Source organism: Rosa rugosa, chromosome 3, assembly GCF_958449725.1.
Source record: "Rosa rugosa chromosome 3, drRosRugo1.1, whole genome shotgun sequence".
NCBI lineage: Eukaryota > Viridiplantae > Streptophyta > Magnoliopsida > Rosales > Rosaceae > Rosa > Rosa rugosa.
Window position 1 is genome coordinate 20088679 of NC_084822.1, and position 68903 is coordinate 20157581.

Sequence of the window (68903 nt, forward strand, 5' to 3'; positions counted from 1 at the left end):
GACATTGGAAAAAAATTAAAAATGAATATAAATAGCCCAATACGAAGATTAGCATTTCATTTCCCATATTCACTTTAGTGATGTTGATGTTGTTGAGGGGTGGACTAGAAGATGGCAAACCAGGCTGGAGTTCTTCAGATTCTTCTAGGGAGGCCGGTTTGGACACTTCCGGTGGCCGGTTCAGGTTGATTCCGGCCGGTTCTGGGGGCGGGGCCGCCGGTTCTGGATTCCTGGAGTTGAGATCTTCAAAGTGGGCGGCGGTGGTTTCTGGGATTTGAAGGCTACGAATTTAGGGTTTCAGGGTTAGGGCTTCGTGCTGATAACGTGTTTTAGGGAATCAGAAACAGAGAGAAATTTGCTGTGTATTCTCATTGATAATAGGGGCCTCTTTATATAGAGGATTACAATGCATAGAGTTAGAATCAGACAAGGAAAGATAATCTCTAGATTCTTCTAATTAAACCCTTTTACCACTAGGTCAAGTAACCTAGAGTTTGGGCCAAACACAAATAGAGATATCCTTAAACAAATATAACAAAAAATAAATAAAGGTATCAGACCTTTTTGCTTTGCCTGGTGCGAGAGAGAAAAAAATTAGGTTACAGAATTTGCAAACCGCCAACCCCAATATATAGAATAAAAGCTGTCAAAATCCTAATGATATATGAATATTTATTAATTTCTGTTTTGACTTTCTTCTCTTATCCTAAATTCCTAATTAAATGAATATTAATATTTTATTTTTAACCTGACAAAGTGACAATCACGTGGGTTAGAGAGTGGGGGAGGCGGGGGTTAGAATCTATACTATTATTAAGAGAAGAGGCTTTGTTAGCCAAAATCTAAAATTTTGACAGAATTGACCCTAGAAAATTAATAAACTTTGAGAATTAATTACATCACAAGGATAATTAAGACATTTACAAAATGTATTTTTATTAAAAAAATTAAAAAAAAGTACCACAACCCACTTTTCTCTCTCCCATTTTCTTTTCTCTGCAATAACCAACTCTTTTCTTTTTTATTTTCTGAAGAAAAAAAATATAATAACTTGCACATGCAGAGCATGTGTGGAGAAATACTAGTATTATATATTAGAAGGGGGGGTCCAGCCGTTGCACATACATATAAATCAATAGTTTAATTAATAATAGACATATAATATTATATATCTGCCAAAAAGCTGAGGGGGGTCCGGACCCCGTCAGACCGAATGACGGGTCCGCCCCTGTCAGCCAAGTCATTCATTAGTGTTACTTTGGATCCGATTATCAATTGTTTGGCTCCTTGAATTGGTTGTCTTCAATTAATCTCTGGTTCGGTGCTATGAACGACCTTAAATCGGAAATTGAAGACCCAGATTCCGAGAAAAACAACTTTATTTTTGTTTTCACTTTTAAGATATGGTGTAAATTTTTTGAGAATATATATGTTTCAGAAATGATACACCAAACAAGCTCTCAATGAAAACAAAGCATTGTATCCACGAAGTGCGCTGTTAATGTAAAAAAATGCCGTAAAAGAGTATATTAAATGATGCAAATACACGCCATACAAAACTTCCCGCAAATTCTCAAATTTGATTTTTGACATTAATGCACGTCGTAGATGCATTAGGGCGGAACACCGAAAAAGTTTGATGCAGCTGTGACAGTGATGATGTGAAGTACTTATTTTAATTTCCTATAGTACATATATATATATATATATTGTATTTTTTTTCTTCTTTAAAAATTAGTTATTATACAAATTAGTATCTGGGCCTAGGAAGCCTTTGAGGACACCGTGTGATTGACAAATAAAAAAAAAAAAAAATTAGTTATTATACAAATAATAACAAATACTGTAAGCTGAATACAACATAATTTCTTTTCAACGGTTTTTACACATAAGCCTAGTTCTGGTGCATGTAAGATTCAACCAAACCCAGAAAACAGTCAAAATTCTTTGGGAATCATACAAGTTAAGGCATATATAATGGACTTCCTTTGCTGCACTTTTGTGTACCACTTGCGGCTTTAACACTGGTTTTTTTGTGAATGGTGCAAACTCTTGCTCCAGTACTGAAGAAGCCAGTCATCTCATAAACTTGCATCTGAGTGTTAATTCCAGTAATCATTCCAAGTCTTCCTTTCATCAAATAAGCTGTGCCTTTTTCAGGTCAGCAACTACTCCCCTGTCTTTATGACCCCTCTCATTGTACAGTACCTTGTCTATGATGCCATATTCAACTGCCTCGCTGGGACTAAAATATTTTGGACGTCTAATGTCCGCTTCAATTTGCTCAGTCGATTTTCCAACATGCTTAGCAAAGAGCTTGACCAACTCGTCTTTCACATTCTTCACTTCTTTTCTTCCTCCTCATCACTTTTGATTCTTCCCCCTGTTATGTGATTATCTTGCCGACATTGATGAGATTGCTAGGTCTAGAAGAATTGGGAATGCACAAACTAACTAGTTGTTTTTGTCTTTTTTTTTTTTTTTTTTTGTATTTTTGTATTTTTAGGCCTTTCTGGGCCTCCGCAATTTGTATATCGGCTCAAACAACAGATGTGAAGGCCTAAGAAGAAAATGGTCCCACAAAATGCAAATTCAAAGAAACGAAAACGACAGCCACCAGTGAGAACCAGGCAATTGGAAACGATTCAACAAAGACGAAGATGGTAACTGATCACGTGTCAACCGACGGTTTCAGTAATCCGGCCACGTACTCAGGTGAACCACTGTCGATTCCGGCCACGTACTCCGACGATCAAGCAGTCGGCTGAGCTCAGTTTCTCTCATGCTGCCCACTTGGAAGCAGTTCCTTAGTGACAGGTTCAACAACCACCGGCTTGAAATTGAAATTGTGAATTCCAGTTTTAGCTACTTGCAAACTGTGGCCTTGTTTATTTTTCATCATAATAGTCATTTTGCTCACTATAATTGGGTCCTTAATGCTTGGTTTGCTAACAGTTTAATCGTAGCTAAAGAAGCAAACTAACCCAAAAAACTAGTTTCCACAAAGAAAGAAATCCCTCATGTTCTCTAAGGGCTGAGTATTGGAATCAATGGTTATAGATTGACTAGTGCTGTTAGCAAATAGCAAGAGTCAGTATTTCGAGATGGAGAGGAATAGTAATGATCATGGGCTCAAAGATTGCCTTTTGCACTAGTCTCCATCCTTTATCTGGCAAGAAGAGCCAAATCAAAATCAGTGAGGGCCGGGTAGTATAAATACTAAGCCTTCATTAGAAATTTGCAACTCCATAATGCGTTGCACAAATCACTTTACATGTCACATTCACTATTAATTCGAAGAGTGATGGCATGATCTTTTCAATTGTTATGTGTGGGTTTCTATCTATGATTGAATAGCACTTCTTGATATTTTCTATGCTTTTTGTTCATCTACCATATAATCGATACTCTTATGGTTGGAATATTATACACATAAACTCATTTATACAAAAGCATTGCATTCTCGCCTATATAAGAGATGTTCTCACATTTACTCAAGCATAATGGCACTACATTTTCAATTTCTATGAGATGGGACAAGTAGATAGGTGAGGTAATGGTTTTGATGATTACAGTGATTAATTTCCAGAATAGTGAGGTACTTTGAATTTCGTCAAGTAAAGTAATTTATAAGAGTGCTGGAATGTGAATTCTTAAAGAGGGTAATGTGCTTCAAGTCTTGAGTAATCATAAAGGGATGGAGGATGGATTTTGGCTATTGCAAGATGGTGAGGTTCTTATATTTCGCCTGTGTAGATTATATAATATCCAGGTTGCTAATCTATTTACTTTACCAAACATGAAACATATTAGATCTAATATCTTCGATCGATTAACTTTTTCCTACGCTGCACCAGGTTCAAGGCAGTACACCCCCCCCCCCCCCACCCCACATGGTTGCCACCTTGTTCTTGGCACTTTGTATGTCCTCTGAAGCCAATAGCCACCTGCCCAGGTATAAAAATGAGGTGTATGAATTTGAAATAGTGATAACATGCAAAGAGAAGAATGGCATGAGATCCCTTACACGTCATGTGTACTTTTCTCCTCCTCACGTCCTCCTCTCTCCTATAAATTTAAATACCGACGCCCTCTACTCGCCACTTCACCACAACCCAAAGCTAGCTAGCTATCTACCACTGATCAATACTATGGCAAAGCATTTAGCTCTCGCCTTTTCTCTTTGCTTGCTTGTTCTCTTCCACGGCTGCTTAGCCAGTCGCCAACAATCCAGCCAGCAAAATGAGTGCCAGCTGAACCAGATTCAAGCCCGCGAGCCTGACAACCGTATTGAGACTGAAGCAGGTCGGATTGAGTCATGGGACTACAACCAGGATGACTTGCAGTGCGCTGGTGTCGCTGTTCAAAGAATCACCATTGAGCGTAATGGCCTTCACTTGCCTTCTTACACTAACACTCCAAGGCTTGCGTACGTTGTACAAGGTAATGTGCATAACAGTTGTTTATTTGTTATTCAGTAAATTGCACGTTGTGGTGATTAAGTATATGTGTTTAACTTGCTATTTTTGGATACTTTACTGTAGGTAGGGGTCATCTAGGGATGGTATTTCCTGGCTGTCCTGAGACATTTGAGGAGTCTGAGCAATCTGATGAAGAACAACAGGATCAGCAACAACAACGGCAAGGCCAACAAGGACAACAAGGACAATTCGGACAGCAAGGCCAACAAGGACAACAAGACTTTGAACAGCTAGACCGACACCAGAGGGTGCGACGCGTCAAAGAAGGTGATGTTATCGCAATCCCCGCCGGAGTCACAACCTGGTCTCACAACGATGGTGACAGATCTCTTGTTTTTGTTACTCTTTTAGACATCGGCAATAACCACAATCAGCTTGACCAAAACCCAAGGGTACACTGCTTTACCAACATTTTAAAACTATATACATAATGACATAATGTTAACAATTTATATTACATGCTTAACTCACTCAATGGTTGCTGCTTAATCTCAATTTATAGCGATTTTATCTTGCTGGTAACCCACAAGATGAGTTCAACCAACAAGGCCAAAGACAACAAGGACAACAAGGAAGGAGCAGGCAGCAACGGCAGGGAAACAACAACAACAACATCTTTGCCGGCTTCGAGACACAGCTCCTCGCCGACGCTCTCAACATCGACCAACAGACTGCCCAGCAGCTCCAGGGACAGAACGACAACAGGCCACAGATTGTTAGGGTTCAGGGACGTCTCGACTTTGTCGAGCCACCACGGTCACAGAGGGAGGAAAGACAACTGCAAGGACAACAAGGACAACAGGGACAGAATGGCCTTGAGGAGCTATTCTGCCACATGAAGATCAAGCAGAACATCGGCAAGCCTTCAATGGCTGACGTCTTCAGCCCGCAAGCCGGTCGCATCAGCACCCTCAACAGCTTTAGCATGCCTATTCTCAGGCACCTCCGCCTCAGTGCTGAGAGAGGCTTCTTGTACAACGTCAGTATTCTATGCATGCAGTTTGCTAGTTAATTTTAGTTACCCGTTGATTAATTAATCATGATTTTTATCTGGTATGGCACATGCAGAATGCTATCCACAGCCCACACTGGAACTTGAATGCCCATGAGATCGTCTATGTCATCAGAGGTAGCGCCAGGGTTCAGGTGGTGAACGACAACGGCGAGACCATCTTGGACGACCAGGTCCGCCAGGGACAGCTCTTCGTCGTGCCACAGAACCACGCCGTGTTGCAGAAGGCCATGAGCAACGGATACGAGTACATTGCCTTCAAGACCGATGACAATGCCATGATCAACACTCTGGCTGGCAGGACCTCCGTCTTGCGGGCACTCCCCGACGTGGTCCTCGCCAACGCCTACCAGATGGACCGTGAGCAGGCAAGGAACCTCAAATACAACAGGCAGGAGACCCTTGCCTTGAGCTCCTCAAGGTCTTCCCAGTCACAGGTACTGGTGGGAGTAAATGAGATGTAAAAAGATGTGTTGCGGCATGTAGTGTTAAAGTGGTACTTGCTAGCTAAGCGGTAGAGAATGAATAAAAGTAAGCCTTTTATGTATGGCTCTCGTGTACTACTAGAGATCTAATGCACTCAGTTAATAAGTAGTAACCGTACTTGTAATCTTTTACTCTTTTCTAATGAAATTTCTTTCTTTTTCTCCTTTGCGTTGGTTCCTCTCCAATTTTCAATATATGAGTACACATATGTATACATGTATGGTTTCGTAGCACTCGGATAACAAGAAAAATGCATAGTGACCTTTGATGATCCTCAAAGATATGATTGAGATTTCGTAGGCTCGTTTGAAGAAATTATTTGTAAACTCATTTGATATGCTCTTGCTTATTTTAGTAATTCATTCTCTAATAATTAGGAGAATGAACTCTCTATTGCTATTAGTCATTCTCTAATAATTAGGAGAATGAACTCTCTGTTGCTATTAGTTATCACAAAATTTTATTGTAATTTATTCAGTCAGTATATTGGCTAATTCGAATTAACTAATATCGTAGCTAGAAGTTGTTAATAGTAAGTATATTTAGTATTTATTTCCAAAAAGAAAAAAGAAAAAATCTCATTTTCTTTTAAGACCCAAATGTTGAAGGAAGTCGACATCATGTGTGCCTCTTCAAACTAGGGTTTAGTCCTAGAGTTGTAATAGGAGAAGGTTCTAGATTACCTAGTTATGTTCGGATTCTATAGTAGAAAAGAATATTTTAATTCAGGGTTATTTTAACAAACTGTGTTATTTGTGGTAGATAAAACAAGAGCTAGGAGGACAAGTTCGTATAATGTTTGTCTGGTGCTGCACCTTTGCCCAGGCATGTGGAGGAATTTGTCAGAAGGATATGGTATATATAACACTGCATAACATAATGAATAGATACAAATAATATTACTTGAATCAGTTAAATCATAGTGAAGATCAAGAAAATTGTACAAGGTTAAGTATTCATGATTTCATGGTATATGTGTTTGACCTATGAGATGTCAGTATGAATGCTTTTCTGGTACTCATTCAAATGACCTCAAGTTTCTAAATCAGCTACCACAACACATCAGAACCAGATATATATAAAAACGAAGAGAACTAAATTTCATCAGTTTGTTAAATCGTGTAGGCCTTACTGAAAGCTGTGGTGGGTGTTTTACGTCCCTTGGCAATGTTCATCCTATGATTGGAACTGTTGGTGCTCCCCTGACAACTGTTGAAGCGCGGCTTGGGTCAGTCCCAGAACTGGGATATGATGCACCTTCTAGTGTGCCATGTAGAGAGATTTTCCTAAGAGGAAAAAACCTTGTTTTCATTGAACGTGCAAATATTAAACTGAATGAAGAGAAAAGTGCACGGAAGTAGCAAAAAAATCCATCACCACTCATTGATTTTGGTTTCATGGTACTTTGCTTAATTTGATTACCTTTGCTTGATTAAATTTGTCTCAATTCTGATATTTGGAGGTCTACAGGCTAAGCTTTTTCTAGATGAAAATATAAAGGCCGAAAGTATGTACCCATATATTGATATATGAATCAAGTAAGAAACCCAGCAATAGACGATCTCAGTAAAATCGTACATTAGTTTGAGCTAGTCTACTAGAGTATGGAGTTCAGGGCGGAACAGGGGACTAGGTATTGCTGCAGCCCCCCTCCTTTTAGTATCAAATATATATGTATTATGATTGCAAACAAATCTTGTTAGGGTAAATTTAGCACCCCAAACTTAAATTCCTGGTTATGTGCCTGATAGAGTCGGTCTATTTTTATATCAAATTGATTTTATTGATACGTTAATGGGTCATAGACGAATCCAAAGTTGTCTCGAAAATTCAATAAAAGTAATAAATGCTAGTTTTTAAGGTAAGTACACTTGGTGACACATGTGGAATTGTTAGAAAACTTGTGCAACTAGTATTAAGTACCGAATTATCAATCCCAAACAACTACCTAATTCTCAACACCCACCCCCCCCCCAACCACTTTAAAGGGGGTATGAAGCACACGTATAATTTAAGAAAACTAATCAATTAATAAAGTGAAAACCATGCTTTTATGTTGATTGATTGGTGTCAGAGTTTTTTTTTTTTTTTTTTTTTTTGAAAAGGGTTTGGAACCCAGCCTAGCTGGGAGGCTCAGCCCCACGCCCGATTCCATTTATTGAATTAAAACTTTGCAACGGGGGGGACATAATACCTGAACCCCGAGCGACATTAGAAAGATTACAAACATCCTCATAGAGAACATCCCGAATAATAACAGGAGTCTCATCTAACCAAACATCAGAAATATAATTAAAACTAGCAAGGTGCGCTAACCTGTTGGCCACACCGTTTGCTTCACGGAAGATGTGGCTAACCTGACTTGAGTGAAAAGATGTCAAATATGACTTACAATCATCGATAATTCGCCCAATGTCAGATCTATCTTCCACCTCACGCTGTATAGCAGTGACAGCAAGGGAACAATCGCTCTCAATATCAATAACGGTCATGTCCTGATGGATTGCCAATAAAAGCCCAGCCCTACAAGCTTCAACCTCCATATGTAGAGCAGATGAAGCATGTGGGAAATATCGAGCCAGAGCTGACAAACACATACCATTTTCATCACGTATCACAACTCCCACTCCACCATCACCATGATCAGCCCGGTAACTCCCATCCACATTCACTTTCAGACGCCCACTAGGGGGGTTCTGCCATTTGGACTTTTCCCTTCTACCTTTCGCATTTCCATGCACATGAAGTTGCTGATATTCCTCAAGAAATTTACTAGCCCATTGAGCAGCATTAGAAGCACAGAAGAAATTTCCGTTCCACAAGACATTATTTCTTTCAGACCATATGACCCAGAGTGCCATGAAAAAAGCACAACGTTGGTTACCATCCAATTTATCAATGACGTTCAACACCCAATCCTCCACACATGAAGCCTCCACCTTCTTGGCCAAAAGACCCAATTTGGTACACACCCAAAAGCATGTGGTAACATCACAATCTCTGAATAAGTGTAATCCATCTTCTAATGCATGATTACAAAAAAGACAATTACTATCAAGAAGACTAACCTTATGGGAGAGAGCTCTTCTTGTAGGTAAAATGCCTCTGAGTAGTCTCCATACGAACACACGCACTTTAGGTGGGATGTTGGCCCCCCAAATTATCTTCCAGTAAGTAGCATTAATCCCATAAGACCCATTTGAACTAGAAGCCCGGTCAGATCTACCATCATCAAGGCGGGCCAAATGATATCCACTTTTCACTCCATAGTTTCCTCTCTTATCATAGTGCCATATCAAGCTGTCATTTGCTCCTCTAAGGCTTAGAGGGATACTTGCAATTATGCCAACTTCCAGTGGTGTAAATAAAGCTTCCAAAAGTGGAACATTCCACTCATAATCGTTCTCCACCATTAAGTCACATACTCTCAATTCTTCATAGCCCACAGCTGGAGAGGAAAATGGTTTGAAATGTATGGGTAGTGGAACCCACGGGTCCCGCCATGCAGAAATATGTGCTCCATTGCCAACCCTATATCTCACCCCTCTACGTAACAGATTTTTGCCATGCATGATACTACGCCATGCATACGAGGCCCCTTTTGGCACTACAGCATCCAGAAAGTCACACCGCGGGAAATACCGAGCTTTGTACAACCTAGCTACCAATGAATCCGGTGACTGAAGAATTCTCCAACCTTGCTTCGCGAGCAAAGCTTGGTTGAAATGAACCATGTTTCGAAATCCAAGACCACCTTCTGTTTTGGGAACACACAATCTCTCCCAAGCCAACCAATGGATTTTTTTGTCATCAATCTTGTCCCCCCACCAAAACCTAGCCATAAGCCGGTGCATTTCGAAACAAAGGTGTTTAGGGAGTTCAAAGCAGCTCATTACATAGGTCGGAATGGATTGCACCACTGCCTTTAACATAACTTCCTTACCAGCGGCGCTCAACGTCCTTTCTCTCCATCCCTGTGTTCTCTTCCGGACCCGTTCAGTGAGGAAGCTAAAGGCCTCGGTCTTGGAATAACTCAACTCAGTAGGTAATCCCAGGTATTTGTCGTGTTTATCAACCCGTACCACCTCCAGAGCTGCAGCAAGAACGTCTTGTTTGTCTCGTTTCACATTTTTGCTGAAAGACACACTACTCTTTTGATAATTGATGAGTTGGCCAGACGCTCTTTCATAGGACCCAAAGATCTCCTTAAGCACATAACATTCCTCTAATTCTGACTTAAAGAAGATAAACGAATCATCAGCAAAGAAGAGATGAGAGATTGTAGGTGCACCTGAGCAAATTTGAACCCCATGCAAAGAGCTAGACTCCTCAGCTCGAATAATCATTCTAGACAATGCTTCCGCACACAATAGGAATAGGTAAGGGGAAATTGGATCTCCTTGCCTGAGTCCCCTCGTAGGTACAATATGGCCTCTTGGATCACCATTTACTATGAAGGAGTAAGAGACAGTCCGAACGCATCGCATAATCCAACCAATCCAAATGGGACTGAACCCTAGCTTATTCAGAACCTGTTCCAAAAACACCCATTCAACACGGTCATAGGCCTTGCTCATATCGAGCTTGAGAGCCCCATAGCCGACCAGTCCTCTTCTACGCTTTTTTAGAAAGTGTGAGATCTCAAAAGCAGCAAGGGAATTATCCGAAATTAAACGTCCGGGCACAAACGCACTCTGATAAGGTGAAATAAGAGCTGGCAATAGCGGCTTCAACCTGTTGGAGAGGACCTTTGAACCCAACTTATACAGAACATTACACAAACTGATGGGACGAAGTTGGTTCATGTATTCAACTTCCTTCACCTTCGGTACAAGGGTGACATTTGTGTGGTTAACATGCCTCATCAGAACCTCTGAATTCAAGAAGCACCGTATGGCCTCAGTTACATCGCTCCCAACAACATGCCAAAACCGTTGATAGAAACACGGTGCAAATCCATCAGGGCCAGGTGCCTTTCCCGGGTGCATTTGCTTGAGAGCTCGATACACCTCTTCACTTGTAATAATACCTGAAAGCATCTCGTTCATCTCGTCAGTAATATAATGAGGCAAAAAAGAAGCTACCTCAGCACAGCCCTGAGGCCGAGAAGTCGTGAATAAGGAGCGAAAATAAGACAAGACAATCTCCTCAACCTCCCCATCCTTCGTGCACCAATCCCCAGAATCATTGAATAGCCCTTTCAACCGGTTTTTTTTCCGTCTGTTACTAGCCCTTTGGTGGAAAAAGCGGGTATTCAGATCACCTTCCGTTAACCAGAAAACCTTCGCTCTTTGATTCCAGAAATCTTGTTCAAGCTTTAAAAGTTCATCCAGCTTCTTTTCAAGAGCAACCCTTGTGTCATCCGGTGGGGAAGAGAAAGAAGAGTCGTAGAAAGTAGCCAACTGTTCTCTAATCTCACTAATACTCCTACCCAAAGACCCAAACTTCACGTCGCTCCAATCTTGTAACACACGACGTGTTTCATTGATTTTCCCACAAACCCTAGAAACAGCATCACTCCCACCAGACCAACTCCAGCCCCTCTCAACAACTCTAGTGCATTCCTCATCTCGGAGCCAAAGTTCTTCGAAGCGGAACCTCTTCCTTCGCTTCTTTTTCCTTTGTGATCGGCATTCCCGAACTTCCAACGAAATTGGAAGGTGATCAGATTTATTAGGGGATTGGTGAATCACCCTAGAAACTGGGAACAAATCAGACCACCCATTAGTAATAAGAAATCGATCAAGCCGGACCTTAATCCATTCGCCACAACGCTTCCCTCTCCAAGTAAAGCTCGGACCCGTAAAGGATAACTCCTTAAGAGAAAAGATCTCAACAAAGTCCCTGAAGCCGTCCATTTGTCGTTCGCATCTAACTGGACCACCTTCTTTCTCACTATTAAACATAATCTCATTGAAGTCTCCACCAATAACCCAAGGCAAATTACACTGCAACCCAAGAGTTTTAAGAAGCGTCCAAGTACGATGGCGGTCCTCCACTTTGGGGTGGCCGTAAATCCCGGTAAATCTCCATCGTTTAGGGTCAGAGGCCTTGCCAATCTGGACATCAATATGATTTCCAGAATAGCTCCGAAGAGAAACCGGGACATCATCATTCCAAATAAGACACAACCCTCCAGCTCTACTCACACCCTTTCCACTCTTTTTCTGTTGAAATTTACAAGGCACCGCAAACGCGTTACGCCAACCAAGTTGACACCGAACCTCAACCATTTCAGCTACAGAACACTTAGTCTCCGACAAGAAAATTACATTGGGATGAATTAGGGACACAAGCCCTTTAAGACCTCTAACTGTCCAAGGATTCCCAATTCCTTGGCAGTTCCAACATAGCAGATTCATTTCTCGTGATGGGTCAGTGGCGGACCCATCACGGAGGAACGTTTTAGAGTACGTCCAAGACTCAAAGGTAAATTCCGACTCGGAGAGCTAGGGAGTTTTCGCACCAAGAACCCCTTCTTACTAGCCTTCTTGGACTTCTTGGAACATTCTAGAATCTTCCCAATAGGCCTCTTGGTTGATGGAGACAGGTTGGCCCCTCCCTGTCCCCCACTTGGTCGAATCCCATTTTGGACTTCATTATGGTCATCAATCATGGAACATTTCTGGCCATCCTTCAAAGGCTTTTGCATGGATTGATAATTACCCGACCCCACTTCCTTTGACTTTCCAGCTGTACCCTTACTCCCCTTCCTAATCAACTCCTTAATTAAGGGATCAGCCGACTGTGACTGCTTTTGAATTAAAACCTGATCCACAAACAATGGATGAATATCCGGAAGTGGGACCTTAAGTGATGATTGTGCTATCACCGAGCTCGACAATACTGCCTCCCCCAAAGAAGAACAATCCATAATAGTAACTTCCGTGAGCCCCTCCGCCGTCGTCGTCCCCCGCTCCACCTCTAGCTTCCTCCTCTTATGGTTTGGCTCACTGGTGCGCCCCTCCTCTGTACTCTCTACCACTACCTCCATGTCATTCTCATCTCTAGGTCCCAGTTGGCCGGAATTCTCCTCCCACTCCTCCCGGGTCCTTGTCAGCCCGATCGTCGGAAAATCCGGTGCCGCCATAGACCATCCAGTATGTTTAGCCGGATGAAGGCCGAATCTTGTACCACAGCCCCCTGGCTGCATCTCCACCTCCTCTTGTTCTTTCCTCGCCAGCCAGGCCTCCTTTCTTTCTGCATTCAGGAGTACGTCGTACTTCGGTTCTGGAATCTCCCCCGACAACCGGCGCGAGCAGCTAAACCCAGTATGAGAGAGTAATCCACAGAACAGACAGAAATGTGGTAATCTTTCGTATTCCAACTCAAAAAGCTTATTTCCTGACCATGCTGCCCCCGGGATACAGACCCCCTTGCTCAACGGTTTCTTGACATCAATGCCGACTCGAACACGGAGGAATCTTCCCAAACAACTGCCGTTTCTATCCTTCCATGTTCGGACATAAACACCCACTGCTTCACCAATCCCTTGTCCAGTAACATCGTCCATGTAGAGTGGTGGAATCCCACGAATCCTAATCCAGAAGTATTGAGTTTGCAGAGAAACCGTAAGAGGATCCACCATGCCATCAGTCACCGCCACCGCAAATAGAGCCCGCTCATAGGACCACGGTGCTCTAGTAACTACCCAATGCAGATCAGACGCATAAGTGAAGGAAAATAGAAGTCTGCGACTCCCCTCAAGTTGACAAACAACCAATCTGGAACGATCTGAGGGGGACGAATCCGGAATCCAAAGATTGCGCAAGGTGCTGATCAATGAATCCATTCGATATTGCTTATCAGTTAGCAATTCACCCACAAGAAAAAAACGATTTGGCTGCTGCTTCAGCCGCTTTTGAGGGAGAACAACCTCCACCGCGTCCTCCTCCCTAAGCGCAAGCTTTCTACCAAAACCTCCAATCATCTCCTCCATCATGCAAAGTTTTTGTGTAACAAGATCCCACACTTTTAAAACTAAAGGAGGGAACCAGGACATTCGGATAACCAAACCGCCGTCCACAAGGACACAAGCGCCCCACTCCGACGAGGCTGAAACCCTAACTCTCCGTCGCCTTAGCTAGAGAGAGAAGAGAACGTTTTTTTTTCTCTCAAATAAGCATAACTTGGTCACTCGTTAAAAACATAATTGGTGTCAGAGTTTTCTTGTCTTTGATTGGTATGCTCCAAACTCTTCGAAAACTCTCTAAAAACATGGCCAGTATATTGTTCACAAGACTCATATATAGGAGCTTTCATGTGCATGCTGAGTCGGACAATTAAGCACCTAATCGATCTGAGCCAAGATAAAAATTTCATGATCTGAGCCAACAGCATATAAATATGAAGATTCTTAATTCATGTGCATTTTTTCTGGTCATCTTGTCGATCCAATTTTCAAATATTCCACATGTAGCTTACTGTGCTTGTCTAGGGAACTATATGTAATTGGATTGTCTTAATTTGGAACATTGAATGATAAAAAGATATAAAATATACACATGAACAGGCAATTTAGGAAAGTTTGTAACATTCCTCGATCAAGAATCAAACATTTCCTGCGTTAATTAATAGTTTAGTAAAGAACACTAATCAGCCATGCATGATATATGTTAAACTTCAAATCCTTCATTTTATTGTCTCAAAACTAGAACAAGAATATAAAAAGGAACGACTCTTTTTTATTATCTGTAAAAAGTCACAAAGAAATTACTTCTGTGATCACAAAAACCTCAAAAACCTATAACATATGAGTATGGAACTCTCAATAACACGCCTCTTCACTCTTGGCTCTCAATATGAGAGACATTCATTTTCTTTCCCTATGTTTCAAATCATGATCATGTGGTTTATTTACAAAATTGACCTGTGTTTGACTAGTATCAATTTCTGCTAGTTTGGACTGGGATTAGCCACAAAGTATGCCAAAACACCAACAAATGGTGCATTAATGTATGTGGTCGGTTCGGACTTCCTAAAATCAACGCGATCATCCTCATAGGCATCATCTTCTCCAGGTCCTCCTATCAGGACTCCCACAAGGGGATTAGGGTTAGGGTTTGACGAATTGAAGTACACTGAGCCTTCCTTGCAAGCAATGGGTTGGGGATGATCCTTGATAGATGGTAAAGAAGATCCATGGTGGTGAATTCGCTGCGGATAATGGTCACTGTATCCGACCATGTATGACAAACCCATTGGATTATCACCCAAAATGTAATCAATTAACCTGCTTTTTGGCGATTTGGCGAAGCGTTGTTGGACTGACATCTATGTTTCCACAGTTGAGGGATTGCGAGGTTCGTGCAAGGTAATTGGCGTAAACTAGTAGTAGGAATGAAATGGAAGTTACATGTTGCACATTGCTGCCTCCTGGCTTGTAGATGAGACCGGCTGCAGTGTACTCGATGTGGGAGGATGATGACTCCGGTATTAATGTGCACATGAAAGCTATCAGCCGACGATTTGTACGATTCAAGGTTGTACATGTTGCCTTCCAGGACTTCCTGGAAAATAAAGGGAAAAGGTTCATCATGAAATCACATCATTTATATCGTAGAGATTCCTATAATAATCTGGGAAGCTTGATCACCTAACCTTGGAGATTAGAACATTGAGGCCAGCATGCTTGTTGTCCCAACCAAATTCGTTTATATTGTCCTCTGCACCAAGAGTTTTGCCATTGTTTTGTATGTAGTCAAGGTAACCACCATCCTGAGTGACTCTCCTCAGCCAGGCTGCACTCCATAGCAATTCGTCCTGTCAAACGTTACACAAAATTTTTTGTCAAGCAATAGTTGAAGACTAGGGGGTTCAAACTGGACGTTTTCTTGTGTAGGAATGAAGTCTTAATCACTACACATAAATTTTTTTCCTAACAAAACGCAGTGACAGATTATAAAGACCGTGATATTTGGATGCGTTGCATGTAATTTAAGATGTATGAGAGAGAAACTGAGATTGGGGAAATGAAAAAAGGGTGATTGGAAACATGTAGTTATCTCATTATATTATGCTTAGTCATCATTAAACAAAGGTTGTGATTGACCAAAGTGATTTGTTAACAATATTATTAAGCATAGAGTAATGAATTAATATCCTATTTGGAGCTAAGTATTGAGATTTAGTACTTACTTGGTAACCATCGAAATCACAGTAAAATGGGCAGACACCATCTCTAACATTGGCATTATCACTGTAAGCTCCTCTGTAAGTATCAACAAACTCGAAGGCCTTCATGGCATTTTATGCAACAATGTGTCTGCACAACCAGGGTCAGATGATCGGAATGCCATTGAGGAAGCTGCCAGCGCCGCAGCTGTCTCACCAGCAACATCAGAAGCTGGATTCGGCGAGTCCACGGCATATACAGTCCTGGCTGTGCCCATGTCTTCTGGTCTTTCCCAGCAATTGTGGTCTATAATTGGATCCCCAACCTATTATTCCATGGAAACAAGGTTAAGACCCTAAAAAAAATTTTAAAAAAATGAAATATCAATGTCATGACATTGTTTGCATTGGTTCAATAGTGGGGCAATTTTTGTACTATTGAGACACATTTTGGACGTAGCAATCTGTGGACAAATTTATGTTTGTATCTATAGGGACTACGGAGCATAAAGCTTGATGAAGACGATTCATTGTATCATGCAAGTCACGGACTTGGAGGTGAAAAAGTGTATATAGCCCACCATCCACTCATATAAAGATTCAGATAATTGGTTCATCTTCGGTGGCAAACTGAACTCAAAGGACGTCTATGATTGTAAACAATTAATCCAAGCTACCTAAATACTGAGTGTCAATTTGGTTGGATGTGGCAAAAGCCTTTCATTCGTTTGGTGTTCACAGAGGTTAAAAACCCAACCTTGAAATTTTGGTTGGTTTATTTTCTGAACAAATGCTAATTTCGCGACATTAGTCTAATATTTTCAGGATTTCGTCGATATCGGCAAGATTTCCGGAAATTTTGAGAAAATCACATAATATCAACTTGGTAGGTCAGTTAAATAGTGACATTAAAAAAACAAAATTATTGGCGATATTTCACCAATTTTTTAGATTTTTCAGTCATTGAAATTAACCAATTTCCGCCATGTTACTATTTTCAAAATCGAAAACAAGAGTACAGCAACCAAGTGTGGTTCACTTCCAAGCTTGCTTCCATAGAGTACGCCACATCTACATAGAGTAGCCAGCCTAAAAGTAGATCACAAAACAGAAAATTATAAAAAAGTGCAATTGGACTTGTGAGCGATTGTTAGAACTTGATAAAATTGTTGTCATACAGTTCATGTTTCCTTAACAATTAACAAAGAATGTTTGATCAATGATCACCTTACCATGCTATGAAACTATGTTCCTCGACGATACTGCAATTGCTTTGTGTTCTCCAATAATATCTGTCATAAGTACTCAATAAGCAGTGTTCATCCACATGACAATGGATAACTTGTCATTTGGGAAAAAAAAAAAAAAAACAAAAAATGAAAACCGCTTACTTCTCTAATGTAATCTGCAACTGCCTTGCAGCCTTCGATTGCAAGTTGCATTACATTTTCAACAGTATCCAACGACAACTTAGCATCCATCTGCATTGAATAATATCACAAATGAGTGGTTTACAGCAGAAGGCACCGAATGAGATGCCCAAGATGTTAACTAATACAGTTATTGTAACTTAAAGTTGGGAAGAGAAGATCAGATAACAGATTATGATTTTAAGAACCTGAAGAAGAGTCACTTTGTCCAACTTCGGCATAATTCCTAAAGTGACATCAGCGCCTCCAGCACTATCTTCTATATAGTTTAAATCTGTCTAGCCAATAAAAATAAGGTCTTAAAAATCTGTTGTGTCAGACTAGTATGAAGGCATTATAGGGACCCCAACAAAATATATTCTCAGTAAAATAGAAATTTAAGTGAATATTACCAAGTAGAGGTGTGCTATTAAGGTACCCAGCACTGCACGAAGTAACGATATCCCGCATTGGAATTCCAGCGTCTGCAAGGGCCAGGGTTGCAGCATTGATACATGCAGATCTAGTTCCTGCCAAAAAAAAAAATCAATTAAATAATTTAGCTCACAGATAGATCTTCTAATTCTTAATCAAACCAGAGAGCAGCCTCTTCGAATCCAGTAGCATTTTCTAGTAATTAAATTCAGTGATACACTGAACGTGCGGGAACAGTCCCATTTGAATACAGTGCAAAAACAACAATAACAATCGGTCAACTCTCAGCATAGTTTGACCCTTAAGAAGAACTGCCTTAAACAGAAGTACTCCGCTTCAAATCCAGTAGCATTTTCTAGTAATTAAATTCAAAGTGATACATAGAAAGTGCTTTGGGAACAGTCCCATTTGAATAAAATGGAAAAACAACAATAAAAATCGGTCAACTCTCAGCAAACTTTTGACCCTTAAGTCAAGAACTGCCTTAAACAGAAGCACTACAAAGCAAACTAGTGAACAGCCTCTTTTTCTCAGCGAATAAGCCTGAATCTACTAAATACTGGATAACAGAGGATCAGGCAAGCATACACAGAAAGAAAAAGAGCAGCCTACACATTACAAAATCTGAATGTACATTTTATCAACAGGACTTATAGGACTGCATAGAAGCATTGATATCTACCTCCATCTGCTTGGAGAACGTGCACAAAAATGTCTATCTGCAAAAAACATGCATAAGGTACAAGGCTTCAGACAAGAACAAACTACAAAGTCAAACAGGAAAAGTTCCCAATATAATACAACTGAAGCTGAGACAAACCTGAGACCAAGGCATTAAGTTTGTCAAAATGCATTCTTCCATGGTTTGGCGAATAACTAGAGATATCTCTGTGGATCTCCTGAGAGCATCAAGGACTCATAGATTAGTTATAATTATTAAGTTAGTAATGGATACAACACTGTTATGCTAAACTTAAATAGAAGATCATCTAAAGCGCATATGGTTGAAGACTGAAAGGGAATAGAACATATAACCTATCACCCTTCGGTTTTCTCATCCGATCTCCGGTACTAAAATTTGCCATGGTGTATTCACATCGCACCTATATTTATTAACAATTACAGACAGCAATATACTTTGAGTTAATAAATGCCTCTTAAGTTAACATACTCAAGCATCACATATATAAGTTTAGTTTAGTTTAATAGACAGTGGTCTAGACAAAATAGATTACCAACACATTGGCATTCAGCTGTTGGCTCCTATTTTGGACCTGAAAGACAAAGTAAATCATAAATAGCTTAAATGAATATTCAACTGAAATGTGATAAGAATTTTGAAGTATAAATAATGAGTGTGCATTAGCTATAACTTTAGCTCGTAACATAACTACAGCAGTAGAAACCCAAAAAAAAGTTACCCAACCTCTCTAGGGCCATAAACAGCAGCAACAACTTTGGTGTTACCCATCTCAAACATAGCAGAACTGAAATTTGATAGCAAGATGAATTAATAACAACATCAAAGAAAGTTATAAAAACAGGAAGCAAGGGTTAGTAGTTAGAACCCGTCGGCTTTGGCTACAACACCAATCTCTGCTCGAATTTGCCTCATCTGGAATCAAATGGAAAACTAAGATTAATCAACTCAAAAAATAAATGAACACAGATAAAATTTAACATAAAAGAAAATCAAAAGATAGACAAATACTTCCGTGGGACGACGACCATCTAAACGAAGATCTTCAGGGCTGACGAACTCCATCTGTTGGTCTAAAAAGGGATAATAGTAAAAAAGCCAATCATCATCTAAGATGTAACATCAGAAAACCAAACTGCAAACTTCGACAATTAATCCACAATGGCTTCATTACAGTAAGAACATCCTATTTTACTAGTAGTTTCTAAGGTCTTAGTCTAGCATTTCAACTCTAGAAAATCCGTTCAAAGGTCAAAATCACATGAAGTTAATGTTAATGCTGCATTACTTCATCTTGCACCAAAGTTTCTGACTTTATGCAAAATTTATTCCCAAACAAACCTATGTTTCTTATAAACGACATATGCCAGTAAGGGTTATGTAAGACTCAAAATTCATTCCAACTAGGTAATGCTGCCCGCGCGATGCGGTGGGTATATTATCAATATGGTTCAGCTTAATAATATCACATTTACAAACATTAGATACTTTATATATCTACAACGGTGTTGTTTTTTAAAATCTGGTATCTCAACCAATTGGTCATAGTACTGAACTGAGTTAAGTACTATGGTAACTAAGTGAGTGCTTAGGCTGGTGGTTAAGACAATGTGGGGAAAAATTCAAGAAAGAAAATCCCCGCAAAAGTACTAAAAAAATCTTGCCAATTCCACACCAATTGGTCTAATCCTTTAAGCTCATTCACGGTCAGCTGGGACTCCTCGACTGTTTGCAAAAGTGAAATCAGGTGATCTTATGAGATAATTTTCATATCCAATCATAACACAGTACATTACTCATGGTTTACCTAGAACCAATAAAGAGGCTAGAGACTCGGTAAAGTGGTCACAGAACGTTGTCATTCACATATTGTACAATTGAAATTAGTTCTCCTACTTTGCTTATTCTTTTTGGTATTGATTTTGTATTTTCCTCATCATTTGATGTCATTTCTTTTCCATGATAAGACTTTCCTTAACATATTAAAGGAATAGTCATAATCACCACTTCCTTTGACACAATTGAGGATGATTGCTTATTTTGGCACCCAACTGATATAAGAACCATTACTAAGTCAACCATTATTTTTTCATACATGTATGTATATGCTAAACATCATAAATTGGAAACGAAAATTGAACGGTGAAACTTTGATTTAATATCATTGTACGCTTCAAAGATTATGTAGACATCTGTAACAAAATTTTCTCTAATGCTTAAAGGGGCATCAGCATTTTTTTTGTACTTGAATGCACTCCTCTTTATCAGGAAAAACACCAAATCTTTTGTCGAGATGCAAAAAGGTCAACATGCTTTTTGCAAGCTTGTCTATTTTTGCCTAACTATGCCTAATGGAGGCCAGGGGTTTCATTCAACTGATTAACAGTAATTAAATTTCAGTCAATGCATCGCTTTTGCCTTAATATTCCTAATGGACAAAGAGGCTAATAATAAGAAAACAATAGGCTGATATAGTACTTTCATTCAATTTTAGCAGCAAACTATGAAGAAGTATTGAAATTAAAGCAAACAACTTTCATTGCACACAATTCTAGAATAGGGTAACGTGATTGCTTACCCTCAAGAACCAAATCAATCAATTTCAGATAGCCCCCAGGCCGCAATAGCTCCCTGACAATTATGTCTGGCTCACCCAAGTCTCTTTTGATGACATGCACGCAGCGCCCTTCCTGTAACAAAAACAAAATTCATGAATAACTCAGAAGCTCAAATGAGAGCCATTCCAGCAATGATATGAAACCTAAATAAATGTACTTAGGTAATTAATGCTTATGTAATACACAACTCTCCTCCTTAAGTTTTCTCAAATGTAATATACATTAGTTCAGTCTTACTGCTGATTGTAAAGAATGGAACTTAAATACATTTTGGACTACAGAAATCAAAGTTTCAGCCACCAGAGACCAATAAACAAAGTCGCAATAGATATGAAAATACAAACATTCTTTTAATCCAATCACTTTTGTAACTATCAGTAATGGCTAATATTGGAGGCAAAGCAAGTAAGAAAGAGAGAGAAGCAAATTCATCAAAATTTCATGAATCAAACAGATTTCAGCTAAAAATGAGCACCAAAATTTACGGCAAATCCGGAAAATGGGAAAGCAGAGAACCAATGTCCAGAACGCAAATAATACAGAGCACATGCAATGAATCGATCATATACAGAGACAGAGCAGAGTCTATACCTCGACAATTTGATTGATTGAGAAGAGCAACCCAGATTTTCGTTTCCTTCTGCGGCTGTCAAAACTGAGCGAGTAATTGACAAGGCAAGCAGTAGGAGTAGGCCTACTGTTTCAATAAAACAACGCCCATCAGCATTCCCTTTTCCTTTTTGCAAAGAGAGAGAGAGAGGCAAAATAGAACAAATGGATCCTTAGGCCAATTGAGACCTGTCAACAACTCACTCGAACAAGATTTCTCAAACTTGGGAAATCGATAGAAGCACCACGCTGATGATGACCTCGGCTCAATATGAATATCGAACAGAAATCGCTGACAGGAGGAGAGCGAGCGCGGCGAGAGTGAGGCTGCCGGCTCATGACGGATCTTTTATACCCGGGAAAAATGGCAGTTTCTTAATACAAAAGTTTATTAAATCTTAAAAGTTTTAACTAGTATGGAGGTGATTGGTCTTGGCCTCTTGGGTATTTGAGGAGAAAATTAGATCATAATTAGAGAAAAATTCAATTATGGGCCAGAGAGTTCAGTTATGATTCTTGATGTGCTTATCAAAGAGGTCATATCGTTCAATGTTTTAATAAGATTTACAAATTCGTTCACTTGTTATGTTGTTAACCAATAATATTCAAAACAAACCAACGATGAATCAAGCAAAATATTTCTTCCCATAAATCAAAGGCATTGACGAGATAGAGGGGTTTTGTGCAATAATAGTTTTTTTTTTTTTTACAATCAGTCAATATGTGAAGTCGAAAACACAAATAAACACAGCACACCAAGAGATACGAGCACAAGACCACAGATTTAAGGTGGTTCAGCAAAACTTTTGTCTACGTCCACCGGGCAGAAAAACAACCTTCCACTATATTTATAACGGGTACAACCAGAAAGAATAAGAAAACAAGGACTCTTTCTTCTCTTCCTATCTCTCCCTTCTTTGCCCTCTCTACTCTCTAACTCTGATAATGGAATACACTTTGCCCTCCGTCTCTGTGATGCAAAACCAAGAGCATAACCCCTCCTTATATAGCCATAAGGATATCATCTTTCTTCACTGATTAGGAAACCTATTCCTATTGGTGGTAGGCAATTATGCCTTCTCATTCTCTGTAATCAACAAGGATTACAGGTAATCCTACATATAAGGATTTTCTTTCCTTATTGGAACTCCATTCATCAGTAGGAATCCAAAACCTACCGGGTAAACAATTCTCATACTCTAAGACAATTGTCTTAGGAAATACTCATGGGCTGGAAACCCAACAATCTCCCCCTCCAGACCATGAGGGAGGAATACCGGCGTGACTCCATTATTGGGAGTCCACCTGAGTTGACTTGATGCAGAACTTCATGTTGGAGCATGTAGCTCCCCCTGATCGAATAACCCATCACCATGTCCCTCTTGGTGGAACAACTCTTAACCATCTTCTCCCTGGTCAGAAAACTCATCATTGGAAAAGGAAACTAGGAACTTCTTTTCTAGATCAGTTTTCTTCCTTATATGGCCTTCGCTGTGGCGCCATACGTATGAAGAAGTATCACTCATTGCACTCAAGTCATCTATGCATACCAAGCTATGTGTCTTGTACAGGGAATGACAAAGCTCTCCTTTAGCAACATCCAACGACCCGTTTGTAAGCTTCCACTTTCCATCACCAATATATTGGTGGAAACCTAATGTCATCTGGTAACCAAGATTAGTCTCGATGCAAATATCTATCATTCCCTAAATCTTGGATTAGCTTGTATTGCCCATCTTTAACATCCCAAAGTCGCGTGCTTCGTATGTAGAAAAAAGCTCCAAGTTGGAAGTAACATGACCACTTGCACTGGTATCCACGAGCCAATCGTGACCCTTGTCACCAACATACAGACATTCTTGAACAATAAGAAGCTCCCCCGAGATAGTAGCCGTAATGCCATTATCTCCATTGTTTTGGTGGTTGCCTTTCTTTTTGTCTTGTTTCCACTTTCGACACATCTGTTTTAAAAAGAATTTCCCATAGTATATTATTCCAAACCCATAAATACTCAATTCTCATCCCAATAGGAAATAAAGCATACCCATCCAACTATCTAAGACTCAAAATTAAACACAAATTAAAATAACAATTCGATTCAGTCAATGAATAAATAGATAAAAAAAACTGTATATGATCAAGATGAGTCTTGAGACATAATGGTACCTTATTTGAGACGGTGAGTTCGGGATGTAAGGCGGTGATCGAGTGCAGCTGCGGCGGTTGAGTAGAACCGGGTGGCGGAGGAAAGAGGGAAACTTTGGTAGGGTTTAAGGAAAGCCTGGATTTTTCAACAATTTAAACTTTTAGGGGGATACGACTGCGTTTAGAGAATTTTAGCTAAATTTTTCTTTTTCTTTTTCTTCTACCACTCAAATTTATACCTCCTCTTTGGATCTCCTAATTGGACGGTAAAATTAACAAATGAGGCTTAAACAGGCCCTAATTTTTTGTTTTTCCTTTTGAAACTTTAAAGATTCTAATATGACCCTAACCAAAAATAAAATAAACCAAAACATAACTCAGCTCTTTTTTCGGATTTAAATATTTGTCTTGGTTACATCAAAGAAAAATTTACCAAGTTAATAAAGAAATGATCCACCCGAAGTTCTCATCTTTTAGAAATTATTCATACAGATATTTGTGGTCTTTTTTCTGTCAAAACAATTTGTGGAAATCGATATTTTATTACTATTATTGATGATTTTTCAAGATTTTGTTACCTTTATTTAATTTTGGAAAAATCGTAAGCCCTTGATGTGTTTTTTAATCAAACTCAAATAAGGTGTATATCATTCATCTGAAGCCAGAATGAGCCATTACATATCATCCCTCTACCGACATAGGGTAGATAAAAAGTTTGTGGTAGTACTACAACGATACATAGATTAGGTACGATCTACTCATTGAACACTCCACGCTCACTGAAAAAAAGTGAGCCTATAAACTATGTTGACACTACAACATAGTAAATAAGCACAACAACATACAAACGTGCATAGCTCCTGTTTGGCTCCAATTTTGCTGCAGCTGGTCAACAGTCTCTTTTCTGCGCGGGCGTGCCAGCACCGTTCGGGTGCGGTCGTCGGGGGTGTCCCTTGACCTGACTTCTTTCAAGCAATTGTAGACGAGGAGAGCACCAACCTCGTCATGGGGATTCTTTCTGCCTCGTGGTGAGGACTTTGCTGAAGTTTCTTCTTGTTAACACAATCGATACTCAATATTGTAGATCGAGCAGAGCGACATCACCGGGAAATGTTGAGATCTTGCTAAAGCGTGACTTTAGCTTGGCTGGGTTGCTAGGGCGTTACCCTTGCTTGGCTGGTTCTGTAACCGTTGTGGTCGCGGCACTACCGTCGGCTCCCGAGGAGACTAGGACCGAAGCACGTTGACAGAGGGTTTGGTGGCACTGAAAGTCGGCTTCTGAGAAGACTAGGACTAGGAGTGTGATCACCGGTAAGAGAAAGAGAAAGAGAGGGAGAGGAGTTGCTCTTAGAGAGGTTTGCTCTAGAGAGAACTTAGATCATCTTAGAGATGTTGTTGTTGAATGTGAATGTGTATTTGGTCGTGGTACTACAATCGGCTCTCGAGGAGACTAGGACCGAAGTACGTTGACAGAGGGTTTAGTGGCACTGAAAGTCGGCTTCTGAGAAGACTAGGACTAGGAGTGTGATCACCGGTAAGAGAAAGAGAAGGAGAGGAGTTGCTCTTAGAGAGGTTTGCTCTAGAGAGAACTTAGATCATCTTAGAGATGTTTTGATGTTGTGAATGTGTATGTGTTTTTGTTGGTGTTTGGTCGTGGTACTACAATCGGCTCTCGAAGAGACTAGGACCGAAGTACGTTGACAGAGGGTTTGGTGGCACTGAAAGTCGGCTTCTGAGAAGACTAGGACTAGGAGTGTGATCACCGGTAAGAGAAAGAGAAAGAGAGGGAGAGGAGTTGCTCTTAGAGAGGTTGCTCTAGAGAGAACTTAGATCATCTTAGAGATGTTTTGATGTTGTGTTGTGAATGTGTGTGTTAGAATGAGAGGAGAAGGTGTTTATATAGGGAAGAAAAAGAAGAGTGAAATGATGAGTGGAAGAAAAATAATGAAAGTAGATCTAAGTTCACTTGTAAAATATGGAAAAGATAGAGAAAAGATGAAATGAAAGCAAAGCATGAAGGTGCAGCAACATGGAAGTGGTGATGATCTATTAAAGAGATTGTAGAAGAAAAATATATCCAAGGAAAAAGAGAAAAGCATCTAGCTTTCTTCATGTGGGTAGGAAACATGAACATGTGAATATTGAGCTGGTTTTAGGTCAGTTTCTGCCCCTTTATTCCTTCAATTATTTCTCCAACAAGACTTCATTATATGCCTTCGCCTTCTTCATATGAAATGTTCTACTATGAGTGTAGATCATCCTGACAAATTTTCAGATTTTTATTCCATGTGGTTGGGCCGAAAATGCTGCTGGACCTCTTACAGGTCCAGTTTTCCAGTTTTGCTTCTGTAGAAAATTGGGCTGATTGTTTGAAGCCCTTACACTCAAAACAAGCTCTGGCACTCTTCATAAGAAATGATCCTTGGGCTGTCTATAATGGATCTGCAGAGTTTCAGCTCATTTCAAGTTCATTTGGTCAGTCTTCCGCCCCTCCTTCCTTGTTTAGCTCGGTTTCTCCTAGCCGAAGTAGGAAAATGTGCTAAAGTTGACTTTTCATGTTTCCATGCTTCCATGCTTTCATAGTAGGCTTTATTTAGCCTCTAAATATATATTTCGAACTTGTCGACAATATATAGCTTGAGCCACTGACATTGGCTCAATTTCTCCAAGACACGCCTTGTCAGGCCAAAATGCTTATTTTGGGTCCAAACATTGCCCCCCCCAGACCTCGAAGTCAAAGGTCTTCGTCTTGACTGAAGAGGTCTTGAATCAGCACTCCTCTTATAATGTCGTTGCTCCAAAGTCGTTGTTCCAAAGCCACTTGTATTGGCTTGACTGTTATTACTTGAACAGTAGCCTCTCTCCCTCTTAATTATACATAGTGAGCATACATATATTAATCGCCAGTCTTCCTTCGCGAACCATCCTTTGCGATGTCATGTAATTAAAAACCACTTTGCTACCAACAATTCGCAACCCAGCTTTCGCCACAATTATTGGCAAAAATATTGAGTTGACCTCCTCTACTGCTAATACCATACTAGGCATATTAAATGCCTCTTGTATATGTGCCCATACCAATACCAATGGCCTCTTAAGTATATTAGCAAGTTCCAGCCATTATTAGGCAAGAACACAATTTTTTGCATCCTCCGCGACGCACAAATTTGAAACTCTTTTTGTATTTTTTAATTTTAATAAGACATTGTGAATCAAGGTTTAGACATGCGGCCCAAGTATAGTCGCCTAGACACAAATTTTCTTTCAAATCCTTTGGGCAACCTTACTGAAATGGCCAGGTGGGGGAGGGCGAACAAGAGAGGCAGAATCCATTTTGGCATGAGCTACTCCCACATAGTGGTTTAGGCCCATTTGCACGCACTTCTGGATTCAAGAACCTGTCATGAACGTTGTCCCCTTTCTAGACACCATTTCACATAGACTATACTTACTAAGATGAGAAAGGTCATAAGTGTGAAGACAGTTCAACAAGTGTTAATAAAAGCCGCCCTTAACCTTAAGGGACCTGAACTAGGCACCAATAAGGAGTTTAGGCCAATATTAACAAAAGAGACTTCACCTATTCCGTTATGATTCACAACCCCTTTACCAAATTCAACTTTTTTTTTCTTTTTTTTTTTTCTTTTTTTTAATGAAAAGAAAACGAAAAAGTAACAGAAAAATAAAAGCAAAGAAAGAAAGAAGCTAGCAACACCATGTTTGGCTAATCTCTAGAAGACCACGGGGGAGGCCATCTATGCTTCATTCCAAGCTCCGATGTATCAAAATTTGTAGGGTAAAAATCCCTCCTGTGAGAGCTTGTAGGAAAAGAACAAAGATACTTCTCGTTGAAGAATTTGGAGGAATTTGGCTCGTGAGAGGGGTAATCTTGCCCCCCAAGTATCTTTGTTGGTTGACGAAGCATGATCTTCAATTGCACTTTTGGAGATGAAGATGTTTCAAGATCGGCTTTGTCGCCAACTACCATGTCATAGAACATGGTGTCTTCAGGATTAGCCACAGATTGGCCATTATAGACGACCACTTGCTGGTCTGAATTCTCCATATCAAGAGCTTCACTTGCTGGATAATTGTAAACAAGAGTTAACTTGTATTGATGATACTCAAATTTACAGTTGCGAAGGACAACTTGGCCACTAGAATAATTGTTCTAGCCATTCATGCAACGTGGGTTGTAGATGTGCCCTCCACATATATCAAAGCCACCGCTTGGCCTTGAAGAATATATGAAGAACTTCAAGTTGAATTGATTAATAAAGCCACAAATTGGCTTCTGTAGACCACAACTTAATTGATAATTAAGTTGGTCCTGATTTTGATCACCTTCCCCATGACGTCCAATAGCAGAGTCACAATTAAAATGATCATGAACTTGCTTCTTTTGATCAAAGGGATGATCATGGGCCATATCTTGCCCCCATGCATCTGATCAGTGGCCACGTATTTGGCTTGATCAGTGGAGAAATCACATATTTGTTCAGAGACAATTTTCTTGTCAGAAGAACAATCTTGTGGACCATCTTCTCCATAAGCAGCCTCTATGTAAGGCTGTGATTCAACAATGGGCAAGCTACTTTCTTCTTCTGCGACGGGCTGGTCAAGAGGAAGGTTTTTGCTTTTAAATTGATCGCCTCTTATAGGCAATTCAATTTTGGTAACACCATCTTCGCGCGCCGCTTCTTGACTTTTCAAGGAGCTCTCTTGCTCTGTGTTGATGGCGTCAACCTCCCCATGTTGCGAATCCACATGAGTTGCAGTCAGATTGGCGTCATTCTTGTGCATGGTCGCGGACTCCGATGAGGTCTGTTTGTGCTGGGTCGCGACGACATTCATCGACTGCTGGTGGTTTTCTTGGGCTGGTTGGGTCACGTCGGCCAGCTGCTCCCAAGTCTGCCACGGATCTTGTTGGGCTGATTGGAAAAGTTCATCCATCCTCTTCTGCTGCGCCGCCAGGACCTTTTTCAAATTCGCATAATACGAAGCAGTGTTCTGTTGAAAGATAGCAAGTCGCTCCTCTATGCTCGCATTCTCCGGAATGGGAATTGGCACATAGCCTTCTATCGTCGCCATGACTTCAGGAATTTCTTTTGGTAAAGATTTTCCTCTGGCATCTCAATGATGGTGAACACAAAAAGACTCTGATGTAGTCCCACTGGGCGTGCCAAAATGTTTGTTTTGAAGCCCGGTGGTTGAATGTGCTTTAAGAGAAAAACTTCTAATGTTGTCCCACTGGGCGTGCCAAAATGTTTGGCTCCAATTTTGCTGCAGCTGGTCAACAGTCTCTTTTCTTGCGCGGGCGTGCCAGCACCGTTCGGGTGCGGTCGTCGGGGGTGTCCCTTGACCTGACTTCTTTCAAGCAATTGTAGACGAGGAGAGCACCAACCTCGTCATGGGGATTCTTTCTGCCTCGTGGTGAGGACTTTGCTGAAGTTTCTTCTTGTTAACACAATCGATACTCAATATTGTAGATCGAGCAGAGCGACATCACCGGGAAATGTTGAGATCTTGCTAAAGCGTGACTTTAGCTTGGCTGGGTTGCTAGGGCGTTACCCTTGCTTGGCTGGTTCTGTAACCGTTGTGGTCGCGGCACTACCGTCGGCTCCCGAGGAGACTAGGACCGAAGCACGTTGACAGAGGGTTTGGTGGCACTGAAAGTCGGCTTCTGAGAAGACTAGGACTAGGAGTGTGATCACCGGTAAGAGAAAGAGAAAGAGAGGGAGAGGAGTTGCTCTTAGAGAGGTTTGCTCTAGAGAGAACTTAGATCATCTTAGAGATGTTTTGATGTTGTGTTGTGAATGTGTTTTTTGTGTGTCGGTGTTTGGTCGTGGTACTACAATCGGCTCCCGAGGAGACTAGGACCGAAGCACGTTGACAGAGGGTTTGGTGGCACTAAAAGTCGGCTTCTGAGAAGACTAGGACTAGGAGTGTGATCACCGGTAAGAGAAAGAGAAGGAGAGGAGTTGCTCTTAGAGAGGTTGCTCTAGAGAGAACTTAGATCATCTTAGAGATGTTTTGATGTTGTGTTGTGAATGTGTGTTGGTGTTTGGTCGTGGTACTACAATCGGCTCTCTAGGAGACTAGGACCGAAGTACGTTGTCAGAGGGTTTGGTGCCACTGAAAGTCGGCTTCTGAGAAGACTAGGACTAGGAGTGTGATCACCGGTAAGAGAAAAAAAAGGAGAGGAGTTGCTCTTAGAGAGGTTTGCTCTAGAGAGAACTTAGATCATCTTAGAGATGTTGTTGTGTTGTGAATGTGTGTGTTAGAATGAGAGGAGAAAGTGTTTATATAGGGAAGAAAAAGAAGAGTGAAATGATGAGTGGAAGAAAAATAATGAAAGTAGATCTAAGTTCACTTGTAAAATATGGAAAAGATAGAGAAAAGATGAAATGAAAGCAAAGCATGAAGGTGCAGCAACATGAAAGTGGTGATGATCTATTAAAGAGATTGTAGAAGAAAAATATATCCAAGGAAAAAGAGAAAAACATCTAGCTTTCTTCATGTGGGTAGGAAACATGAACATGTGAATATTGAGCTGGTTTTAGGTCAGTTTCTGCCCCTTTATTCCTTCAATTATTTCTCCAACAAGACTTCATTATATGCCTTCATTATATGACTTCAATTATTTCAAGTTCATTTGGTCAGTCTGCCGCCCCTCCTTCCTTGTTTAGCTCGGTTTCTCCTAGCCGAAGTAGGAAAATGTGCTAAAGTTAACTTTTCATGATTCCATGCTTCCATAGTAGGCTTTATTTAGCCTCTAAATATATATTTCGAGCTTGTCGACAATATATAGCTTGAGCCACTGATATTGGCTCAATTTCTCCAAGACGTGCCTTGTCAGGCCAAAATGTTCATTTTGGGTCCAAACATTGCCCCCCAGACCTCGAAGTCAAAGGGTCTTCGTCTTGACTGAAGAGGTCTTGAATCAGCACTGCTCTTATAATGTCGTTGCTCCAAAACCACTTGTATTGGCTTGACTAAAATTACTTGAACAGTGGACTCTCTCCCTCTTAATTATATATAATGAGCATACATATATTAATCGCCAGTCTTCCTTCGCGAACCATCCTTTGCGAGGCCATGTAATTAAAACCACTTCGCTGCCAAAAATTCGCAACCCAGCTTTCGCCACAATTATTGGCAAAAATATTGATTTGACCTCCTCCACTGCTAATACCATACTAGGCATATTAAATGCCTCTTGTATATGTGCCCAGACCAATACCAATGGCCTCTTAAGTATATTAGCAAGTTCCAGCCACTATTAGGAAAGAACACAATTTTTTGCATCCTCCGCGACGCACAAATTTGAAACTCTTTTTGTATTTTTGTATTTTTTGTATTTTTTTTGTTTTTTTTAATTTGAATAAGACATTGTGAATCAAGGTTTAGACATGCGGCCCAAGTATAGTCGTCCAGACACAAATTTTCTTTCAAATCCTTTGGGCAACCTTACTGAAATGGCCAGATGGGGGAGGGCGAACAAAAGAGGCAGAATCTATTTTGGCATGAGCTACTCCCACATAGTGGTTTAGGCCCATTTGCACGCACTTCTGGATTCAAGAACCTGTCATGAACGTTGTCCCCTTTCTAGACACCATTTCACATAGGCTATACTTACTAAGATGAGAAAGGTCATAAGTGTGAAGACAGTTCAACAAGTGTTAATAAAAGCCGCCCTTAACCTTAAGGGACCTGAACTAGGCACCAATAAGGAGTTTAGGCCAATATTAACAAAAGAGACTTCACCTATTCCGTTATGATTCACAAATGACGAAAATAAAAATGAAAACTGAAAATTGACAGGAAATTTAAAAACAAAGAAAGAAGTTAGCAGCACTATATTTGGCTAACCTCCAGAAGGCCACGGGGGAGGCCATCTATGCTTCACTCCAAGCTCCGATGTATCAAAATTTGTAGGGTAAAAATCCCTCCTATGAGAGCTTGTAGAAAAAGAACAAAGATACTTCTCGTTGAAGAATTTGGAGGAATTTGGCTCGTGAGAGGGGTATTCTTGCCCCCCAAGTATCTTTGTTGGTTGACGAGACATGATCTCCAATTGTAATTTGGAAGATGACGGTGTCCCAAGATCGGCTTTGTCACCAACTGTCGCCAACTTCTCTTGATCAAAGGGATGATCATGGGTCATATCTTGCCCCCCATGCATCTGATCAGTAGCCACATATTTGGCTTGATCAGTGGAGACATCAGATATTTGTTCAGAGACAATTTTCTTGTCTGAAGAACAATCTTGTTGATGACGTTCTCCATAAGTAGCCTCTATGTAAGGCTGTGATTCACCAGTGAGGCCATTAGGTTGATTGCCACCTATAGGCAAATCAGCCTCATAAATGACCTCTTCTCGAGCGTTCTGCTCAATTTCTAGGTCCCAATCGCGAAACCTCTGCTTTGTTTTTGCGATCAAAATGGCCATGTCCCTGGCTTGCTTTTCTTTATTCCTCTCGATGTTGGCCTTGATGATCGCGAGCTGTTCATCAATGCTTGCCCCCTCTGGGATGGGAATAGGCATAAACTCATCATTAATGGCAGTATCGCCAGTGGTGGCAACATTGACCATCTATTTACTTTAGGAATTTCTTTTGGTAAAAATTTTCCTCTGGCATCCCAATGATGGTGAACACAAAAAGACTCTAGTATAGTCCCACTGGGCGTGCCAAAATGTTTATTTTGAAGCCCGGTGGTTGAATGTCTTCAAAAAAAAATTCTAACCTTGTCCCACTGGGCGTGCCAAAATGTTTGTTTTGAAGCCCGGTGGTTGAATGTGCTTCAAGAGAAAAGACTCTGATGTTGTCCCATTGGGCGTGCCAAAATGTTTGGCTCCAATTTTGCTGCAGCTGGTCAACAGTCTCTTTTCTTGCGCGGGCGTGCCAGCACCGTTCGGGTGCGGTCGTCGGGGATGTCTCTTGACCTGACTTCTTTTCAAGCGATTGTAGACGAGGAGAGCACCAACCTCGTCGTGGGGATTCTTTGTGCCTCGTGGCGAGGACTTTTGCTGAGCTTCTTGAAAATCACAATCGATACTCGATGTTGTAGATCGAGCAGAGCGAGAACCACCGGGAAGTGAGGAGAACTTGCTAAAGCGTGACTTTAGCTTGGCTGGGTTGCTAGGGCGTTACCCTTGCTTGGCTGGTTCTGTAACCGTTGTGGTCGCGGCACTACCGTCGGCTCCCGAGGAGACTAGGACCGAAGCACGTTGACAGAGGGTTTGGTGGCACTGAAAGTCGGCTTCTGAGAAGACTAGGACTAGGAGTGTGATCACCGGTAAGAGAAAGAGAAGGAGAGGAGTTGCTCTTAGAGAGGTTTGCTCTAGAGAGAACTTAGATCATCTTAAAGATGTTGTTGTTGTATGTGAATGTGTGTCTTAGAATGAGAGGAGAATGTGTTTATATAGGGAAGAAAAAGAAGAGTGAAATGATGAGTGGAAGAAAAATAATGAAAGTAGATCTAAGTTCACTTGTAAAATATGGAAAAGATAGAGAAAAGATGAAATGAAAGCAAAGCATGAAGGTGCAGCAACATGGAAGTGGTGATGATCTATTAAAGAGATTGTAGAAGAAAAATATATCCAAGGAAAAAGAGAAAAGCATCTAGCTTTCTTCATGTGGGTAGGAAACATGAACATGTGAATATTGAGCTGGTTTTAGGTCAGTTTCTTCCCCTTTATTCCTTCAATTATTTCTCCAACAAGACTTCATTATATGCCTTCGACTTCTTCATATGAAATGTTCCACTATGAGTGTAGATCATCCTGAAAAATGTTCAGATTTTTATTCCATGTGGTTGGGCCGAAAATGCTGCTGGACCTCTTACAGGTCCAGTTTTCCAGTTTTGCTTCTGTAGAAAATTGGGCTGATTGTTTTAAGGCCTTCCACTCAAAAAAATCTCTGGAACTCTTCATAAGAAATGATCCTTGGGATTTCTAGAATTAATCTGGAAAGTTTCAGCTCATTTCAAGTTCATTTGGTCAGTCTGCCGCCCCTCCTTCCTTGTTTAGCTCGGTTTCTCCTAGCCGAAGTAGGAAAATGTGCTAAAGTTAACTTTTCATGATTCCATGCTTCCATAGTAGGCTTTATTTAGCCTCTAAATATATATTTCGAGCTTGTCGACAATATATAGCTTGAGCCACTGATATTGGCTCAATTTCTCCAAGACGTGCCTTGTCAGGCCAAAATGTTCATTTTGGGTCCAAACAAGATTTTCCAAAAATGAGATTTTCGATTGAGTTTATGATTTTCTTTTATATCTCGCAATTTTAGTTTGATTATGATTTACTTTATGAGCTTGTTAATCTCATTGTTTGAGTATGTTATTGATCATGATGTTTTCTTTGATTTTCCAAGTGCGGTTGAGAACCGTAAATTGTGTTTCTTTTTCTCCCTTTTTGAGATTTTTGGGGAAGTGTTTTATGTTGGTTTTCAAATTTATTTTCCTTTGCCATACTTGGGGGTTGTCATATTTTACTACTAGCTAGCTTATTGCTTCTTCTCAGAATATCTTGTGGGTTGCAGTCGAGCCTTTAGCCTAGGAGGCTCTCTTTATTGTATGGTGACTTTTCCATCTCCATGTTTTTACGTTTATACTTAACCAGCAGAGCTGGTTCGTTTTTAAGAAAATTTTGTTTTAAACGTTGCATGCATCGATAATTTTAAAGGAATGAAGTGGGAAAGTATTAAAGTTTCCTTTCGATTTCAGTTATGCGAATATTTATTTTTGTCAACTCACGCTAACGTGTTTTTCGAATACTTTCCCTTGGGCCATTCGGTTTCAAATACCCAATTTGCATATTAGATTAGTTGAGATCGGGCATACTAGGAGTCGAGGCATAGTTGTCACTGCTTCCGCATAATATGATTTATCTATCCTACCCTTATATCTTGCATATCCTATGGAACTATTAGATTCCTTTGATTATCATCTATTTGTTTATTTGTAAATTTGAGAAGTTCCAGTGCTATATATTCATATTATCTGGTTGTGCAGTTGGTTGTGAATTGTGGGAGTATGTAGGCTCCAAGAGTTGAGGATGGTTTGGAGTATTGAGAAGTGTTTGAATGTCCTTACAGGTTTTGGGTAATTAATTTTTGGATAATACTTGGCTGACTGTATATGGTCGTCAACCATTCCTAACCAACCTCTCTCATTGTGAAATACATGTACTTTCTTTTTTTTTAGCTTAAGCATCTGATAAAGTTGATAAAGGTACTCTTCTTCTCCCTGTCTATTCCACTTCTACGATGGAGTTCCACAGTCCAATTAAACCACCTGTACTTACATGAGCATTTGCCTTAGCATAATTAGCTACAAATGAGCCACACTCACACCGCTGCCAGCGGTACCGATAAGCATCGAGGATGTGACCTACGGAAACACAGCCAAGCGGGCTATCCTCTTCCCCACCTATAAAAGGTCCACTCCTCTCTCCTCATTAATTACGCATTTACTACTTACTTACTGTTATTCTGTCAACATAAATACATTGACTAACTTAGGCATCGGAGAAGAGAAGACCGCCCAGCGCGGTCTCCCTCTGATGCCCTTTGTATTTTACTTGATAGATAACAGAAGTACCGAATACACCACAAGTAGCGGTTCGCCCATCGGACCAGCGTTAACCAAGATTTGGCCACCGCTAAATCTTAGACATTAACACCACCAATTGTAGAACCCATCAATTGAAGCAACGCGATTGAAGAACCCATTAATTGAAGCAAAGCAAACCAACAAAAGCTCTGGCCTTCGTCTCTCTCAAGCAACACTGAAACCGCCTTCACCGGCGAGGCTGCAGAAAGATGGGTATCCGCCTTCACCGATGACGAGGAGGAGCTCTTCGCCTTCTCGGGCAGTGGGTCATCGGGGAGATCCACATATATTGAAGGATCAACGTAAAAGAGTCATGGCTTCTACGGTATTGAAGAATTGGAACTGGTTAACGGGGAAGAAAGGAACATAATCAGATGTCTAGAGGAAAAAAAAAACACATGTTGAACGGTTGAAAAGACACGATAGGGTTGGTTAGGAATATGGTCAGCCAAGTATTATCCTTAATTTTTAGGAGTGACTCAGTCGAATTTTCTGTAGAGTTTCTTCTAAAATGGGTCCTGCAAGGACACTTCAGATTTCAGGGTGAAATCCGGGATGAGTCCTGTCAGATATTATTTATCTTTTTTTAAAAAAAAAAACTATTAACCAACCAGAGAAATTCGTCCTTTTGCCTGGCATTTTGCTACAGCTAATGTTTGAAGCTTTTAACTTTTTTATTTGTATCTCAAAAATTAGAATAAATCTACCTTTGAATCTTATCCCTGATTACTTTATCTACCACTCTTTTGAATCTTAATCCTTTGATCACAAGAAAAATTAAGAAATTAAAATGCAATTGTTGAGCACAATCGAGAGATTAATTGATTACCTGAACACGACTATGGCCCAGTTTGAGATATGTTAACTTAAATTATAATTAGTTATAGCTTTTAGCTTATCAAAGTTTTCTTTTACTAACTTCTATGAGCAACAACTTAATGGTGTAACTTTTGAAAGAAACTATTTTTTAAATTTTACCAAACATAGTACTGAACTTAAAAGTTAAACAACTTTTGACACATTATAAGATACGTCAAATTAGGCCTATGTAGTTAGAACTACAATCGAGCTGAGAGAGAGAGAGAGAGAGAGAGAGATAATTATTGAGCACAACTGAATGATTAATTAATTACGTGAATACGACTATGGCCCAATTTGGGATATGTACGTTAACTTAAATTATAAGCAACCATAGCTTTTAGTTTATGAAAGTTGATTTTTACCAACTTCTATGTGCAACAACTTAATGATGTAACTTTTGAAAGAAGCTGTTTTAATAAATTTTACCAAACATCATTCGCTACTTGACTTAAAAGTTAAGCGGGATAGATAGATAGAAGAGACTTACTGTCGATTAATACCAAGAGCCCGAGAGCTTTGAGTTTGGCATTAGCCCAAGGTCAGGAAGAAGCGATTAATACCAAGAACCCTAAAGTTGATGGGTTGAAGCCTTGGAAGCTTTCCACGCAAGCTAGTCCTAAGGCCTACTCCAACCCATGTGTTCAAAGTGCTAAATGGCAAAAAAATAGCCCATGTGTTCTCCAACCCATGATGTTAAGGGGCAAAGTGTCAAATTTGAGGAGCAAATGTGAGGCTAAAGGGCTAAAAATAACCCTAAGGGGAGCCCTTTGGCCCTTGCGAAAAATTAGATCAGAAGCATGCTGGCCCACGCGGGTAGTGGAGGATGACAACAACATGATGTCAGCAACATCTAGTTGCTGACGTCAGCTAGCCGTTGGGTAATTTTTTTTTTTAAAATAGCCGTTGGTTAGGTTTTTATTTTTTAAAATTTTTTTTTTATAGCCGTTGGTTTGTATTTTTTTTTTCTTCTTACTTTGTTGTGTAACTTTTAAATGCTTTTGTCATGAATAAAATAAATATTAAAAATATGATTCTGTTATAAAGTAGAGAGAAGATGGAGAGAGAATAGTTGGGAGGAAGTAGAAGTGTTTCATTCAGTCTCATTAGCCTCCTTTATATAGAGGTATGGTTTACATCAAAGTACATAACTAATGAGTAATTACATGGACATCCACATAGATAATAATATTTACAACACTCCCCCTTGGATGTCCATCAATGAATGATAGTATTGGACGCGCTTATTGTTGCCTCGTTAAAAACCCAGTGGGACAAAAACAACCCTGGTCGAAGGACAAAAAGAGCACAACGCGCATATGTCCTAGGTAGCATGCTTCTGGATGCTCTCCCTGATGAGAATCTCCCCTTGATTGTTGCAAGCCTCATTTATGTATGCGATAAGCTACATGTACCATGTATAGTAGTTTGATGTGTCTATCACCGAAGTAAGACCATGTGTGCTTTGCATATAGGGGCTCATCACAAATTTTCATACCTGCAAAGTTTAAGCAATACCAACAAAGCTAGACGATTTTCAATAAGCCTTACCTGATATGATAAGGTTAGAAACAATCTCATATGCTCAAATTCATACACTAAGTAATAGCTAAACAATATAAAGAAATTGACACATTTAACTTTGTATAGTTTAAAACATTGAAAAATCATCATGGCATACCTAGCCATACACATCAATATCTTTGTGTATTGATATGTCTCATACAAGCTCTTCAAGAGCTCTAAGTAATTCATAACTTTGCGAAAGTTAGAATATGTTGCAACATTATGTTCATAATTTGAATTCGATAGTAGTCTCGTCATAGTACTCATTAAGGCAATTTAGATCTCGTTGACTAGAACGAAATGAGTACATATGGGCTAGCTTTAGACTCTTTGATTCCATGAATGAGCTTCAGGCTCTTTCAACCTTTCATGGACTTGCATTTGAATCATTCATGTATTTGAATCCCTTGAGGATTTGATAAGCAATACGCTTATATGACACTTTACTTTTGAGATTTTGCTTTTAGCAATATGTCTTTAAGATCTTCATAATATACGATGACAACATGTCATAAATCTCTCGTCAATATAACAGCTATATGTAACACTGTACTTACAGAAAATTGTCATTCGTATAAGGAAAGATAATCATAATCTCATGTCTCTATAAATAGACATTGTGTCATAGTGATTTATCTTCACTTTTGACAAATACCCTTTTCTACATGTAGGGTTAAAGGTCCAAGAATTCCATCACGTTTCAAATATTCGATTTCATTGGAATTGCCTCTTTCCAATTTGGCCATTAATATACTTTGTCGACATTTATAATGAAACGTGGTATAGCATCAATACATTAACCCCTTAATGATTTTTCTTTGGTAGCTACCATTTGTAAATTATCATTGATGATCATTAATCATAGATCCCTCACATTCTTATGTGCATGCATTAGCTGTAATAAGCTTATTGATATTGGGTACCCATGCCACTTCTGGGGCATATATTGTCACTTCTAGGACAATCATCTCTCATAGATGAGTCATGTAGCGAATGTGGATCTTTTTTACTTATAATCTCATGTATGATCATTATAGGGCTTGTATAATCTTCCCTGTTTTGGGAGCTTAAAACTTTAGACCTGGTGGATACATTCCACACAAATTCACGCCGTTATTCAAATGACAGTACTCTTTCCTCCCCCTAACGGCGGGAAGACTATCTTATTATGACCATGCGCAAAAGATGCGTTCAAATATCTATCACTTTCTTTGGAGTGAAGATCTTCATTGGTTGGTGGCGAACCTAAACCAAATTTTAGGTCAAAACATGCTTTGTTCATTAGCATCAACCATATTGATTTATTATTGTATCACTAAGACGCCATTTCCTAATGGCGTACCTACACCCTCTGTATGTGTAGCCATATTAGGAGCTGTGATATTGTTTAATGACATTCTCTTCAGGAGAACCATGTCAATTGGATACACTTGCATCCCACAAATCAAATGGGGTCTAGATTGTTTGTGCTAATATGGTTGGTTTTAGGGACTTTAACCCAAGCATGCATATGCCTTTGCATTAATTAAGCATATAATTGTCACTTTGTTTTATCAATTCACTAACTTAGGTATTCTTCAAAATCAAAATGAGACAGTGGATAAATATCTCACATCAATTCTTGTCGTTCTTCAGGAACAATCTTTCTCCCCCTCATTTCAGGAGGATTGTCTCATTAAAGTGACAACTCACAAATATGCTGTAAATAAACAATTTGCTTGTGAGTAAGATTGTCATCAAACTTGTAAGTGATTCCATGCAATATGGTAGACAAAAGATGACGTAATCATGCCAAATAGTGTATTTCGTTCAATGAACTTCTGGTTCATGACATTATATGCCTAAATTTACTGTATAAATTTGACACAGTAAATATGAGGTAGCAAAAAAAAATCTTCTCCAACCATATTGAAGGTACTTAGTGTGTCAATATTTCAAATTTGGTAACATGATAGTAGCTCATTTGGAGCTATAGATCAAGATCTACAACTCTTGATATGAGTGTTACCTTTGCTTGAGTAAACATCAATTGTGAAATATTGACAATTGGAATGGACCAAATTCATTTTGAACTGCTGGCCATAATGATATACTCAAAATTTCGAGTTAAAGACTACAATCCATAATAAAAAGTGACTTTATCACGTGGATAACCTCAAGTTCTGTGTCACTCTAAATGTGTAGTCATAAAGAGGAGGGACTTCAGGCCCTCATATAATTGGAGATCCAAGAAGCTTGAGGTTTCAATTTTTTTCAATTTATAACAACCTCTTAAGGAACATTAGGTTCCTAGATAATCAGAATTAAGAAACATTTAGTTTCAATGGGAACTCAAGAGGTTACAATAAATTTGTGAAATAACACAATAATGCTTACAATTTGCTTAATGTAAGCAAAAGACATCAGGCATGTGAAATGAATCTCAATGTGCTTATTAGTCAATGCAATTTAATTTGACCAATGCCTTTTTGAAAGTGGCTTGAGAAAAATCCACCATATAGTGTACCGTAAACACACGCCCATTTCTCAATTTCCTCACATGTGTGATTATTAGGGCAGTATTTGCATTGACTCATGATTTCTCTCTTGCCATGCATGATCCACTTCTGGTGGCATTTCATGGTGTAGTCATGTCAATCGGCTTTCTTTCTATACAATGAGACCATGATAGTGTGAGATTGTACATCATTGGTAATAATAGTATGTGCTCTTCTGGAGCCAGTAATCAGATATGTAAGATCTGAGATGATTAGATTCACGATCATACTTTATAAGTGAGGGACTTTAGATTGTCATCTAATGAGTATGATCATTGAGGGACTTCAAGTCCTCATGTAATTAAGGATCTAGAAACTGCAGGTTCCGATCTCTTTTAATTAAAAAATTCACGATCACAAATTTTGGGGTATACTCATACTCATTCGTCATATACCAACGGTTAAATATCTGCTTACTTTTAAATTGGTGTCAAAATAATCCCCTCAAAGCTTCAGGTTTGAGGTTGACCCAGATTAAAATTTTATGATAAATTGTCTATATATTCACTTGAGACTTATGGCTCGAGTCTGCACAATTAGAACTTCAGGTTCTAAGGTGGAATGCTTTAAGCAGGCATAAAAGAAGAATGTATCAATCGACATATGAAAATTTACTCGAAACTTCTAGTTCGAGTTGACATAAAGTCAAATAAACTATGAATGAATTATATGTGTAATCGAAGCTTCAGGTTTGAATTTTTTTTTTCTATGAACTGCAAGTTCAAAGATTTTGTAATTTGAACTTCGGGTTCAAATAAATTTGGCGCTCGAAACTTCAGGCTCGAGGTGACTATAGTGAAGCTTCAAGTTCACTTTTAACTAATTTATATTTTATACTCAAAGCTTCGGATTTGAGTTTTACTGTTAGAACTTCAGGTTCTACTATGAAATTTTGAACTTCTGGTTCAAAAATATTACATTCGAAATTCATATGTTCGAGGTGCTGGTCCGTATGAGTAACAAAAAAAATATGTACTGTAATGAAGTTATACAATAAAATAGAAAAATTACGGGGAAAAAAAAAAAAATTAATTAATTAACACTGGAAACTTCTGGTTCCATGGATGAAGAAAACACACAGAACTTCTGGTCTGGTTAACTTCATATGATAATCTTTTTTTTTTTACACATTCACAAGAACAAAATTATATCTTGTGATGAACCTCAAATTCTCTTTATATAGAGATGTAGTCACAAGCTTCTGGCTTTGATTAAATTTCTAACTTCGAACTGCAGACTCTAAAGGTCGTTTGAGTTTCAAATCCACATAGTGACAAGGAGGAGGAAACCCAATTGGTCATGCCAAAACATAACGAAGAAGTAGAGGGATTGCATGCCCTCATATAATTAGGGATCAAGAAAAATATGATTTCATATACGTTTATATAACATCGAGGATCTTCTGGCCCTCGTTAATTGCATAAGCTGTGAAAAACTTCATGTCGCAATTTTCTAATTTACATTTCATTACCCTTGAGGAACTTCAGGCCCCCATATGATCATGGTTCAAGACTTCATGTAACATGCGATTTCGATCATTGTATAATTCTGAGGAACTTCTGGCCCTCGTTAAGCTTTGAGAAAATTTCATATTATTATGCAAGTCTCGAGGAACTTCAGGCCCTCTGTAATAGGATCAAGAGACTTCTGGTCTCGATCTATTTTGATTACAAAAATAGATAGTTCACCACCATATCAATTTTTCAAATTGAATGAAAGAAGAAGGTGAATCAAATGGTCGAAACAAATAAATATATACCTGAAATTCTTTCAATTGAAAGACTGAAATATGCACTGATCATAATATACACATATATGGTTTGGAATTTGGATACACAAAACCACCAAACTCCCTTTTTCTTCAGTCTTGCCTGAACCAATAAATGCTAAATCTTCTCTGCAGGAAACAATATTGATCAATAAATGTAAACTGCAATCTATGGTCGCTGCCCATTTTTTTTTTAGATGTATAGGAAAAAAAAATCATGATTATCCAATAAAACTCAATATCCAATAGAGACCCAGTAGGGAGGAGAAGCCATGGATTGCAGAAGCACATACACATGGCAGACGAAATTGAAATATAAAAACGAAGAAAAACCCCAATGACCAATTTGAAACAATGATATCAAAATTGATGATTAAATGTCTGGGCAATTGGAATTAATCCTATATGGTAGTGAAAGGCAACAAAACGACATACAAAATCATGATTATAAGATTTGATTAAGAGCACAGTGGGCTGTGATTCCTATATCTTATAATGGAATCTAGTGAAAGCAAACGCATAGCATAAATAAATAAGGAACAGTGCCTGTGCCATTGAGCAATTAACAGAGATCGGCTAGATATATCATATATATATATGCCATATATCTTCATAAAACTTGATATACGTAATTGGCATAGATTCTAAATAAACTCATAGATCATGAGTTATAGTTAATAGCAATAATGTTGCACCATAAAACTCGTAGATCATCATAGAGTTTTTCAGAAAAATAATGAATAAGAGCAAGCGTGCTGATAACGTGTTATAAAATAGAGAGAAGATGGAGAGAGAATAGTTGGGAGGAAGTAGAAGTGTTTCATTCAGTCTCATTAGCCTCCTTTATATAGAGGTAGGGTTTACATCAAAGTACATAATTAATGAGTAATTACATGGACATCCACATAGATAATAATATTTACAACAGATTCCAGTTTTATTTCATGTCTTAAATTGAGGAAAGTTTTTTTTAGTGTTAGGAGCCTTCCCTACTGAAATTATTGCTGTTGGTAGTCTTGGGGACAACCTCTTTGTGTAGGGGCTCCTCTAGGTGTCATGAATAAATTGGGGAAAGTTTTCTATTTTCTAATAAAATCTTCAAAAGAAACGAGCAAAGAAATACACCCAAGTGAACTACTCTATCTCATTACCCATTTGCACGTCGTTTCACTCTTCACCTGTTTGCGTTTAAACCATCCTGCATAGCACCATGGGCGACGACACTCCTGCCGCAACTGGGCCGGGCCCAGAGGTCTCCAACGGCGTCGCGGCGGCGGCGGCTGAGAGGACGCCGGAGGAGCTCGTAGCCAAGTCCATCGCTCCGGTGAAGAAACAGTACCTTCGCCCTCCTCCCGTCAGACCTTGCTCTAAGGATCAAAACGACGCCGTCTGTGAGGGCAACGCGAACCCTGCACAGTCGAACGTAGTGAAGGAGAAGAAGTCCAAGCGGCAGCTTAAGCGTGAACGCCGCGAGGTTATGCTTCGATAATACAATAGGGAATATGACTATTTGCTTGCTTTTTTTTGTTTGTGATTAATCATAGAAGTAGTGATATTTGCTTGCTAAACCTTGGCTATTGATTTTATGCGATTGAATTCTTGGTTAAACAAAGAATTAAGATGAAAGTTTGAGTCATTGATGAGCTTAGAGTAGTGTAGGAGAAGAGGTCAAACGCTTAGAACTAGTAGCAAATCGTCGTATATGTTTTGTTTGCCAACCTATGTTTTTTCTTTTTTTGTTGGTGTTTAACAACATTTAGGGCTTAACCCTAAAGCAATGGAAAGGATTAAAGTTTGTCAAGTTTCTTCTTGCAGGTACAGAAATCGCCCCTCGGTATCTGTCCAGAGGTAGCAAAGAAGGGAGATGTTAGTCGGTGTCCATATAATGATAAGTGCCGCTACAGCCACGACATAGAAGCCTATAAGGCTCAGGTAGTTTTGAATGCTTGTCTAGTATTTGACTCGTTTGATGTGTTGTAAAATGTTATGCCATTTGACCATTATGAGACTAATTATTTGTTTTTGAATGCAGAAACCTGAGGATATAGAGGGAGAATGTCCTTTTATGAGCCATGTCCTTATGGTTTGTCATGTAGGTTCTTGGGTACGCATAAAAATGGTGTTGCAGATGGAGATGTCAATGCTCGTAGAAGAAGCTCTGAGATGAATGGATTAAGCAAAAATGTTCAAAAGCTTTTGTGGAAAAATAAAATGAAGTTCACCAAGGCCGATGCCAAACTCAAGGCTCTTGGTCTCATGGTATTAGTCCAACATCCTTCTCTCTCTCCCATTGTGTGAATACATGTTTATGTAAGGTTGTACGAATAGGAACTTTGTTCTTTGATCCCCTTGCTGCTATGTTTGCATTGTTTCTAAGATAATAATCCTAATCTGATTAATCTGTTATGTTTTGTTATCATGATACTTTATCTAGGTTGCTTGGCAGAAGAATATGTAATACATTAATACCCCAGCCAGAGAATATGAGAGAGTATTTGATATGTAATGAGATTTTGGGCTATCACTGTGCTTGCAAAAGCTTGGGACTGAATAATTAAACAGGAATAAAAAATCAAAAAAATATTGAAAACTGCAGTTTTTCAAAGTAGCCTTCCTATTAACCATCAGTCACTTCTTAGAATTCCCATTGTGTGACTAGAAGAATGGAGAGACTGATGAAAAAGTTTTGTGGAAAGGGCTATTGTCAGGGGAAAAGGATCACTTTGTAAAATGAGAAGTGGTGACACTGATAAAGGAAAAGGTGGCTTAGAAGTGGGGGGTTTTGGTGAGGAAAAAAGAAGCTTGGCTTGCAAAATGGTTATGGAGGTTTCAAATTTATGGCATGCTGTCATTAGGAGTAAGTTGATGTCCATAAAAAGACATTGCTTGAGGTCTTGTTTGTTTCTTTTCTCTATGTTACCTCAAGGTGGGAAATGTGGAGAGTCAGGTTTTAGGAAGACTGCTGGGTGAGAAAACATGTATTTTCTCTCTTTATTGTAGCCCCTATCATTTATGGTAGTACCTTAAATACTTCATTGCTAGATTTTCTGGGAATCTCTTTGAGTTTGGATTTTTGTTCCAAGGACATCCAATAATCTGAAGGGTACTTTCATGTTTTGTATTATGTTTATAAATATGGTGATCAAGTCTTCTAGGAGAATGTGGAAGTTTGAATCATCCCGAGCTTTCTCTTGAGAATCTGCCTTAGGCACCTAATGGAAAACCCTCTCTTCTGCTAATTCCCTCTCATGTCTTAGAGAAGATCTCCTAAGGTAAGAGTGTTAGCTTGGACAGTTGCAACTGGGAGGTGAATATTTGTAATAGGTTCAGAGGAGATGACATGTCTTTCATGTCTCCAATTGGCATTAGTTTGAAAATATTGTGGAAGTATGGAATCTATAGGTTCATTGACCAGTGACCTAGTCAAAGGTTTTTACAGAGGCTAGTTTGAGACTTTGAGCTGGGTCAGCCAGCAATGCTTTTCTGTGTATGGGGTTTAAATTCTTTGGTTGGAAGAAGATAGGTCCAAATTCAAAAGCTCTTTCTCTACTGTACTTTTAGATTTGATAACTGCTATGTGAGTTCTTCCTTTTGTTGTTTTGTTCCTGTAGGGTGGTGTGGTTTTAGTTGTTTGTTGTTCGATTTGATATAATTCAGAGGACTCCTTGTCCTGTGTCTAAAAATGAAAGGACACATGAAACACAATGCTGAAATCCTTTATGACACATGAAACTTCTATACTTAAATCTGTTGGACATTTGGAAGTGTTTGTTATGTTGTAATTATCCACTAATTTGTTTGAAGTGTGGCAATGTCTATGGTAGAGAACTTAGAATATTTGATAATTGCGCCCGACGTAATGAAATGTCTTCATATGTTCATGGTTTCCCTTTCCTCTTACGATAGTAATGCAGACATCAAATTTTTGTTTGATTTTAGTGCATCATTCTGTGAACTATTCTTATATATAAATAAATTCTATGACCTATCTTTGCAGAATTGCAGGGGCATGCCAATTCAAAAATAATTGCCATGTCAAAGGAGAATGGGTCGGTGGTTTCAAAGAATTGTGATGTTACTGATGGAAATGGCTGTAGTGAATTTCCCAGTAACACAGATGATAAAGTGGAGTTGACTGCTGAAATAAAGAAGAGGGACGGGTTGATGAAACGTTTCCATCTGATGAAATGGAGTTGTCTGCTGAAGTAAAAGAAGAGGGAGCTGCTAATGAAACATTTCCATCTGACGATTCTAGGCCTTCAAAGAAGTCAAGATCTGTAATTGAATAGGAGTTTGGTTCTGGTGAAGCAGATAATGGAGGTTTTGGCTCTTTTTGTTCTTTGCATTTTTCTAACATCCTAATAGTTGGAGGCATTCAATGTAAGTGTTGATTATTCTGCAACAGGTGTGAGTGCTGCAGGAAAAGTTGTTGGGCAAACCTGCATGGAACCTTAACCAGAAGCTGCAGCTAACATTGAATTCTCAGAGAATGATAGAAGTTTAAAGACACACCCACGTGAAAAGAAGCTTATTGACTTCAGAGAAAAGTTGTACCTTGCACCTCTGACCACAGTCGGAAATCTTCCATTTCGAAGGGTTTGCAAAGGTTTAGGGGCAGATATAACATGTGGTGAAATGGCAATGTGTACAAATCTTTTGCAGGTTTGTATTATGCTTTTTCCTGCTGAGCAGTCTTTATCTTTCTATGAATATACATGACATTTCACCTTTGAGATGCAACTCGATGCTCATTAAGTTCACTGTGTGGTCAATGTGATCAAAAACCTCTGATGATCCACGATGAGTACAGTTATTAATGGTGTGTGTGTGTATTGAAACGTGATAACACAAGTTTGAAGGACTTAATATGCATTCCAAAAAATGAATTAAAATCTCTATCTAGGGTTTGTAGCATATTATACTTGATAATGTGGCTAGTGAAGCTGTTACGTCATGAAATAATTATCAGCATATTATACTTGATAATGTGGCTAGTGAAGCTGTTATGTCATGAAATAATTATCAGCATCCTTTGATGTACAATTCTTAAGTGCAAGGGGAAGCATGCTTTTTCATTTTTCTTTTGATCTTCTAGGAAAAGAAATGGCCACATATCATTTGTGCAGTTATGCTATGTAAGGCATGACAATTGGCATGAAAGCATTCATTATTCACATGGTAGACAGTGTCAGAATCAGCCCTGTTTCTCTTCATCTCCGGACAGATGAAGGTGTTTTAATTCACATTAGTAGAGCTGAGGGCTGGGCTTTTGCCCTAGTTTCATATTTGCATTGTATATACAAATTAGTTTCGCATGCATAAATTTGTATAATATTTGTTACATATTCTAATTGGAACTGTCATAGGGTCAAGCGTCGGAATGGGCCCTGCTGAGGAGACATTCATCTGAGGATTTGTTTGGCGTTCAGATATGTGGGGCATATCCAGACACCGTAGCACGCACTGTTGAACTTATAGAACAGGAATGTACCGTAGACTTCATTGATATAAATATGGGGTGCCCAATAGATATTGTTGTGAACAAGGGTGCTGGCTCAGCTCTTCTAACAAAACCAATGCGAATGAAAGGCATTGTGCAAGCAGCTTCTGGTACAGTTGACATTCCTAAAACTATCAAGGTAACTTTAATCTTTTATGGCAGTTATATACAACTGTGAACAAAACAATCTGAATCATATTATATATTTTTTTCCAATATACCACATTTATATGATTGTATGATATTTTTGTTTAATTATTTGGTTCCAAAATGATTCTAATGCACTAGCTGCTTCCTGTGAAATTTCTAGTTTCATTGTTCTTTTCTTCTTGATATCTTAAGTAAATTCCGAGTCTTTAGGTTGTTCAAGAAATGTTAACTGCTGCTATTTTGCTACAGGTCCGCACAGCCTATTTTGAGGGGAAAAATCGCATTGACTCACTTATTGCTGACATGGGTAACTGGGGAGCCAGTGCAGTAACAATACATGGTCGATCACGACAGCAACGCTACAGCAAGCTTGCAGATTGGGAATATGTGTACCAGTGTGCTAAAAAAGCCCCTGATTCTTTGCAAGTTCTTGGAAATGGAGATGTATTTTCGTATGTAGATTGGAACAAGCACAAGGCTGAGTGCCCTGAACTGTCTTCATTCATGATTGCTCGAGGAGCAGCACTAATTAAGGTGTGAATTTTGTTAACCCTCCAACCCAACACACACACTTTGGTTATTGTTCTTATATTAACATTTTTATTAGATGTCTGGAATTTATATCTTGTGTCTGTGTATGTAGACAGTCCATGGTTTTGAGTTTTCTGACTTGAGTTTGGAACCTAGAACCTTAGTGTACTAAACCCTCCTTGTGTTTTCAGCCTGGGGTTTTTACAGAAATAAAGGAGCAGAGGCACTGGGACATCACTTCTGGGGAGCGATTTAATATTTTGAAGGATTATGTACGTTGTGGCCTTGAACATTGGGGCTCTGACACAAAAGGTTTGTATTATTAATATATTTTGCATACCAGCTATGACTTATAGTTTTATTAAAATGTTCTGATATGGTATTATACTTGGCAGCTGTGCCATCAAAGTATGTTTAGCTACTTTTACAAAAATATACTCTTTTATACGGTTATTCAGCAAAACTGTCACCCAACTTAATGTTTTGGGACATCTATGCTTATCAAAATTTCTGATTTTATGGGCTTTTATCCTGTCTTATGTCCCAGGTGTCGAGACAACTAGGCGTTTTCTGTTAGAATGGCTTAGCTACACTTGTAGATATGTACCTGATGATGTCATCCCACAACGACTGAGCTGGCGCCCACCATCTTATTTTGGACGTGATGACCTTGAGACACTAATGGCTTCTGATTCTGCCGCTGACTGGGTACTGCTTTACTCTGTTGTCAAATCCGTTGAACCGACCTGCTAGGTCATGTAGTTTGATACATGTTTTTTCTTTCCTTATGCAGGTTAGGCTCTCTGAGATGTTGCTTGGGAAGGTTCCAGATGGTTTCACATTTGCACCAAAGCATAAATCCAATGATTACGACCGAGCAGAAAACGGCTAATATTTGCATGGTTGGTTTATCAACGTTTTTGTGGATTAAGCGGATAAGTTTTGTCTACTTTGCCTCGTGCTTCATTCAACTTTGGGTACTTTTGGTGGAAGCGGGTGATGGCTTATATGGTAAAAACATTTCTCAACAGTAATTCTCAAGTCTGCTGGTATTGGAAAAGTGCCCTTCTTAAGTTAAATTTAGAGATGGCAATTTATCCACTGTCCCCCTTCAATTTTGATGCTTTTACGATTGTTATGACATTATTCTTATTAAATATCAGAGTGATCAGACATTTTGTTGTTATAAACAAGTGGCATACAATTATTATTCAATTGATTAAATAAACTGGGACTACTGCAACATCAATTTCTTTAGATATTTTCTATTTCATCTATCTGTTAAGATTTTATGTTTCTAGTCTTGTGTTTGGGAAGGTTTGTTGACACGTATGGGGATTCTCTCCGGTGGACTTGCAATTGCGTGGTGAATTTTATGCCTGGGCAGCCACTTGAGAAAATGCACTTTACGTTATTTTGGTTTTTGGTGGAAACGAACTTGTGGTGTTGGCTTATTTTGACGTCCTTTTAGTTATACTTTCGGAATTTGGATGCCGCTGTACCGGTGAATGCTTTGCATTTTGAATCTGCTGAGCATCACTTATAATTTAATTCCTGTCCACTACCATTCGACTAACATGAGAGGCTCTCCATTTTAGCGTGAATTAAGCAAAGTCTATGAGAAGCACGCTACGAATAAATGCCTATACTTCTACCTTGGAACTAGGGATGGCAATGGGGCGGGTTGGGGATGGGGATCACAATACCATCCCCATCCCCGGGGTCATTTTCCACCCCCATCCCCGCCCCAATCCCCAATAAAAATATACTGGGGATTCCCCGTCCCCATCCTCACTGGGGACTAAGCCTCCAAACCCGCCCCAAATCCCCAATAAGAATTTAATAAATAAAATAATTTTTTTCTCATATTGTCTTTTTTAAAATCAAAATCTACAACAAATAAAATTAAAACATGATTAAATTCATAAATAATAATTCAGTGAGTGCAAAAGTAAAAAAAAAAACTATTAAAGTAAAAGTGTAGCCATTAAAGTAAAGTAATAAATGTATATATTTGTGATTTATATAATAAAAAATAAATTTATATATATATATATATATATATATATATATATATATATATATATATATATATATATTATTGGGGCGGGTTTGGGGATGGGGATCACAATACCATCCCCGCCCCATCCCCAATCTTAGATAGTGGGGATTGGGGATCCCCATCCCCATTCCCCATTTGTCCCCGAATTCTCCCCCCATTAGGGGCGGGTATCCAATGAAGCTCCGCCCCGCTGGGGATTTTTGCCATCCCTACTTGGAACTATGGTTATCCTTCTAGATTTGAAAAATTAGTGAACCATCTTGGAAAGTGTGACCTTCGAGAAGCGAATTTTTGTTGCCGATAGCCTGGGGCATCAAGTTGAGAAAGCGACCTCAGCTCTTTACTTTGGCCTCAACTCGAGACAACTAAAAATTGAGATTGTCATCATGTTGCAAGAACATTTGATGTCGAGAATTTTCAAGAGGAAAATATATGCATACCAAGGTTTATGTCAATGCATAATGAATCACATCTTCCGGTGTCTGCATCCTGTATATGGATTTTTATAACATGATTTAGAAGCTACTTGCATAAAAATAAAAAGAGAAGCATGGATCTTGGTGACACAACCTTGGAATCAAATAGGCAGAAAGGATTCCAAAGATTAACAACGAGCATAACATGCCATTTTCCCCATCAACGAACTCACCATTATCCCATTACTCACCTGCTTCTCGCTACTTGTTTTGAATACAAATGTTCAGAGAGAAACCAAAGACAGTATCAATGTGAAGTAATATGTAAGTTGATTAAGCATTTTACTTTTGAAACTACAATTCAGGGTCATCATCATCATAAAAAAGCAGTATCAACCTTCAAAGTGAAAAACATCAGCCAGCTTATGCACCAGGAGGTAATATTAACTAATATGATGCGAGCACTAGAAACATACTACCAAGAATTGGTTAAGTTAGGGCTGAATTCAGAAAATAACTATTGTATAACAACGAAGCAACTGTGTGACATCAAGAAAATTTAAATCAGATGCAAAATTGAAAAGGAACCCAACAAGACTTATTAGTCTTCTGACTTTGGAACCAACCATTCAAGGAAGCACTTAACTATCATTTAGATCGTCGAAGACATCGCTCACTACCATCTTCCCTATGCTGCTGTGTTGAACCCAAAAGCATCTATATCATCAACTGAAGAAATGGTGGGTGAGCTCACTTTCAAAGAACACTACCCTCAAATTCCTTATCCCTCTCCTGTTTGTGAATCCGATTTGCTGGAATCCAAGCACCATCAATGGAATCAAAACTACCAGTCATGCCATCATCCTTAAAATCACCAACCCTTTTCACTTTATCCTCTCTAGGTTCCACAGGGTAATTTCCGGTAAAGCAAGCATAACAAAAGTTGGGAGCTTGTGTTCCTAACATCCCCTGCAAGCTATCAAATGGCAGGAAAGCAAGTGAATCACATCCGATGAACTCCCTAATCTCCTCAACTTTCATCCTATTTGAAATCAACTCCTCAGAACTTGGGGTGTCCACACCATAATAACAAGAGCCTATAATCGGCGGGCTTGCAATCCTCATGTGAACTTCCTTAGCACCTGCCTCCTTCAACAACCTAACAATCTTCGAAGACGTAGTTCCCCTCACAATTGAGTCATCCACGACCACAACCCTCTTACCCTCCAACACAGCCCTGACCGGAGAGAGCTTAAGCTTCACGCCAAAGTCCCTAATCTTCTGGGATGGCTCAATGAAGGTCCTTCCCACATAGTGAGACCTAATCAAACCCTGCTGAAAAGGCACACCAGCTTTGGCAGCATAACCAAGCGCAGCCACCACACCAGAATCAGGCACTGCTATCACAACATCACACTCAACTGGGGCCTCAGTGGCAAGAATCTCACCAAACACACGACGAGATTCATACACAGAACGCCCGAAAACAACAGAATTCGGCAGAGAAAAGTATATGTGCTCAAATATACATTGTTTTGGTTCAGGATGAGCCATAAGGCAGAGAGACTGAACCCCGTCTTTGTCCACCACCACAACCTCTCCCGGAAACACCTCCCTCTCATATGTAGCCTCAATCAAATCAAGCGCACACGTCTCAGAGGCGAAAACAACAGAACCATTGCTCCTCCTCCCCATAACCAAAGGCCGAAACCCGTGTGGGTCCCGAACCGCAACAAGCTTATCTTGGGTCACAAACACCATCGAATAAGCACCCCGAAGCTGCTCACACGCATCAACAATCCTCAAAAGAAAAGGCCTAGCCTTTGAAATTGCAATGAGGTGAAGAACCACCTCTGTATCAGAGCTGGTATTAAAAATAGACCCATTCTCTTCAAGCATAGCTCTTAGGGCGCCATAATTGACCAAATTACCATTGTGGGCAACCCCAACAGAGCCAAACCTATACCCTGCAACAAAAGGCTGCACATTTTTAAGCATAGACTGACCAGCAGTGGAGTACCTGACGTGCCCAATAGCCAAGTCACCAGGCAACTGGTCGAGCTTGGACTGATTAAAGACTTCAGAGACCAACCCAACTCCGGTAATGGACTGAAGAACGTTGTCCTGCACACACACAATCCCAGCCCCTTCCTGGCCGCGATGCTGGAGCGCGTGGAGGGCCAAGTAGCAGAGCCGAGAGGCCTCCGGGTCGCCGTAGATGCCGACGACGCCGCACTCCTCCCGAGGCTTTTCGTCGTCGTCGCAGTCAATGGACCGGCCATCTGGGTGTTGCTTGCTTGAAGAGAAAAAGGAGGAAATTGGGTTTTGAGAGCGGGCGGTGAAGGAGGAGTGGTGGTGCGCGTGTGAGAGGGTGGAGTGGGAGAGGGAGGTTCTGTGAGGGTAAGAGGGTTTTGGGAGGGTTTTGGGGGAGAAAGAGGGGGAGGATTGAGGAGGGGTAAGGTGGAGAGGGGTGGGTCTGGAGATGGAGGAAGAAATGGGTGAGGGCTTGGCGGCTGCCATTGGAGAGTTGCAGAGAAGCTGTGGTGGTGTTGTGTTACACAACTTACAAGTACAGAGAGAGAGAGAGGCAGCTACAAGGGAAAGAAGTAGGAGGAGGAGACTGAGATATTATAAGTAAACAGCAAAGGACAGTGGAAACGGTGCGTGTGTTCTAGGTTTTTGGGGTTTTTCTTTAAGAGTCACTCGCGGGTGACAAAGCTGCCTCACAGACAAACATCTAATTAATTCTATAATTTGTTTTTCTATTTACTACTCTCTGTTTCGCATTTGTCAATATGAAAAAATTTATTTAAGGAAAGAATAGTTTTATAACAATTTGTTAAGGACAAAACTTGCCCTTATTCTCCAAACCCCTTTCAAAAAAAAAAATTGCCCTTATTCTTTGGAAATAATGCATTTAGTTTTACTATCATTTATTCTAATATTATTGAATTACTATTGTGTCCTTACATATAATTTAATTAAGGATTAAATTATGTTTAGTCCCTGTATTATGACCATTTTCTCGTTTCAGTCCCTGACATTCTCAATTAATCTGAAAAGTCCCTAACGTCAAAATTTCCGTCTGATTGGTCTCTCCCGCGTCAAATTAGGAGTTGGCCTTAGGTGAAATGTCCAATATACCCCTCTGTTATTTCTTTTTCCTTTTTAAATTTTTTTTCCTTTTTTTTATTTTTCCTTTTTAATTTCTTTTTTTTCCTTTTTTTTTTTCTTTTTTCTTTTTCCTTTTTAATTTCTTTTTTCCTTTTTTATTTTTCATTTTTCCTTTTTAATTTCTTTTTTTTTTCCTTTTTTTTTTTTTTTTTTTCTTTTTTTTTTTTTTCTTTTTCCTTTTTAATGACCATCGTATCCTGCTGCATCGGTAGCGCCACGTCGGCAAACCAATCCAGATCGACCCGAAACCCCAATTCTTGTTCTCCATGCCGGCGGGCCTTTTTTTTTCTTCTTCCTTTTTAATGACCATCGTATCCTGCTGCATCAGTAGCGCCACGTCGGCGAATCAATCCAGATCAACCCGAAACCCCAATTATTGCTCTCCACGCCGGCGGCCATTTTTCTTTTCCATCACTATTCTTCTTCTTCACTTCTAGTTTTGGTCAACTTGGCCATCAAAAACCATCATTTCAACCAGACCCAAAATCCAAATCACCATTTTGAGCAAGACCCAAAAACCTCAGGATCTGAAAAAATGGTAGTTTTCAGTGAAAAGTTTCCAAATTGAGGCTTGATGTGGAGAGAGAAAATGAGATTTGAGTGGGAGAGAGAGAAGTAGGCTGTGAAAACAAGAGGGGAGTGGTTTAGCGGCGAATTTTCGAGCCGATTGAGATCTGCTTGTGTTTGGGAAATGGCATCGGCGACGATGGAAGCGAGGGCGGATCCCTACAGAGGGAGATGGCTTCAAAGAAGGTGAAGAAGTGATCGATCAGCTCATTGCCTCTTGCTTTTGCTCGATGTCCATCTCTGCACCGCCAAGCTAGGTCTTTGCTGGGTTTGGTTTCAATTTGGGGAGAGAAACAGATGAGTTGTGGAGTTTGATCGGAATGGGATTGGTGGGTTGAGGAATGAGAAAGTAGACAAAACGAAAAGAAAAAAAAAGGAAAAAAAGAAATTAAAAAGGAACAAGAAAAAAAAGAAGAAAAAACAAAAAAGAAATTAAAAAGGAAAAAAAGAAAAAAAAGGAAAAAAAAAATTAAAAAGGAACAAGAAAAAAAGAAGAAAAAGCAAAAAAGAAATTAAAAAGAAAAAAGAAAAAAAGGAAAAAAAGAAATTAAAAAGGAAAAAGAAAAAAAAGGAGAAAAAGAAATTAAAAAGCAAAAAGAAATAACAGAGGGGTATATTGGACATTTCACATAAGGCCAACTCCTAATTTGACGCGGGAGGGACCAATCAGACCGAAATTTTGACGTTAGGGACTTTTCAGATTAATTGAGAATGTCAGGGACTGAAATGAAAAAAAGGTCATAGTACAGGGACTAAACATAATTTAATCCTTTAATTAATTTTTGGGTAGTTTAAATATTTAATCATTCCTCCATAAAATTAGCTTAATTAATAGAGATTTATTTTAATTGGTGTTTTTTTTTCTTTCTTAAACAAACTGCAATGAAAAACCTCTTCTTAACTTACAGCAAAGCAAATCAGAGAGCATTGAGGACATTAGAGGAAGACATCGAGTCCCTATTTGATTTTCATCGACTGAGTGTCATGTTTTAGTCTAACAATTTGCCATAAAATTAACTTATATGAATATATGCTTGAATTAAACTGCTTCAAAGTTTTGAGCAGATGTTTTTAAGGATTGTCCACTTGCAATAGATGTTTGGTTATGCAGTAGTTTTGATTCCAATCCCATTGATTTTCAAGGAAACATTTTTACTTTGCTTGATAATTTAAGAATTTCTACTTCGAATGTTTGTTCAATTACAAAAGATCTTGATCATTACTTATAACATGATTTGTAAGGAATAAATATATTTTTCAGGATAATTGCCCCTCCCATTGAAAGTGTTCATGTTTCTACTCATATGGTCAACTATTATTGGAAAGCTAATCTTATTTGCGTGAAAGGTACAAGACCTAAATTGATATCATCAAATGGAAACCTCCTGATTCTTCATTTGTAAAATTCAATTATATATAATGGCTTTGTTATCCAAAATAAGTCTGTTGCTAACAACTTTATTATCAGAGACTTTGATGGTAATCCTTTGGTTGCCTCTTCCTAAACCAATTCATATTCTTGTAGCTGAAGCTATAGCCTTTGGAGAGGAAGTTCGTCAAGCTCTTGTTTGGGGTTACTCCAACATTCAGGTTGAGACAGACTCCACTCTTCTCATGGATAGTATCAATGGAAGAATCCAACGTTCTTGGCATATTAAATCTCTAGTTTCAAAAATTCTTTGGCTAGCTAATCATCTATTTCAAGTCACCTTCATTCATATTTTCAGAGAAACTAATTTCATTGCTGATGCAGTTGCGACAAGCGATCATGTATTGGAGCAAGCTCTCTGGAAAAAAAAGTTCTCCCTTTTTCTGCTGCTAATGCTTTGGTTTTTGATCTGTTGGCATGGGGAATGGGTGCCTAAAAGGTTTCTACTTGTAGTGTGTTGTTCTGTACTTTAATTTTTATTACCACGTCTTCTTGAGTCTCCACGGAATGCTACATCTTCCATTGATACAATCTATCAAAATTTGGAGTCACCTCAACTACAATTTCTTGAAACCTTGATGGAAATTCTGGAGGAGAATCTGAAAGCAAAACCTTTAACAATGAGAGCATTGTTCTTGTTGAGATTCCTTGTAGGTACAAGAACTATTTATGGTGTGTTGGCATTCCCATACAAAACCTTGAAGTATCCTACACGCTGATCTAAGAGAATCTCAGGTAAATGCATCCATGCATACATGGTCAGTCCCGTGTGTTAATTAGTGGTTGGTCTAGGAAAGTATCTTTGGGGTTTAATATTTTTTTTATTTAAAGATATTTTTCTGTTTGCCAAATTGTGTTATTGATTTCCTAAGTATTTTAGGATTTGATGGATATCTTGTATTAAAAGTTCATTTCCTAATTAAAGTCTAATTAGGGTAGAATCTTGGCTAATAAACGCCGACTAATTTATCAACAACAAGAAGACCTTGATTTCATATACAGACCTAGCAGAGCGCTCTGCTAGGGTTTGTGAAACGGCGGCCCTCCCTCGTTCGCCGTGACATACACCTACTCCATTCATGGAGAAAATTTCAGGCTTCGGCCTCTTCGTCTTCATCTTCGTTGTCTGCGGTGGCAATGGCTCTCCTGTGGAGAGTTTGGGCGCTGCTGGGGCGGGGTTGATGGAACAACGTTCTGTTGAGATGGCATCGTAGGGTGGTGGTGATTACTGGGAAGAGTGGGGCTTGGATAGAAGTCAAGGCGACCTCAGTCGGTTGCCTCTTTCCAGCGATGTTGTTGACGCGGTGGTCAATCGGTGGTTACGACAGGGAATTTTCCTTCGGCCGGATTGTTTGCGGCTGCTGTTGTCCCGTCCGGACTATGGATAGGTGCATGGTGGTGTAGGCGTCCTTGATTGGGCAGTTGGCGATCTTCAAGATTTGCGTGGTAAGGCAGATGACGACCCTTTGATTGGCGGCATGGAGGATACTTGGTGTCTCGTCGGCGGTAAGGTGGATTTCCCAGATGCGGTGGGTACTGGGCGACGACCTAGTGGGTTCTGGGCTCAAGAGGTTTTCGACATGGGCCAGAGCAGCCATGGGTGGACAAGAGGCTTTGGGCCTCTACAGTTTTGGATCCGAATTTGGGATCCGGGTGGTTTTTGCAAAGGGATTTGGATCTGGGATCCGGGTGGACGTTGGGCTTGGACTGCGAACCATTATCTTTTGTGGGTTGTTTTTTGCAAGAATGGATTGGGGCTCCTGTGCTTTATTGGTATTGGATCCAAGGCCCAATTCTTTGGTATCTGTTCGTGAAAGATCGTCTGCCAACATGGCCATGTTCTGACACCCTTGGCCGGCTTCGATCTTTATGTGGGAGAGTGCCCTCATTCCGGTGCCAAGTTGGCTTTTTTCAATTAGGGCGTTGGAGTTGCATGGGTAATCAAACCACCGACTACTCAATTCACTGCACGGCTGCAATCCGTAGTGTAAAATCAGCGCTGCGTCTCGACGTTGCTGCTTTTGCGTTTTAAAATTTTTCTATTTCATTTGTAATTTTCCTTTCGTACTGTTTTATTTCCTTTTTGATGTCTTTGGGCATCGTATCGCTGTAATTTTTCAATTTCAATAAATGGCTAACCTCCTTCGATTAAAAAAAAAAAGGGTAGAATCTTGGGGCGTTGAGTATTGGCGTTGGTCTTTGATATATTCAGAAAGAGAGACGGTCAGAAGGGGGACTTGGATTGCAAGAATTAGTTGTGAGTCTTGCTTGGTTAATATTAGTTTTTGGTCATAAGAATCAAAGACACTTGGTCCATGTATAAGTGTTCTTGATCATCTTTCATATGCATATATTCTCTTGAGATCAGTAGAGAGGCTGTGAAGAAAGAAGAGCGATATTTGGTGATCGTTCAAGTGAAGAAGGAGTTCAAGACGGAAGACAAACTTCTTATTAGTTTTTGTCTAATCATTGTAGCCGAGCTAGTGCTATTCGAGTTTGTAAAGAACATATCCTTCATCATAAGTTAATCTTATTTTGGGTTCTCAAGAGTAAGAGCCCCGCGGTGTTTTTGATCTCATATTTGAGGTTTTCACTGCGTAACCAAAAATATGGTGTCCTGTTTGTTATTTTTGGTTTCTGCCCAGTAAGGATTAATACGTGCCTTGCAATCCCCATTTTCCAGAAAACACATTCTGTCCTTGTATTTTCACTTGGCATCAGAGCAGGTTCTAAAACTTTTTAGTAGATCCGAGGACATGATGGTACGTGAATATAACAGAGCCTCCAGTTCGATAAACGTAACTGCCGCCCTTTGTTTGATGGTGAAGATTACTCACAATGGAAGATCATGATGAGCGCATTCCTTTACTCTCAGGATGAAAATATGTGGAACATAGTTGAGACTAGATGGGAACACCCAACCAAGGCAGAAGACTCAAAGAAAGTAGAAGGGACATCTGCAAGAGTTCTTAAGCCTAGGAAGGAATGGACAGAAGAGGAGGTTTGAAATAGAAGTTGTGATTTCAAGGCACGGAATTTCTTATACACAGCTTTATCCAACAAGGAGAGGGTGAGAATCAGCCACTGTGACATGGCAAAACAAGCATGGGATCTTCTTGAGGTCACTTATGAAGGCAACAAAAAGGTTAGAGGCCAGAAACTTCAGAAACTTGTCTTAGAGTTTGAAAATGTGCAAATGGGGGAGGATGAATCAATAGATGACTTTCATGCTCGTCTTATGAACGTGACAAGTCAGTGTCACAGTCTTGGTGATCCTTTTGAAGAGCATCGGATTGTCAAGAAAATTCTTAGGTCTCTTTCATCAAAGTTTCAATCCAAACAGACAGCTATAGAGGAAGCTCAAGACCTGGACACCTATTCTCTTGACGAACTGGTAGGAAATCTCAAAACTTTTGAGATGAGACTCAAGCCTGAAAAAAAGGTAAAAGGTGTTGCTTTTTCCTCCATTAAAAAGAAAGATTATATTGTTGATGAGTCTGTGGATTTAGCTTTGTTGATGAAAGAGTTCAAATTTTTTTTTAAAAAAACAAAACTCTTCTGCAAACTCTTTGAAATTTTTCCTAACAAGCCTAAATGTTTTGAGTGTGTGGAATTGGACATCTTGCAGTCGATTGTGGCAATAAGAGGTATAATTTGCGTGGAAACAAGGCTTTAAAGTCTACTTGGAGTGACAGTGATGAAGGCTCTCAATCCGATGGCGAAGAGGTAAATCTTGCTCTTACTTCCTCTTTTGATTCTGAATTATCTGATGTTTCTGATTTAGAAGATGACACTCTTGATGAAGAAACAAATGAAAAATGCAAGCAATTGTATAATGCCTCAAGAATTGTTCGTAGAAAAAATAATAAACTTGAAGAGGAAGTCGAATCCTTAAGAGGTCAGAAAGAAAAAATTGAGCAAAAATTTGAAATATCTTTGAAAGAATGGGAAGAAGAACGTACTGACCTTGTTGATAAGATTAAAGTTTTGCAGGGTAAGGTCAAGTCTCAAGACTGGGACAAGGAGCATGATGAGATTACTAACAAAATCAAAGTTCACACCAGGTGGTTGAATTATGTAATAATTGTTTTACACAATTGAAATCATAGATATGAGGTTTGATTTTGAATTTGTTTCCTAATATTCTTGGATTGTAAATTAAAACCGAAGCTAAAAAATTCATTAGAATCATCAAATCACGAGCTTATCTTCACTTCCACTTGATCTGGCAGATGATGCAAACCCAAACCTAGAAGACCGGGAGCAACCATTGCTCTCTTCATTACAATTGGGGATAGAAGGATGTCTCTTCATTATAATTGGGGATAAAATGATGCTCTCTTCATTACAATTAGAGATTTTTTTACCGAAAAATTCTACAATGTGTTAACGTATGACATGCATACAATTGCACTAAAAGTGGTAAAATGAGTCCTCAAAATAGTAATATTAGTCTTCAGAGTGGTAACATGAGTCCTTAAAGTGGTAAATTTTCTTAGTTACCACATGAGTCCTCAAAATAGTAATATTAGTCCTCAAAGTGGTAACATGAGTCCTTAAAGTGGTAAATTTTCTTAGTTTACCATATGAGTCCTCAAAATAGTAATATTAGTCCTCAAAGTGGTAACATGAGTCCTTGAAGTGGTAAAAATAGTTGATGTATGAGAAATGTTAACATACCATAGCTTTACCCTTTTTTACCATAAAATTAGTTAAGATTTTTTTCCTGTAAACCATGTGGCGAAAAATTTACTGTGTGGATATTTTTTGCCAAAAATTTATACCATTGACCAAAATAATGTTAGCAAATGTTATTTTGTTTTGATTTCAATTACAAATAGTCTAAATTAATTGATCCTTTTAAGCTGAGCATCATCCAAGTGAATTTACAGTGTATCATATTCCATCATCCACAAGACAATCTCTCACAAAGGATGAGGATCTCAATAGAGTTTCTTGGCGGTGACGCTAGAATTTAGGCTGGAGGAGTTGAGGTTTTCTCTTTCTCTGATTAATTTGAGGTTGATGGTGATGAGGCTCTCATTTGTTTGCTTCTTCTTGCACTAATAGGAACTTGTTTTCAATTTCTTTTTCTGATTTTTCTTCTTGGAAGTGTCTTCGCGATATTTGGCCGTGCGGAGGTCTTTTGCCTTTGGAGTTTTTGGTTGGCGGATCTCGAAAGAGATGTGTTGAGGGATTGCCCATTGTGGCTTCACATGGTCGAAAGCTCTGCAGCTTGGACTGATGGTGCGGCCCAGATAGAGCACTTATGTGTTCTACGAGTGCATCTGACCATAAGGTTTTGATAGGCTATTGGCTGCGAATGGAGACAAGGTTGCTAGATTAAAACTTAGCGACCTGCAATGGATCTATACTAGGTGGCACATACGACAATGTGGTTAATGGTGCGAGGGCTGCGTTGGAAGGTTCTGATGATGGCTATTGGTTTCCTAGGCATCGACGACGAGGCATGGTGGGGCTTTGACAATAGTGGCTACATGGTGGGGGCTATTATTTTCATTGGCGTACTGTAACCGGATGAAAATGTGCAATTACTTAGGTAATAGCTCTCTATCGTACCCCGTATTGGATGAGTCATCATTTTGTAATATTCACCTATAATTTTGTTATCTTCTACTAAAAAAAAAAAATCAATTGACTTTGACAAATTGTCATTAAGATTCTAATCCAACGTTCGGATTGCTTTTATAACCATCTATATTTTAAATATTTTATCCCTTTTTTTTTATCTCTTAGTAAACTCATGTTTGTTGATCTCATTGTCATCACAACCTTCTCTTTTTTATTCCCTTTTTTTATTGCTTAGTAAACTCATGTTTGTGGAATGGCCTAAGGGATCCCATGTGGGATCCATTTTTCGATTGCATTTCAGCATCTCAACCGTTCAGTTTTTAGCTCCTAATGCATAGATCATTTCAGTAAATTTTCAGTCAAATTGATGATCGTTAAGGTATCTAACTAGATTAAATCAATGGATGACCCAAATATGTCCAACCTGAACCGTTCGTGTTCATAATTGTAAATCGCAGTTATGAATGTCTTAATGATCATCAATTTGGCTGAAAATTTAATTTGCAGAGATGATCTACTCATATATACCTAAAAACTAAACGGTTGAGATGTGAATATGTGATCGAAAAGTGGGTGTAATAAGCGATCCCTTAAAATGACAAAAAAAAAAAATCACTCACCAAAAGGCCCTATATATATAAAAAGGGGGGTTTAAATAAAAAGTCTTGTATATTTTCACTATTTGTATGCATGTGGGTGGGTGGGTTGTAATTTGTAATAGTAGGTCTACAAATAATCAAAAGTTTACAAGAAAGAGAGATTGTAGGCCATGCTACTACTAGCCTAGTAGGGCTGCTCTACGGGTAACTTTATTTAATGTTGTGTTGAATAATGATACAAAGTCATGGTCAAGCAAGTCAATCCCCCATTTTAGGGAAGATTGGCTGGTCCAAGACTCCAAGGTAATGGGGATAAGACGTGCATGATTGTTTAGTGCATAGTTTAACATTTAATTAGTCAAGGTTTAGCATCTTCTCAAAACAAAAAAAAAAAAAAAAAAAAAGGAGTAACTTAGACTTTATATAACGGGTGCTTGATTTTATCATTTTAATATTAGTCATACTTGAATTTGGGTTGTAGGCATTCAAAGTGAAGTATCATGACAAAAATATTCATATTGTTTAACGTAAAAAAGTATGAGACCTAGCAGAGCTCTGCTAGGTTTGGGAGCGCGCGGGCGTCTCTGCACCTTCCTCCATCCTCGATGGAGCACTGTCCTGCCGTCCTCATCGATGTCAGGTAAACCAAAGCCGGCTTTTGCCGTGTTTTCTTCTTCGCTTTCTTCCTTTGCATCACTTGGGCTGAGCATCGATGGCTTTAGATCGCGGCTGGTGCCTTCTCCTTTGGCTTTTGATTCATCCATTGCTGCCGAGGGTACTTGGCTTGCAAACCGCATCTTTACTCCCTTTGATGGTGATGGTGTGAATGGCGCTGACCTCTATTGGAAGTGGTTTGCTGGTTCGACGATGGCTATGGCGTCTGCCGGTGGACTAGCTGAAGGTAAGGCTGGCTTTCAGCCTTCGTCTGGGGGCGGCGACGTCTCTTGTGGTGGTGGTGTAGTGATAGCGCTGAGCGCCAGTTTGATCTGGCAAGCGATGCAGGCTAGGCACTGGGTCGGGTTGACGATCCTGTTGCGTTCCATGGCGTTGGCTACAGTGGAGGCAGCATGCTTTTGGTAGAGGTTTATAGGGTTTCTCCAATCTGAGCTTTGGGCTCACAAGTGGTTTTGGGCCTTCTATTTTTTATTTGGTCATTATTCCTCTTTTTTGAAAATAGAAGTTGGTTTCATTAGATCAACAGCCAAAAGGCTAGAGTCTACCATAACTTACAAAAGCAAACTCGGCAAGAACACCGAACTAACTAAACTGAGCTAGAGTAGATCATTAATCTCTTTGGGACGCTTGCTTTTAAGCAAGCCTATCTAAGAATGTATATACCTCGCCCCTTACAGAAAGGAACTCATTCAACTAGCCCTCCCTTACCAATTACACAATTATGGTACAAGTAAGAAACTAGAAACATCATAGAAGACTCATGATAGAGGTCCATGCACTCTTACATAAGCTTAACCATCATTATTCCTCTTTTGTTTAAGGGGAATATGATTATGTATTTTTTGATCTTCTTGTAGATCCTCGGAATAATTTTTTGGTTGTGCAAACCAAAGAGAATGATGACTTTGGGTTGCACCAAGTCTGAAACCAAGTGGATTTATTTTTTGTCCCATAGTCCCCCACTACTATATATATCGTGAAACGTCATATCGGTGTGGTTTTTTTTTTTTAATTTGTTTTTTTATCCGTTTGGGTTTTTTTAAGCATAACATAATGTAGCGTTTTTCTTTTTTTGATTTTAGTTTTGGGTCGCAAAATCTACTGTTCGGTTGAAACATTTATTTAAACAACTTCTAAGTAGTTAGGTTTTGTTAGAATAATGGTGCGTGGATTTCCTAAAAGGTGGATGTACTCTGGATTGTGGAGTTTTCTATTTGTTTAGAATAGGTTTTCTGTAAGTCCTAAAGGACGACTCTTTACTGTAGACTCCATTGGGGTGTGTCGTTTGATACTGCTTGCTGAATTATAAAATCGGGTTGACCTCTTTCGATTAAAAAAAAAATCATTTTAATATTTTTTTTGTTAAAATGGTCAAAATAAGAGAACCCTCGATCAAACTAGAAATTTCATAAGAGAAGAAAGATCGTAGAGAAAAGAAAAAGAGTTTTGATTTGAGGCAGATCCCCGCCTTTAAGAGTTGAGTAAAAAAAAAAGCTTTAGTTAATATTTTTATTGGAGGTTGCTCTATAACAAATGAGATTGGGTTAGTGTTCAGTGTACCAGAAACAATTTGCTATCTCTAGTTGTAAATTACTCATACGGTCAGATTTATACCCACTATAGGTTGAAGTTTCAAATAGGGTGTGGCTATTGCCACCCTATCATTAAATTTACTTATCTAACTCATTTCTTTTTCCAGAAATATCCTTATATGACATATCCAATTTAAAAAGAATTTTTTTTAACGAAAATCTCTCATTTAATTTAGGAGCTTCTATTCATACCTCCAATATTGGTATTTGGACCTCTCCCTTTTTTCAAATAATAGTTGACTTTGTCAACTCATGTCAAATTACCAATAAAGACATAAATAAGGAAAAAAAAAATCTCTTCTTATCTCCACGAACAGTAATACTCTTCAATTTGGAAAAAACTTTCTCCTCCAATGTAAACGCTAAAATATATATCGCCAAACGTTATTTAACATTGTAGTCAAAATTTTCAGAATTTGACTTTATCCTCGTAAAGTGATAGACTTTGTCCTCAGAATTTGACTTCCTTGCTCACACAGTTGACAATTTACAAGATCTATCATTGCGCTATAAAAAAATAAAAAATAAAAGGAGAGAAAATGGGAAATACAAAGACACCTCAATTGATGAAGCCCTACTCATTCTGAATGCAAACAAACATGTGAACGAGTGGCGACAAAAAGCAGTACTCCAGCACGTTTCTATGATAAATGCAGCAATTGGTAGTTGTCCACAAGATCGATCTTCCCGCACATCATCAGTCAGAGCAATTTTATGTGGAACTATTCTATAGATATGATGAAAAATTCAACCTTATGATATAAATCTATAGAGAATGCACTAGACTCATGGTTGATTATTGTAATTTCCTCCACTATCCCATACATATCTAAAACAAAATAACCATGTTCATTTCAAGTTGCTATTGAATCTGTTTAGGGATAATGACACCTAAATGCAATGAAAATAATACTTGGAAAATATATTTGTACGAGATGATGAGCAAACATGGTATTGTTGCCTACGCTAACCAAGAGTCGACAATTCATTGAAAAAGTGCTAGCACCTCTGTAACTCGTATATGGAGGATGAACTTCCAAAAAAGAAAAAGAAAAATTGCTGCAATTGAAAAACTAAAGGAGGTCCAACTAATGATTTTTGAAAGTATGAATAGAATCTTAAAAAAAAAAAAGCTTTTATTGGACGATGGCCATTTTAGGAAGATTAGAGAGGTGTAGATAGCAAAATGGTTATTTGTAAAAGTAAGTTGGAGGTCTATTAAGTGGGGAGGTCCAAATGCCAAATTTGGAGGTATGAATAGAAGCTCTCTTTAATTTATACCAATAACAAAACTAAAATATATTAAAGTTTTCATTATCATAATCTGATTTACTTTCATTTTTTTTCTTTCAATTTCAATGGTTGTCTATTTCAATCTATATCAAAAGATTAGTAAGTTAACAACTATGAGCAATGAAGAAAATATTGATTTTTTTTTTCGTGTTTTAATTTTTTACTTTCAGTGTTCATAAAGAATATTGCAAAGATTTTGATGAAGTTAACACTAATGGTTTCGTGAATTGAATAACGAATTAACCATGAGGAGAGAATAAAAAGACAAAAAAAAAGTAATAAATTCAAATTTGGGTGGAGAAGAAGAAGATTAATGTTATCCAATGAGAAATTAAATAGTATTTGTATTTAATTAACTGGTTATGTATTTAGTTTTCTTTACAAATTTAGATTTTAGAAAATTAGTGTACCTATTAGTCATTTTGCACTTGGGTAATATAGTCTTTCAATAATTCAAATTTTTGTAGGATGAACTAAGAAAATGGTAGGGTGACAATAGCCGCACCCTTCAAATATTACTTTCCCTAATGGTCAAAAATATAAAATGTATCTCATTCTTACCTTAAGAAATTTATTCTTTCCAGAAAGAAATGGTAATTTCATTCATGGCAAGTATTGATAACATAATACATGGAGTAAACACAACAAGATTCCAACAATAAATAAATGTCATCAAGGTAAGAAGTACCCATCAGTAATAAATTAAAGCCTGTGTTTTGCTATTGTGTGAAGCCCTGTTTTGGTGACAAAAACAAAAAAAGAGTACATGAAAGGAACTAACTAGACAAAAGCTTAAATCACCTAGACTTAGAAAATGTTGACCTGTCCAACAACCGACTCACATTAAGGGGAACTAGTAATTGCTAATTAGTCAGCTCATTCTCTTGCTAAGGTTGTTGTGCCTCTTGTGGAACTAGTAGTTTTGAAGGAAGCCGGTCCTTTTTGGTTTAAAGCAATTTTAATCGATGATGTAACTAGTTGATGTATAGGGTGAGACAATTCTTCTAATTAATTAAGATGTTTTTGAGGCCATATTTAGTCCTTGGTCGTTATTTGTTAATGACCATCGATAATAATCAAGTTCTTTTGAAAAAAAAAAAACAAGAAGAAAGAAAACAAAACAAAGATAGATCGAAATAGGTTAAATTTCTTTTTGGCCATTTTCAAAATAGGAACTGCTGTAATAGTGTAATGTACGGTAGATTTGACCCTCTACGTTCTTTAGCGGAAGTATATGTGCTTGCTATAGCAAAATCTTTTCCACTACAAATGCAAATACAAATAGAAAGTTAACTCTGAATTGGATGACATCGAGTAGTTTTGGATTATGTGTTTCTCTTTGGAGTCCCTCCATTATGTGCCCACGAGTAGTAGTGTTACAGATATGAGAAGATCTTGCGTGGGGCACCCGTAGGGACACGTGTTGGGGAGGGCCAATCACCCCCCAGCAGGGGGGTGTTTTGGATATTTCACTTTAGAAAGCAGGGGTATTTTCGGCAGAGATGGAAAATTTCGACAGTTCTGATTGGGTGGCCGTAAGGCCACGTGGTGGGGAAACCCCCACCTAAGTATTTGCCTACAGATATACCCTAAAAGTTAACAAAAGCGACTTTTTGTTGATTGCTTCGTCTTTTGAAAGTGAGTCCTAGAATCTTACGAGTCAAGAGAAGTGGCTAATAAGTATGAGGATGACAAACCAGCTGCCACAGCTTCAAGACAAGAAGGGATATACTAATACCTACCACAACCATATATATACATATATTGCATTATATTCGATCTGCAGTGAATATCGACTCTTGTCCATGTAACGTGTCTCCGGTACAAGAACAAAAACCAAAATTCTCAAGAAATTTTGATAAGTGACCACTTTTGTGTCTTCAAAATAAATTATAACCTTGTTTTCTAATTTTTTTATAAAATGACAATATACATAGATAACTTTTTTTTTTGATGAGATGATATTATGGGAGGCAACAAATCTTTTCATCTCCTAAACCTGTAACTAGAGACACAAATTTTTGTTTCACCTCAAAACACTTTGTAGTTTAGAGCTCCCTCCCACTGGATCCTATTGGAGACACAAGAAATATATTATTTAAGACTGATAAAATCAAACACCATATTATGTCACAATGTAAAACAACCGAGATCGATCAAACTTGTACAGAAAGTGGGCTGTAACTCAAGTTTACACAATAAATGTTCAAATGGCATAACAAGAGCAACCTTGAGAAATGAAACGTAGGAGGTTTTGTATTTTCATGATTACATTGGTGCAAGGATCAATGAATTTCAGATTGTAAACACTATCTGATCGATCTAATGGAAATTCTTTTTTTTTTTTTTAGAACAAATATTGGCTGCGTTTGATATAGTTGTGTGTGCTGGATTTAAAGCAAATATCTTTGAGTAATAGGATGTCAATTAGCTAATCTTGTTGTTCATCAATAAATGTAGAGTCTTATTAGCTAAACAGCATTTATGAAACCTCTTTCCAATGCCTCTCTCCATGAAACCCGTATCTAGCTACTTCACACTTTGAATTATTTATTTATTTATTGAAAAGTGAATTCTGAAATAAACAAATTACGCGTACAAAAAATCATATGATATTTTAAAAAGAAATTAATAAAATGTAATCAATAACAAAACAAGATCTTTTCTATATACATTACCTTTTGCACAACTCCTATAAAACCACATGATATTTTTGAACCGATCGATGTTGGTTATACCCAATTACACCAACGTACTAAATTTGACCATATTTTAATCACAGCTTCTTTATGAAGCACGTACATAATTAATCAGAAGCTTCCCAATTAGTTAAATCAATTTATAAACAACACATACGGATTACAACTAAAGAGCTACTGGTAACTTAAACAAGGTACCACATGATGCTTCCAAATTAAAGTGGTTTTCCTACTAATATTATAGACTACAAGTGCACCCACAGCGCCA

The 68903-nt window shown here is 38.9% G+C and overlaps 3 protein-coding genes, 1 long non-coding RNA gene and 2 pseudogenes across 10 annotated transcripts; 3 read left to right on the forward strand and 3 right to left on the reverse strand.

The window, feature by feature from the left end:
- Positions 1-3898: 3898 nt before the first annotated feature.
- LOC133739728 (prunin 1 Pru du 6-like) lies at positions 3899-6136 on the forward strand. Its single transcript, XM_062167519.1, has 4 exons — positions 3899-4443; positions 4545-4873; positions 4984-5460; positions 5550-6136. Exons 1-4 carry the CDS (start codon positions 3924-3926, stop codon positions 5955-5957), a joined length of 1734 nt encoding a protein of 577 aa, XP_062023503.1. The 5' UTR covers positions 3899-3923; the 3' UTR covers positions 5958-6136.
- A 576-nt stretch (positions 6137-6712) lies between these two features.
- Positions 6713-7434, forward strand: LOC133740021 (uncharacterized). The gene is made up of 2 exons (XR_009860984.1): positions 6713-6834; positions 7105-7434. It is a non-coding gene; the product is annotated as an uncharacterized LOC133740021 (long non-coding RNA).
- Positions 6853-22363, reverse strand: LOC133740019 (exosome complex component RRP41 homolog). 7 transcript variants are annotated; one of them, XM_062167850.1, is made up of 15 exons: positions 22068-22360; positions 21846-21948; positions 21215-21326; positions 19648-19709; positions 19505-19551; positions 19363-19423; positions 19172-19210; positions 18972-19039; positions 18757-18835; positions 18619-18655; positions 17915-18031; positions 17711-17796; positions 17484-17573; positions 17325-17384; positions 16982-17181 (listed from the first exon to the last, which is right to left on the reverse strand). In XM_062167850.1, exons 4-14 carry the CDS (start codon positions 19699-19701, stop codon positions 17337-17339), a joined length of 726 nt encoding a protein of 241 aa, XP_062023834.1. In that variant the 5' UTR covers positions 19702-19709; positions 21215-21326; positions 21846-21948; positions 22068-22360; the 3' UTR covers positions 16982-17181; positions 17325-17336. The 7 variants fall into 7 exon arrangements, with proteins under 7 accessions (XP_062023836.1, XP_062023834.1, XP_062023832.1 ...); XM_062167848.1 differs by having other exon boundaries at positions 21846-21951; XM_062167849.1 differs by having other exon boundaries at positions 21846-21951; positions 22053-22360.
- Positions 14671-17327, reverse strand: LOC133737400 (endoglucanase 24-like; annotated as a pseudogene).
- Positions 22364-43447: 21084 nt separating the features above from the next.
- On the forward strand, positions 43448-49794 carry LOC133739038 (tRNA-dihydrouridine(47) synthase [NAD(P)(+)]-like; annotated as a pseudogene).
- Positions 49795-51520: 1726 nt separating this feature from the next.
- Positions 51521-53645, reverse strand: LOC133738888 (amidophosphoribosyltransferase, chloroplastic-like). Its single transcript, XM_062166557.1, has one exon. The coding sequence runs from the start codon at positions 53533-53535 to the stop codon at positions 51772-51774; it is 1764 nt and encodes a 587-aa protein (XP_062022541.1). The 5' UTR covers positions 53536-53645; the 3' UTR covers positions 51521-51771.
- Positions 53646-68903: the final 15258 nt, after the last annotated feature.

Bases quoted from the DNA above. Each gene is read 5' to 3' on its own strand.
- LOC133739728 (XM_062167519.1), top strand. From the start codon at position 3,924: ATGTCCTCTGAAGCCAATAGCCACCTGCCCAGGTATAAAAATGAGGTG. The intron at 4,874-4,983 runs GTACACTGCTTT...CTCAATTTATAG, and splicing joins AGCTTGACCAAAACCCAAGG to CGATTTTATCTTGCTGGTAA. The intron at 5,461-5,549 runs GTCAGTATTCTA...TGGCACATGCAG, and splicing joins AGAGAGGCTTCTTGTACAAC to AATGCTATCCACAGCCCACA.
- LOC133740019 (XM_062167852.1), bottom strand. From the start codon at position 19,701: ATGGAGTTCGTCAGCCCTGAAGATCTTCGTTTAGATGGTCGTCGTCCC. The intron at 19,211-19,362 runs GTTGGGTAACTT...TTTGTCTTTCAG, and splicing joins CTGTTTATGGCCCTAGAGAG to GTCCAAAATAGGAGCCAACA. The intron at 18,032-18,618 runs GTAGATATCAAT...TTTTTTTGGCAG, and splicing joins CGTTCTCCAAGCAGATGGAG to GAACTAGATCTGCATGTATC.
- LOC133738888 (XM_062166557.1), bottom strand. From the start codon at position 53,535: ATGGCAGCCGCCAAGCCCTCACCCATTTCTTCCTCCATCTCCAGACCC.